The sequence below is a fragment of the Muscardinus avellanarius genome, assembly GCF_963383645.1.
Source record: "Muscardinus avellanarius genome assembly, chromosome: 16".
Classification (NCBI taxonomy): Eukaryota; Metazoa; Chordata; class Mammalia; order Rodentia; family Gliridae; genus Muscardinus; species Muscardinus avellanarius.
The window spans coordinates 19,201,935-19,273,806 of NC_137802.1; the positions used below are offsets into that span (position 1 = coordinate 19,201,935).

General features: G+C 46.0%; 1 protein-coding gene across 4 annotated transcripts; it reads right to left on the reverse strand.

The window, feature by feature from the left end:
* Nucleotides 1-407: 407 nt before the first annotated feature.
* On the reverse strand, nt 408-30,871 carry SLC13A5 (solute carrier family 13 member 5; the record flags this gene model as incomplete). Of its 4 annotated transcripts, none has more annotated exons than XM_080713273.1 (12): nt 408-539; nt 1,640-1,777; nt 5,692-5,853; nt 7,824-7,942; nt 9,653-9,753; nt 10,659-10,871; nt 17,235-17,357; nt 18,671-18,839; nt 20,554-20,690; nt 22,074-22,210; nt 22,436-22,564; nt 30,770-30,871. In XM_080713273.1, 12 exons carry the CDS (start codon nt 30,869-30,871, stop codon nt 408-410), a joined length of 1,662 nt encoding a protein of 553 aa, XP_080569399.1. The 4 variants fall into 4 exon arrangements, with proteins under 4 accessions (XP_080569399.1, XP_080569398.1, XP_080569400.1 ...); XM_080713272.1 differs by having other exon boundaries at nt 20,554-20,741; XM_080713274.1 differs by lacking the exon at nt 22,436-22,564 and having other exon boundaries at nt 20,554-20,741.
* Between the last annotated feature and the right edge of the window lie 41,001 nt (nt 30,872-71,872).

The window sequence follows — 71,872 nt, forward strand, 5'->3', positions numbered from 1 at the left end:
TCAGAGGGACAGAGATGATCTGAGGCGGCCGGAAGAAGCACAGGCACTGGCAGGTCATGTTCTCAGCTCTGATCCTGAAGGTCCAGCTCTCATGTGAACTACCTGCTGGGACCAAGCAGGTGCCTGCTGGGGGCCAGGTGGCACAGAGGCCAGCATCCAAGCTCCTCCCCTGCCTGGCCATCCCAGAGACAATCATGGGGCTGGAGAAGATCAGCCCCTAGCTGTCACTTCTGAGCTGCCTTCCATCTCTGATCTGGAGCCCAGAGGGGCAGGCGACCTGTCGTCTGGATCATGGTGGGGCATCATTGGGTCACTTTTGGTGTGAGTCTCACAGCTCAGTCCAAGGCAGGCCAGGAGCTTTGTAGTCCTCAGGGGGGTGGGCCATGTGCTTGGTCTTATGTCTCTTCCTAAGTCTTAATCTGGGTCGCATTAGCCCAGTCGGGGAAATGATCCAAGTCAAATATGGCCCGTCCCCAGGTGTTGACTGCCAAAAACACACACAAGATTCCAATTACGTTCATCATTATTCCTGCTTTCACCTGGAAGAAAATGAGAACGGTCTGAGCCAGCACCCTCAGGTCTGCTGTGCTGTCAGGACCAGGCCGAAGTGGGTTCTGGGAACTAAAGTGGTGGACGGAGGGCCCCGATGTCCCTGTGCCAGCCTCTGGGCTCCCCCACCCCCAGAACAAGCAACTTCATGTCCACTAAGTGTCCCTGCTGCTCAGAGCATCCTTGGGAAGGAGGCAGGACAGACGGGTTCTCAGTGCCCATTGAATGCCTTGGAAAGTGGCCTTAGGGAGGTGACAGGAGGCAACAGCCACTCGGAGAGGGTAGCAGAGCCTGGGCTGTGGCTCTAGGTCCTGTGCTCACCTAGTGCTCATCCTCCAAAGATGTGTGACCCTCGCCAGCTCTTTCTGATGCCTGCTTTTCTACTTTTCTAATGCTTGCTAACTATTGCCTTGGCACCTATTGTGGGCTTTTTACTGGAGGCTGGAGGCAGGTTTGGAACCCATGGTTTCTGGGTCCAGGAAGTTCCAGAGATACTGGGCGGGGGCTCCACAATAACCTACAACTGACTGGTTCCAGGTAGAGGCCTTGCTTCTGGCTCCCCCGGGGCTCACGCATTCGCCTCTTCCCAGACTCAGACCTGCCAAGCTGCCCTTCTCCCATTAAAGGCCACACAGCTCTTCCTGGGATTGCATTTGCTTCCTCTCTCCCTCGCTGCCTCTACCTCTTCAGGCAAGTCTCTGGCTGCCTTGAGCATCTCCTCTGAGTGTAAGCCCAGCTCCAGACCCTGACTTTCCTCAAGGCTCTTACAAGCCTGTGAAGGCCATCACTGGCCACGTGGTCCCTCACTCCCACCCCTTGCAAGCACTCAGCCAGGTGCCCTGGTGCCTGTGCAGGCTTCTCCACTGGAGACAGAACAGCCTGTGATGTTTTTCATCCTCTCAAAAAAGAGCAAAAGCTGCATCATAAGTGCAGATGAGAATTATGGGTCTGGATCTTCTGTGGTGGACCTTCTGTGGTATTCCCAGGTCACGTGGCATCCTTTCAAAGCTCACACGTCATTTATAAACGGGTATCCCTTATACCACTAGCATCATGATCCCACAGGAGTAAATAAAAGCAGCGGTGTTACCATGTCAGAAACCTTGAGGTGTCCATAGGCAAACACGATGGCATTGGGTGGTGTGGCCACAGGCAGCATGAAGGCAAAGGACGCGCTCAGGGTGCAGGGGATCATGACGTATAGCGGATGGAGGCCAATGGAACGAGACTGCAGAAACACAGCACAGCAGCTCACAGCACAGAACAGAACATCTCCCGAGGTCGCGGCTCCAGTGTTCCCAGAAGGCGCCAGCTAAATACCAACCTCTGTGCCTTTGGCCAGTTCCTGTCTTTTGCCACTTCTCTGGCTGACAACACCACTGGACACTGAGGCTGAATGCAGAGGCTGCCTCCCTGGGAGGCTTGTTGAGCCCCCTCATTCTTTCAGCCCCTGCTAGAGACCGTGCAAGGTCCCTAGACTGCACTGAATCTCCCAATGTGACATGCACGTGTCTGCCTGCCTGCCGCTGAGAGAACACACAGGACAGGGACCAAGTCTCCTCACCTACGTACGCATCTATGGATGCCCGCGCTTTGGTACACATTTGGGATCATTTTGCACCTGGAATTAGGTATCAACCCTTTTTATGCTGCATTTAAAAAATCCAGCTGCCCCTTACAGCACAGGAGTAGGCATTCATCAGTAATTATTAAATGAACTGAGTGATATAATTTATGGTATCTATGAAAATGAAACTTTTGTAAATACATATGGTAAAATGCTCATTGTTACAATGTAATAGCAAAACATAGGAAACAGACTCAATGGCCATCAACAGCAGGATGGTTAAAATATGGTTTATACAAATAATGGAATAATAGGCAACTATAAAGAAGATTTTAGCTGGCATGGTGTTACAAACCTGAAACCTCAGTACTTGAGAGGCTGAGACAGGAGGATTGCAGGTTTGAGGCCAACCTCAGCAATTTAGCAAGGTCTCCGCAACTTAGTGAGACCCTGTTTCAAAATAAAAATAAGAAAACTGGCTTTGGTGGCACATGCTTGTAGTCCCAGTACTTGGGAGGCTGAGACAGGAAGATCTCAGATTCAAAGACAGCCTCAGCAAGTAGTGAGACTCTTATCAACCTAGCAAGACCCTATTTCAAAATAAAAAATAAAATATAGGGCTGAGAGTGTAGTTTGGAGGTAGAAAGTTTCTGGGTTCAATCCCCAGTACCAATAAAAATAAAAAATAAAATAGGACTGGGGTGTAGCTCACAGGTAGAATATCCCTGGTTCAATCCCCAGTATCACCAAAAAGTTATATATGTGTGTGTTCATATATTTGTATGGGCACATGTGTGAGTGCATACACGTACATGCTTGCACACACATGCTTGCACATGCATACTTGCACACATATATGGAAAAATCTCTATGCCTATGGTTAGATATAAAAAATAAAATATAGCCAGGCATGGTGGCGTACACTTGTAATCCCCGCGCTTGGGAGGCGGAGACAGGAGGATCAGGCAGGTTCGAAGCCAGCCTCGCTGGTTTAAGAGACCCTGTTTCCAAATAAAAATATAAATAGGTCTGAGAGTGTAGCCCGGAGGTAGAAGGGTTTCCAGGAACCCCAATACCACTAAAAACAAACAAACACATAAATAAATAAATGATATATAATATATTCATAGATTATCCTATTTGTTTGAAAAGAATGTGTGTGAGCCAAGTGTGGTGGTGCACACCTATAACCCCAGGACTTGGAAGGTTAAGACAGGAGGATCACAGGTTCAAGGACAGCCTCAGCCACTTAATGAAGCCCTCATCCACTTAGTAAGACTCTGTTTCCAAGTAAAAACTAAAAAAACAGGTCTGGCTGGGGGTGTAGCCTACAGGTGGGATGCCCCTGGGTCCCATCCCCAGTACCACCAAGAAAAAAGTCTGTCGGGCAGTGGTGGTGCATGCCTCTAATCCCGGTACTTGGGAGGCTAAGACAGGAAGATCACAGGTTTATGGCCAGCCTCAGCAATTTAGTGAGGCCTTCCACAACTTAGCAAGACCCTGTTTCAAAACAAAAAATAAAAGCCAGGCATGGTGACACTTGTAATCCCAGTACTTGGAAGGCTGAGACAGGAGGATCCCAGGGTCAAGGACAGCCTCAGCAAATAGTGAAACTCTAATTAACCTAGCAAGACTGTTTCAAAGTAACAATAAAATGGGACTGGAGGTGTAGCTCAGAGGTAGAATGTTCCCTGGATCCAATCCCTAGCACCACACACACAATAACAACAACAACAACAACATGTACATGTGGGCAGCTCTGATTATTTTCCTGAGACATAGTCCCAGTAGTGAATTGCCAAGCAAAGGGGTATGAGCAGGGTTAAGACTGTGGCTGTCCTAGGAAGCTCTCTCTGGGAAGCTGTGCCCTGCACACCCAGAACACTGAAGTCCCGGGCAGGCCAGGCGTTCCCTCCTCCATGGCTCATTCTCCCTGGCTTTGGGTAGCACATGGCTCCTGGAGCCCTCCTTCCTCTGCCACCCAGCAGGACGACCACCACCTTTCCCTTTCCACAGGTGGCTTTCCAGTAAGGACCATAAGGAGCCTTGTAGGCAGTTCTGGAAAATCTTACTTAGGACTTCTGGTCCTAGAAGATCTTGTTTTTAAAGGATCCTGCTACCACCTCTGGTTATCTGGATGGTATCACTGATGTTCACAGCAAGGGCTGCAGGTACAAAGCCAGGGCTCAGCTCGGGAAAGGAGGCAGCCCCACTCCATGCCCAGCATCCAAAGGCCCCTTCTCCTCCTCTCTTCTCCCCATTGTCACCTTCTTCTCTCCATCCTCCTCCTCCTCTCCCTCTCCTCTTTCCTCTGTCTCCTCTTTTCCTCCGTTCTCCTCCTCCTCCTCTTCTCTTCCTCTCCTCTTTCCTCCTCCTCCTCCTCCTCCTCCTCCTCCTCCTCCTCCTTCTCCTCCTCCCTCTCCTCCCCCTCTCCCTCCTTTTCTCCCTCTATATCTGTCTGCGAAGCTTGCTCCAGAAAGAGAAGATGAACACCTCCTCCAAGGCCTCCTCCTGGGGGCCCCTGAGGCAGTGGTATTCCCAGGCGTGCTCCACAGTTCTCCTGCATGGCTGTACAACATACTCAGTCATCATGGCACTGGCCCCACCTCCTGGGCACCATTTCTGTCTCCCCAGCTTGAAAAACCATCCAGTTAGATTTATAATGTAAACTTTGGCACTGGGTATGGTGCCACATACCTATAATCCCAGCAACTCAGGAGGCTGAGACAGGGATCACAAATTTGATGCCAGACTTGGCAACTTTATTTTTAATTTTTTTTTTTTTTTTTTGCGGGTCTGGGGATGGAACCCAGGGGCATTCGACCTCCGAGCTACACCCCCTGCCCTATTTTTTATTCTTTATTTTGAAACCGAGTCTCACTGAGTTGCAGAGGGCCTCACTAATTAGCTGAGGTTGTCTGCAAACCGTGATCCTCCGATCTCAGCTTCCCAAATGCTGGGATTACAAGCGTGCGCCACCACACCCGGCTAACTTTATTTTTAATTTTGAGACCTGTCTCAAAATTAAAAATAAATAAATAGCTCAGTAGCAGGATGTAGCTCAGAATGCTTGCTTAGTATTTTTTGTTTGTTTGTTTGTTTGTTTGTTTGGTGGTACTGGGGTTCCTGGAAGCCCTTCTACCTCCGGGCTACACTCCCAGACCTATTTTATACTTTTTTTATTTTTGGAAACAGGGTCTCTTAAGCCAGCACAGCTGGCTTCGAACCTGCGCGATCCTCCTGTCTCCGCCTCCCAAGCACGGGGTTTACGAGCGTGCGCCACCACGCCCGGCTGCTTGCTTAGTATACACAAGTCTCTGGATTGCATCCCTGAGGCTGAAAATAAAAAGTTTGAGTGCCTGGTCCATGCTTGGTGCTTTGGTCAGCAGGGTGTGTGGGCCTCAACACCAACACGGTCAAGGGCACTCAGTCCACATCAGAGCCAGGACCACACCAGGTCCCATGCCTGGCCAGGCTCTGGGCCCTGATTTCACCACCTCTCTAGGGACCCAGGACGTGATACCCAGTTGGTGGATCCCTGTGCCGGGATTCCCCTTCGCACCGGGGCTACTTACCATGGAAGCAAAGATGGGCAGGAACAGGGTGGTGGTGGCCACGTTGCTTGTACACTCGGTGCACACAGCGACCAGCAGGGATAGGACCAAGGTGATGACTGCCGGGGACACTATTTGCAAGGGCTCCATCTGCTTCCCCATCCACTCGGAGAGCCCGGAGGCCTGGCAAACATGGGAGCGCAGTCACCTCTGGGGTGCCGGCTGACAGCTCCTCCTCCACTGCCAATTCAGTTTTGTACACACCCCACAAGTGACCTCACCCCCTGTGACTTTCATCTTCATCCTCACTATCCTAGCGCCCAGACCTTTACTTCCAGCCCAGGTGGTCTGCCATCTGGATTTAAACATTCACATGCTTTCTAGAAATTTCCATCCAGATGTCCTGTGAGCGCATTAGGCTCAATGTTCCCAGCCTGAATTCCTCCTCTTTGGCTTGGAATCTGCTTCTTCCCCTGGGCTCCCCAGCCTGCTGAATGGACTCACCCTTCACTGCTGTACAACCCAGAAGGTCTCTGTCCCTTCCTTACAACCAGTCAGTCACCAAATTACCCCAAACATCTCACATGAATCCTCTCAGTCATGCACAGTTCTTGAAGTTTCAGAGAATTATTTGGGCCAGAAATCGGGAGTAACACTTTAGGGCTTTGGGCTGAGAAGAGATTGTCTGGGGAGAGAATGAGGAGTAAGCAGAGAAGAGGCTCAGGGGACACTCACAGTTCAGGGAGAAGAGAGAAGTCAGCCCAAGACTGTGCAGGGTGGTGTCGAGGAGAGAGCAGTCCGCAAGACGCTGGTGTCTGGGGTCCTCCGACCCCTGCCTGCCCCACGCCTCCACCTCAGACATCCGGGTGATCTCCCTGGTCTCTACGCTTCACCACCGTGTCTGCTCCGGCTATTCTGAATTCAAGGCCCTCAGAACAAAGGCTTCCCTGGCCTCACTAGCCTCGTCTGCGCCTCAGCTCAATACCTCATGCTTGGCCCCTGGGGCATGCATCACTTCTTCCTGAAATGGCCTCAAAAGCAGGGACTATGTCCCAATCTCCTCCACATCCCTGTGCCTGGCCTAACCCTGGAAACATAATAGAAATGGATGATGAATAAAAATAGGATAGATGGAGAAATGGTAGAGAGATGTCTAGGTGGATGGATTTGCTTATCCAATGTGTGTGTGTGTGTGTGTGTGTGTGTGTGTGTGTGTGTAAGGCCAAGTGCAGTAGCACAGGTCTAGGCCTGTAATCTCAGTATTTGAGAGGCCGACACAGGAGAATCTCAGGTCCATGGCCATCCTTAGCAACTTAGTGAGACCTTTAGCAACTTAGACCCTATTTTAAAATAAAACGTTAAAAGGGCTGGTGGTGTAATTTAGCAGTAGAATGCCTCTGGGTTCAATCCCCAGTACCACACACAAAAAAAAATTGGCTGGGGATATAGCTTAATGGTAGGGCTCCTGCCTAGCATGCACACGGCTAGCATCACCAGGTGTGTGTGTGTGTGTGTGTGTGTGTGTGTGTGTGTGTGTGTTTTCTATTATATTCTGTTCCCTGAAGATGGAAGGATGGAGAGATGAAGGATAATAGCACCAAGTTAGTTTATCCCTCCCTGTGGCTTGTTTCTTCCCAAGAGGGAAGAAAAAAGGTAGAGAAAGGTACGTTTGGGAGTATTTTTCTCTCCCCTTACACTGTTACACAGTTAGCTAGAGAAAAATGTCTGAAATCTGAAAACTGTCAATGTGGAGTTCAGCAAGTAGGAAAACTAAGGAAATGGTGAAAGAATGTCTTTATTCATGAGGACTTGAAAGAAAGCTTGCCCTAGGGTAAATGTAAGCAGAGATCATTATTACCAGACCCCAAAGGGGACCAAAGAGTGTCCTCAGCCTCTCCCAGCCGAGATCACTTAGCCACCCTTGGGAGCAACCCCCTGGGCGCACATTCTCCCCTCTGGGAACTATTTGTGGTACAAGGTTCTTAGATGATAAGACAGAGTCTTGCCCTCAAGGAATGCGAAGTTCAGTGGAGAGACAGACACAGAAACCCAGGTGCGTGGGGAGGAGCAGAGAAGGGGGCAAGTCAGCCAGGGGCCACCCTCCTGGCGGGGGGGGGGGGGGGCAGAGGGCCTGGGGCCGCTGGAGAAATCACCTCACATCCTTTAGCCAGAGCGAATCCGCCCCCAAGCAGCAGCACAATGCCCCATGGCACTTTCTCCTGGGTCACCTTCCAATCCAGCAGGGCTGGTGGGTAGAATGAAACTTTCCTATCTAAGAAGAAAAAGCAAACACACGTGCATCACAGAGTAGACGTAATCAAGGGGAGTTAAGCCAAGAAGAATAATGAGGCACCAGCTCAGCTCTGTAAATTAGCTAACATTTATAATTATTGTACCTGTTGCTGGTAAAGCCACTATATGCTCTGCTGACGGCATTATAGATTGGGGCAACTTTTTTGTGAAGCAATTTGGCTAGGCATTCTAAAAGCCGTTAAGATATTTATAGTCTTTTATCCCAGCAATATCACTGTTAGGAATTTATCCTAAATAAAAAATACCCTAAAGGAAAATCTATATACAACAAAATATTAATTTATAATAATGAAAAAGTTGACGTAGCCAAAATGCTCCATAGCAGAAGAATGGTTACGGCCCCTCCATGCAATATATAACACTGTTATTAGAGAAAAAAATTATTTTGTGTGTATGGTACTAGGAACTGAACCCGGGGGCATTCTACCTCTGTGTTACATCACCAGCCTCATTTTATTTTATTTTTTTAATTTTGAACTGGGGTCTCACTAGGTTGATGAGAGTCTCTCTACTTGCAGAGGCTATCATTGAATCTGTGATCTTGTCTCACCCTCCCAAGTACTGGGATTCCAGGCCAGTATTACCATGCTGGGCTAGAGAAAGTAAATTTGAAGGTAGTGATAATAGTGGGAAATGTTTGTAGTGTAATCTCAAGTAAAAACAGAATAAAAAAAAAAAACAACTAGGGTTCAAATGCCATGCTATGATTAAACAACATAACATATGGATACATTAACATATATTAATGTTAATTATATGTATGTTAATAACATATATATTAACAAAGACAAGGAGGAAGAAAGAAAAATTACTGATGCCATTATGGAAAATTGGAACACTTTCTGTCCCTCTTTTAATGTAAATAAGATTTCAAGACAGACATGGTGGTGCACACCTATAATCCCAGTACTTGGGAGGCCAAGATAAGAGGATCACAGATTCAAGGCCAGCCTCAGAAATTTAGGGAAACCCTTAGCAACTTAGCACCCTGTTTCAAAATAAAAATTGAAAAGAGCCGGGGGTATATCTCAGAGACAGAAATGTCCCTGGTTCAGTCCCAGCACCACAAAAAATACATACATAAGATTTCAAGTGTTTAAAAAGAAAAAGAATCGGGCACAGCGCATGCCTGTAATACCCGTGCTTGGGAGGCTGAAACAAGAGGATTGCAGGTTCAAGGCCAGCCTCAGCAACTTAGTGAGATCCTGTTTCAAAATAAACATAAAGCCGGGCGTAGTGGCACACGCTTGTAATCCCCATGCTTGGGAGGCTGAGACAGGAGGATCACGCAGGTTCGAAGCCAGCCTCTGCTGACTTAAGAGACCCTGTTTCCAAATAATAAATATAAAATAGGTCTGGGAGTGTAGCCTGGAGGTAGAAGGCCCCTGGGTTCCATCCCCAGTACCACCAAAAAATATAAATAAAAATAAAATAGGGCTGGAGTATAGCTCAGAGGTAAAATGACCATGGGTTCAACCCCTAGTACCAAAAGAAAGAAAGCAAAAGAGAAGAGATTCTGCTCTAATGCCACTATTGGCTTAAAAACCGCCGTCTCCCCAGGGTTTGTAATGTGGCCAGTCTTCTTCAACAGGACACGTTTTTCCTCCCCTCCCCCAGGCCCAGGGCCCATCCTATGGGGATCCTTGGCTGCCCAGCACAGGAGCCTTACCTTCCTCAGTCTGGCTGCTGAAGTTGAACTTGGGCTTCTGCGAAGGCACAATGAACAGCAAGACGGCCACGAACATGGCCACGGTGGCGTCAGAGGCATACCTCGGGAGGGAAGAGCATGTAGGTATTTGGCCCAGCAAACCTGTCCTAACTCGGTCAATTCTCTGTCTAAAGGCTCCTACACAAAGAAACAGGCTCCACTGGGGATGAAAACTGGAGCCCCAAAGCCAAGGCTGAGGCAGCATGGGAGACTGAGTCCTGGCTGGAAACCAACCAAGATGCTCACATGCTTGGCCACCCACCTGGGGCGAGCCTTGGTGGCCCACTTCCCTCTCTCAGCCTACATCACCCTTTGAACTTTGTGACTTCGTCGCCCAGGTTCTTTAGAATTCTGGGCTCAACAGGGTGGCCACGGGGACTTTGACACTACTCAAGGTGACCAAAATGGAACTGCTAGCTTCAGGCAGCCATCTCCCTGCCCATGCCTCCTGCGTGGGGGAGCATGGGCAGTACATGCAAGTGTCTAGTACATGCAAGTGTCTCAGCCTTTCTTCCCTACTGACATGGGAGCCAGGAGAGAAAACACACAGATCCCCTTTTGCCAAGTCTCTGCTTGAGAAGCTTGTAGGCCTCCGGATGTGAAGAAAAACAAGAAAGAAAGATGTCAGAGCAGAGACTCAGAAGCCAGAGCTCTAGCAGACAGGCATCAAGCCCAGTAACCTCTCTGGACCGGGGCTCCGGCCACTCGGCCCCGCCACCCCGGCATTTTCTGTCCAACCCATTGAGGTAGGAGAGGATGTTACAGAAACAAGCTCATGTGTGGTTTCATCGTGAAGACAGATGAGAAAGAATTGAGTCCTGAGATCTACAGCGTGTTCTCTAGAACCCAGATTCAGAATGAAGGCTCAAACCCAAACCTGCCTCTTGCCACCTGTCACTGAGAACAGCAGCGTTCAGGGCTGTTCAGGAAGAAGGAGGGAGTTGCCAGGGGCTCCCGCCAAACTTACTTTGTTTTGCCTTCCACCCAGGCAAGTGACAGCCAGCCAGGCATGAAGCCGGGGTCGCGGGAGAACCACAGGACGATCAGCAGGAGGAAGCAGAGGAGGACGCTGGTCTCAGCAAAGGAGAAGGGTCCAAGCTTCTGGTACTCCTCCCGAAGCACGCTGTAGGCAGCCTTCTCCTTATTCCTCTCTAAGACACAGCTGCAGGACTTTCTTAGGCTGGAGAATGCAAAGATGAGAAAAGGCAGGGCAGAAGGCCGGGAGCAGCACTGTCCCTCTCCCCTCTGCCTTTCATCTGCCTCCAAGGATGTCACGGGAAGGTCTGCCGAGAGGTAGATCTGCGAGCTCCCAGAGCAGTCCCAAGGGGTGCTCTAGAGCTGAGGGTGGCTCCTGGAGGAGGCCTGACATGGCACAGATGAATGGTCCCAGCCAGGTCTCCGGTTCAGCAGACAGAAAAGGAGAGGAGGGCCAGGGCACGAGAAGCCACGCAGAACAGAAGGGAGCAGGCGGGAGGAACATCCCACAGAAATAAGCAGAACTGATGTTGTCACTAGTGAAGGGGACCTGGAAGGCATCTGGTCACCTGGAGACTGGCTGCCCCAAGGTCACCTGGGGGAAGATCACAAGAAGTCCTGGAGCCTGCTCCATGAGATGGGACCAGGGGTCCCTCACAGTTTCCTCAAACTCTCTTCCTCCCACTGTGGCCAGTAGATGCCTCCAATGGTTTTAGGGTGCCAGCTTCCACCAGCAAGGTGGCTCTGGAGGGCACAGAAAGCAAGGAGCCAACCCAACAGATGGGCCAGGCAGGAGCAGGGTGGGCTCTTGCCTTTCTCGGGGGTGGGAGGTGTAGGGAGGGGCTTTGTGAGAGCCTGGAGTTGGCAAGAAGGAAGTAAGCCGAGCTCTAGGATGGCCCATCGGCAGATGGACCTGGTAGGGTGTTCTGCGGGCCCTCCCCTAGGGTAGTGTTGGCATGAGGGGGCAGGAAGAAGGAGGGAGTTGCAGAGGAGGTATGGAAGGTAACTCAGCTGTGGGGAGGGGACAGCTGGGGCCGCTGGTGTGGGGGACACAGGCCCATGTCCTGCTGACTGTCATTCTGGAGGGGGTAGGCAATGCCAAGAGCACTGTCCTTAGAAAACCTTCCCTGCGAGAGTCCTCCTGGAGCCTAAGACACAACCCACTGGACAGCGAGGGTCGATGCAGTAGGTGCTGATTCCCAAAAGCCAGCGCTGGCTGCAGACCACCTTTGGGAGCATGAGGCCCATGCCAGTGATGGTCACTGCATCGAGCCATGGCGCCCCAGGGTGCTCAGGGTCAGAAAAGGAGGAGACAGTGAGGGGCTCTCAGGTCTGTACAACCAGGCAGGCTCTCAGGCCCTGTGCCGAGGGATCGTGGGTGTGAGGGTGACTCAGTGGGCATAGGCGCCCTGGGCCTGGGCAAAGCACCTCCGGTGTGTGGCCTTTGCCATGATGCACTGTGGCAGGCTTGGCTGGAACGTGCTGCAGATTCAAGGAGAGGAGGAGGGCTCCTTGAGGCCCCTCAGCCTCCACATAGCAGGGGCAGGGAGAGCCCTCAGGAGGAACACCCATCTCTCTGTCAGGAGATGAACCTAGTTGGGACAGTTGGGTGCCAGCCAGCAGTAACAACCCGTGTTGCTCCTGGCAGCCCTGGGTGGGAGTCTGTGGCCCGCTTGGCTGAATGTAACTTAGGAAGCCACCATGAACTCAAGACACGACTTTTCTGGATGAGGCTAGAGGCCGAGACCTTGACATTGTTCTCTAGAGCCAACCAAATGACGAACTCGAGGAGATAAGATGCGATGGACAGTAGAGGTGTTTCCTGCAGTGGGGACAATGTGCTCCCTGGCCTTGGGTGATGAGGTCCAGGGGGCCATGGAGGAAAACAGGAATCATCAAGAATGCAGCAGGATGTGGCCTGGGCAAAAGCCCTGTTTCTGTCCTTCCAGCTAAGCACGAAAAGCTGTCCTCTACCTTCTAGACCTGGAAGAGAAGCTAGGCTGTGAGTCAGGCTTGGCTCCCTCTGTTCCACATCCAAGCTAGAACAGTACGTGGCATTGGAGACAGAGACTACCGGAAGGGACAGGACGCAGCCCTGCTCCTCCCCCACCAGCAGGCTCCGGAAGTCCTGTCACCGCCTGGCAGATGCACTCCAAGTTCTCAGATGGTCCAGGGAGCTGATGGAGGTCACATCAGGCTGGCGGAACCGCAGCTTCAGGATCTCAGCTGAGTTTTCAGGGACCTGGTGTCCATCTCCTCTGCTAGCTGGGAGACTGTCAGTGTCCCTGTGGGCTCAGTGCCAGGCCAGCTCCTTCTCCTTACCGGGCTGGCCCTCAGGCTATAGGGAACCTGCGGCCATACACATGCTCCTGACACCTGGCAGTCCTGGCCCAGCAGCAGTAACCTTGGCCTCCCCAGCACTGGATGTAGGGCCGTAGGCTGAGGACACAGGCTCTGGAGCCAAGCCTAAGTTCCAACCTCAGGCCTCCTGCTTCTCTGCTAGAGTGGCCATTTAACCTCTCCAAGCCTGGTTACTTATAAACTGGCAATAATAGTAGTACCTATTTCATGGGTTGTTGTGAAGATTAATCAGATTAAATTCATAAATGTAGAGTACTTAAAATATGTCTGGCACATAATAGGTACTTAATACATGTTGGTTATTGTTTCATTTTGTTTTGTTTTGTTTTGGTACTAGGGATTGAAGCCAGGGTCATTCTACTTCTAAGCTACATCCCCAGCCCTTTTTATTTCTTATTTTGAATAGGGTCTTGCTAAGTTGCTGATGGTTTTGCTAGGTTGCTAAGGCTGGCCTCAAACCTGTGATTCTCCTGTCTCAGCCTCCCAAATTCTGAGATTAGAGGCATGCCATACCATGCCTGGGGCCATTATTATGTGTTACTCATTATTATTTCTATTGCCCCAAAGGACACACAGATGCCCACCTGCGCCTGCATGAGGGAACCAGATCCCAACAAGCCTGCGGAAGCGTGTGACCCAACCAGCTGGACTTTGGTCCTGGCACAAATTCCAGAAGCCGTGCAAAGAGCTGCTGTCAAAGCCGAGCTGCACAGGCAGGCAGCCATGGGGGCAGCTTCCCTTCCACCCAGGGTGGGGGCAGGTCCTGGACCAGGGACAGGGTGGGTGGCACAGGAGCTCTGTATTCCTGTTACAATCACTATTATGACTGTTTCCACCATGTGTCGATACTACTTTTCTCTTCTTTTTTGCTTTCTCTTTCTTTCTTTTTATTTTATTTTATTTATATACTGGGGGCATTCTACCACTGAATAACACTCCACCCTTTTAATATTTATTTATTTATTTATTTTTGTGGTACTGAGGCTGGAACCGAGGAGCATTCTACTAAGCTACACCCCCAGTCCAATTTGATTTTATTTTTATTTTTGAAGCAGGGTCTCGCTAGGTTGATGAGAATCTCAGTACTTGCTGAGGCTGGCTATGAACCTGCAATCTTCTTCTCTCAGCCTCCCAAGTACTGAGATTACAAGTGTGAGCAACCACTACCAGCTTATTTTTGTTTTTTGAAATACGGGCTTGCTAAATCGCTGAGGTTGGCCTCAAACCTGCAAAATCGCCTGTGTCAGCCCCCTAAGTACTGGAATCCCAGGCATTCACCACCACACCTGGCTTGTAGAGATCTTTATTTCATTCTCTCTCTCTTTTCTTTTCTTTTCTTTTTTTTTTTTTTTTTTTTGTACTGGAGAATTAAACCCAGGGCCATTCTACCTCTGTGCTACACCCTCAGTCTGTGTGTGTGTGTGTGTGTGTGTGTGTGTGTGTTCATTACTGGGAATGGAACCCAGGGGCATTCTACCTCCAAGCTACACCCCCAGCCCCATTTTTCATTCCTTATTTTGAAACAAGGTCTCACTAAGTTTCTGAGGGCCCTGCTAAATTTCTCCTTTAGCAGAAAAGAGAAAAACACCTCATTTTCCCCACTAAATCACAGGTTTCCACAGGCACTTTAGCCTGTGCACTTGAATTTTCTTCCTTCTAGTCATATATGCATCTGTGTTTTACCCACTCGGCTCCCTATGAGTTGAGGCACAACCGACCCTTTCTTAGTTCCCAGCAGAGTACTTTTCATTTTAGGGTGACACCATCACCTTTGCACCATTGACCACAGTGTGTCTTTTCTTTACTTTTTTTCCTCCTTTCCTTCTTTCTTTCTTCTTCCTTCCTTCCTTCTTTTTTATCTCTCTTTCTTTTGTGTGTGTGGTCTAGGAATTGAACATTCTACCTCCGAGCTACACTCCTAGCTCTATTTTAGCTTTATACTGAAACAGGGTCTCACCAGGTTGATGAAAGTTTCACTATTTGCTGAGGCTATCCTAGAACTTGCGATCCTCCTGTCTCAGCCTCCTAAAAACAAGAGCCGAAGGCCGGGCGTGGTGGCGCACGCTTGTAATCCCAGCGCTTGGGAGGCTGAGACAGGAGGATCACACAGGTTCGAAGCCAGCCTCAGCTACTTACTGAGGCTTTCAGCAACTTAGTGAGACCCTGTTTTCAAATAAAGTATAAAATAGGACTTGAGAGTAAAGCCCGGAGGTAGAAAAGCCCCTGGGTTCCACCCCCAGTACCACACACACACACACACACACACACACACACACAGCCGGGTGCAGTGGTTCACCCTTGTAATCCTAGTACTTGGGAGGCTGAGACGGGAGGATCGCAGGTTCATGACCAGCTTCAGCTACTTAGTGAGGCTCTCTGCAACTCAGTGAGAACTTGTTCTAAACTAAAGAATGAAAAATAGACCTAAGGATGTAGTTGAAGGTAGACTGCCCTGGGTTCAAGTTCCAGTACCGCAATAAATAAATGAATAAAATAAGTTGGGTGCAATGGCACATGCCTGTAATCCCAGTACTTTGAAAGCTGAGCTAGAAAGATCACTGGTTTGAAGCCATCCTCAGCAACTTAGCAACTTAGCTAGACCCTGTTTCAAAATACAGAAATAACTTTGATACATTTGTTTATGTACCTCCTGCGTGTTTTTTTTTTTTTTTTTTTTTTTTTTTTTGTGGTACTGGGGGTGGAACCCAGAGGCTTTCTACCTCCGGGCTATACTCCCAGACCTTTTTTTTACATTTTATTTGGAAACAGGTCTCACTAAGTTGCTGAGAGCCTCACTGAGTAGCTGAGGCTGGCTTCGAACCCGTGCGATCCTCCTGTCTCAGCCTCCCAAGTGCTGGGATTACAAGCGTGTGCTGGGATTACAAGCGTGCGCCACCACGCCCAGTTACCTCCTGAGTTTTAAAGAGGCTCCATCCTCCCCTATTCCATACCCTCTGATTGGTCACCTTAGTTGCTTCACTATAGGGCCCTTTCTATAGCTCGACCTCTTCCTGCTGCCCCTTTCCTCCTAGTTATTGCTGATTAGGGGAAGCATCTGGTTTTTATTTCCTGCGATATTTCTCTGTGCATGCCGCGTTGCAAGTACCGATCCCACCTGGATGAGGGCTAGTTGGATGATGTGTGCTTGTATATCCTCTCAAGTCTTGTACTCCAATGTGACTGATATATGACTACAATGCACCAATTAAAAATAAAATAAAATGGAAAAAATTGACATACAAAAAAAATAAAAAACAAAAAATAAAAAAACAAAATACAGAAATAAAACAAAAATAAAAGGACTAGGATGTAGCTCAGAGGTAGAATATCCCTGGGTTCAAAAGACTTGCTTAGGTATTTTTCTCCTTCACTACATGTTACGGTTTCTGTCCAAAGTCTAGACGTTTCAAGAGTGACTCTGGGTGAACTTGACAGTGTGCTGGGAAGAAGAAAGTAAGCTCTCTAGGACCTGCACTCTGCTGGGAACCCCTCGGGCACTCGGTTAAGGCGTGGGTTTGGATGGTGACCTGGCCTACTGGACTCATGCAGCCAAGTGAAAAGTTCGTCCAGCACTGTTAACTTGGCACATGGGGACAAGTTTCTCTTAATTACTTTAGCCCATGTTGATGGCACACTTGCTCTTTTTCCTTGGGTCAGAAGCCATGCTGGGTGCAGAGGTCAGAGGCCCTGGAAGAGTTCACGGTCAAGGAGAAGGGGTGACACTGGAACTCAAAGACGGTAGCCAGCGATAGCTCAGAGGAGGGCAAGTCATTCTGAGACGGGATGGGGGCGAGGGAATGTCAGGGAAGTAACATTTGAGGGCTGGATCCAGGACTATTCTACCTCTGAGCTTTACCCTTAGCCCTTTTTATTTTGAAACAGGGTCTCGCTAAGTTGCTGAGGCTTGCCTTAAACCTGCACTCCTCCTGTCTCAGCCTCCCAGGTACCGGAATTGGTGTGCGCCACCACACCTGGATAGAAATGGCATTTGGACCGGTCTTGAAGACTGAGGAGGTGAGCAGATGGGAAAGCTAAGAAATGGTCTTCTAAGCAGAGGGAACAGCCTGGGGTTGGTGGAAACAGGACAGCCGGCAAGAGACTGGAAAATAGGCAGGGGCCAAAGGACTCGCAGGCTGACCAGAGGCTGAGGGACTTCCTACAGGGGCACGCAGGCGCGGATGCTGTCCTGTGAGTCGTTGGTACTTACTTGCACTTCATGTAAATGTACTTCAGCCACAACCAGGAGAGCAGCAGCATGATCAGCATGTTGGGGAAGGCAAAGCCAAACCAAGAGGCAAAGTTCAAGAGGTCTTTGCTCCCCGGAAACATCCTGAAAGGAGAGACACTGGCCTACACCTCAGCCCAGGTGCTGAGCGGAGGGAGCAGGCAGGGCCCTAGGCTAGAGGCTGAGCAATAGCTGGACCCAGGAAGGTGGCCACAATCCAGTGTCCTGTCCTCCCAGGGTCCAGCCACCCAAACACTGCCCGTAGGCCTTATACTCTAATCACGCAGAGACCTCAGAGCACAGCCACAGCTCAAGTCCAGGCTAGTGGATGACCGACAGACCCAGCTGAGGATCTCAAGAAAGAGATGGCCCCCCTCTAGAAAAGTGCACCTTTGTACACACACACCCATAATTTGGCTGACAGTTTGGGGAGAGGGCCTACGGGTGCCTTGAAACCCTTTGGAGGGGATTTCAACAGAATTTCCCATGGTGGGACTGAAAGATGTTTCCCAGAGCCTGCCTTCTGGCCCAGGCCCTGCCCCCAGCCCAGGCCCTTTCCTAGCCCAGGCCTCTGCTAGCCCCAGGGCTGTCCACTTTAACTTAAGCGTGTCAAATCAGACACAATTTCTCTACGCTACCCAGACAGGCTGCTTTTCCCAGAGGAGTTTCAGGGAGAACCCTAAGATATCATTAGAGAAAACACTCCCAGGATCAGAACTGTCTGGTTCTGGAAGCTCCTGGTGCCGTCCTGCTGGGCGGCAGGGCTGTCCTCTCCAGTCCCAGCTCCTGCACCAGCTCTTCCCACCCCTCCCACAGCTCCTGCCTTAGCAGAATGCACACCATCTTATGTTTGTTCCTAACCACGGTAGTGTGTACGTATCCAGGTTTACAAGACCCACCTGGAGCTCCCTGGCACCTGGCACCCCTGCACACCTTGAGAACCATGGCAGGACCCAAGCTTCTCTCTCGTGCTCCCAGCCCCACTCACAGCAAGGCCCGTCACAGACATGGGATCCTCGCTGTCTGCGCCCCTTTGTGGCCAAGGCTAAAACATTCCAAATTACCTGGGGCCTCACATGGGGTGTATCATCTCCGGGACCATAAGTGGGACTAACAGCCTCAGGCCAAGCCACTTTGCCTGTGTGAGCTCAAATCCCTGAGCCCAAGGAAGGAAGGTGGGACCCGCCCAGGCCAGCAGCAACCTTGGCCGTTCGCTCCCTTGGCAGCAGGTCCCCACTCCCTGAATGCTTCCGAGTGGGTGCCAAGGTGCCAGGATACAGAGGCCGGATGGGGCACATCTTCCCACCCCTGCCAGCCTCCCAGCTCCAGGACCCAGCCAAGGAGGAGGGAGAGGCGAGCAGGCTCCGTCCCCCACCCCCAGGGCCACCTTCGTCTCTGAAAGTCTGGCCATAACTCACTCTTGCATCTGGCCCAGCAGTACCACGTTGGGTCCCGTCCCGGTCAGGGTGGCCGTGCCCCCGATGCTGGCTGCATAGCACACGCACAGATTCATGGCTTTGGACATGTTTCTCCTGCACTGGTCCTCCTGCTTTTCCAGGGCGGAGTCTTCAAAACTCACTTCATTCCCTGCAGTGGACGCAGCAGTGTTAGCTGATCAGTCACAGGAAGGGCACACACCCAGCCAACACCAGTGCCTGCCTCTGCTGCTCACGTTAGGTTGGGGACAGCTCACCTGCAGCCTGGTCCCTCCATATGCATTGCTCAGCCTCCAGCCAGGGTCTAGTCAGGCTCCACCTGCCTCCCTCACCACTTCCCCTGCTTTCCCTAAGACTCTTCCACGCTTTTGCCAAATACAGCAGCTGAAGACACAGGTCTCTCTTTGCTGGCTCCTTGCATCCAGGTACACACACACCCATCCCTAACACCTGTCCTCCTAGCAAGCTCTCTTTTGTGAGCCCCCTCAGCATCTAGCATACGCCAGCCTATTTGTGCCTTCCTGCGGAGACCCAGAAGAGCTTGAAGTCAGTGTGCTAGTCACCTCTTACCCCAGGGCCTCACCCAGGGTCTGCCAGTCAGGCAGCCGTGAGTGCCCCTGGGCAGGGTCCTGGGGTGGGCAGGCAAAGCGCAAAGCAGATGCTCTCTTGTGTTTTCTGAGCTCTGCACCTAACAGGAAGCAAACGCAGGACGTGGCCCAAGACCTGTGACCCTGCTCAATGTCAGGAAGGCCAAAGGGTGAGGAGCACCTACAAGGTGTTCAGAAGATGCCCCTAGTGAATAACTGAATAAAAACGTATTGAATTCTTTTGTGTATGTGTATGGTACTGGAGATTGAACCCAGGGGCATCCTATATCTAAGCTACAATCCTAGCCTGATTTTTTTTTATTTTTTTTGCAATACTAGATAGAGATTGAACCCAAACACATTCTACCTCTGAGCTAAACCCCCGGTCCTAGCTTTCATTGTTTATTCTTTTGTTTGTTCGTTTGTTTGTTTTTGGTACTAGAAATTGAACCCAGAGACATTCTACCTCCAAGCTATACCTCCAGCCTGATTTTATTTCTTATTTGGAAACAGGGTCTCACTAAATTGCTGAAAGCCTCACGTACTTGCCATGCCTGATTTTGAACCTGTGATCCTCCTGCTTCAGCCTCCTAAGTACTGGGATTATAAGTGTGTATCCAATGGAATTTTACTCAGCCATCAAAAAAAACTCAATTACATCATTTTCAGGGAAATGGATGGAACTGGAGGACATTATGCTAAGTGAGATTAGTCAGTCACAAAAAATAAGAAATCAGATGCTTTCTCTAATATGTGAGAGTTAGAAAGAAATGGGTCGTAGGAGGAACTCTAGATGAAAAAGGAAATCCTATAGAGGAGAAAACAAGACAACCTCAAGGAGGAGAAAGGAGGGGGGAAGAGGAAAATCTCTAAAACACACAATGTACTTAAACATATCGAAGTCAACCACTAAGCCAAGCAAGGGAAGGAGGGACGGGGAGGGAATGGGGTGGGAATTGGGTAGGGGTTAAATCAGCGATGTGTACATGTTTGTACACACAAGTTTTTTTACCCCAATATGATGTTTGAATATAATGCACCAATTTAAAAAATTAAATAGAAAAAAAAGTGTGTATCACCACACTCAGCTAGGATTCAACTTATATACAATAATCATATTCTTAAAATTTATGAAAACAGTGTTTCCTAATTTTCCCCCCTGTGCATGTGTAAAGACCAGCTGCAGGGAGCGAGGAGGGAGAAGGAGTTGACTAAAAAGTGTGGGGTGGAGGGGAAGGCGGCTACAGCGGCCCTTGCGGTGACCTGGCCCGGGTCCGCCTGGCAGCTCGCTGGCCTTGTCCTTGTCCGCCAGCTCCAGCGTCTCTGGGCTGGTCTTGCTGGCTGTTCTCGTGACCTTTATCTGCTGCAGCATGGCCTCCACGATCGGCACCATCATGGCAGTGGTGGCCGTGTTGCTGATCCACATGGACAGGAAGGCCGTGACACTCATAAAGCCCAGCATCAGCCTGCAGGGGACAGGTGGGAGAAAGACCAGTGGACCCCCCGCTCTGCACCCCCACATCCCAGGGATCCCCGGGGGCTGGGTCCACCCCTGCGCGCCAGCTCAAGACAAGGTGTTCCAAGAGGGGTCACTGCGAAGTGCCTCCCTCTTTCCCTCCTTCCCTGCTTCCTTCCCTTCCTTTCTCCCTCTCTTCCTGCTACCCCTCTCTCCTAAACATTAAGAAGGACACTCTGTTGGCTACTGGGGCCAGCAAGAAGTCCTAGGCCCAGCCGTGGTTTTAAGCACAGCTGTCCAAAGGGTGCCAACTCAATGTGGAGTTTGCCCTAGAGCAGCCCGATGTATGGCAGCCTCAGCTTCCCGCGTGTATGAAGGAGAGCCCCAGTGTCCCGGACCTGCCTCTCCTCTCCTCGATGAGTAAGGGCTATGCAGCACCAGCCTGCGGCAGTGGAGAGAGCTAGGTTGGGCCTGAGAAATGTGGCCTGCCTCGCAGCTGCCCCTACCCACACCACCTCTGCCATGTGCAGCCCCGCCTCCTCTACTCAGCAGTGTCTCAAGTCAAACAGTGTTTGGAAAACATGCTCCCTTTTTTATAACACCCCACCTTTCACTGCTGCACCTGTCCTGCCTCCTCTCCACTTGGATACCTTGCTCCTTGGGTTCCTTCAGAAGCTGCTCAGATAACATCCCTCCTCTGTGGCTGCCCAGAGTGCAAGGGAGGTATTTACTGGCCACACCAGGGGTTCAGAGGACACCTTCTCATGTCTGCTTTCTCTTTAGGCTGCAGGAGGCACAGGACCCGATTCTCCCCACGGCTGAGTGCTCCCTCTGCCCGGGCTAGGAGCAGAAGGCTCTCAGGGAGAGCTGGCTGGGGAGCTCTGCTGCTCTGGATCCCCGGGTCCCTCTACAGTCAAGCCTCCTCAGCTACTGAAGAAGGGACCCAGGGGTTGTATGACACCAAGGTTCAAGCTGACATCCGTACAGGTTGGTCTCACAGACCCACTGAAATAGCCTGGAATTCAGGCTCGTAGGAGGTGACAAGCAGTCTCAAAAGTCCCATGGCTTCCATGCGAAGTTCTAAGGCACCAAGGAGACCTCTGCATATTGGCACGGCTCGATCCACCCTCCATTCAACTTGTTCCAGGGGAACCTCTGGAACCTGCAGACTCTTGCTGGCCAGTCTTCTCTGGCTGCTCACACCTGCTACCGGCACGCAGGCGCCTGGCCTCCCAGCTAAGAGTGAGCCTGCCACACCCAGGTCAGCGCTGGCTGGCCCTCTGCCACACGCCAGCTCCCCAGCCCTGGGGCCCCGGAAAGCCAGAGAGAGACGCATAATTACCGTGTGGGCTTGGCCCCCACGCAGAGCAGCGTGCGCAGGGCAATCCTCTTGTGAAGGTTCCAGCGCTCCACAGCCACGGCCACTATGAGGCTGCCCAGGAACAGCATGTTGGTGTCCTTCATGTACTGGATACACACCTGGGGGCAGCACAGAGGGTCTGTCAGGGCTGGCCCGGGGCCATCCAAACCCCCAGAGACAGGCAAGAAGGCTACATCCTGATTTCAGAGACAGCTTTGAGTGGTGTGTCTCCACCAGGGACGATCCATCAAGGGGACTTATCAAGTCACCCCCTCCCGGGCCTAGGCAGCTCAGAGAAGGGGTTGGAAAGGACAGGGTGCCCAGGAGAACCTGGGTCTGCTCACCTGCTTGGAGTCCAGTATATTAAAGAGTGGAAAGAGCACGACGGGCAAGAGGGAGGTGATAGCCACCGGGATGACATCCGAGCACCAGTAAACGGCCATGATGATGATGATGTAGGCACACCTGACAAACTGAGGAGACAGCCCTGAGGCCCAGCGGACCCCACTTCCCATCCCGCAGTGAGGGGAGACAGCGGCAAGGTTCCCTCAGACGGTGTGGGATCTATCACAGAAGACTTCCCAGCTGCCCTGCCTCTCCCATTCTCAGTTGTGTGGTCCCAGGCAAGTCCTTTCATCTTTTCAAACCTTTGATTAGTCACCTCTTGAAAGGAAGAATAAGAACAGGAAGACAAGAAAGAGAAGGATGAAGAAGGAGGAGAAGGACACGGGATGGAAGGAGGGAGACAGAAGAGAAGGAGACAGAGACACAGGAAGGGGACAAGAAAAAGCATTTTTAATGACCTGCTCTAAGAATTACACACAACCACTTTGCAAAGAAAATGTGCAGTTCTTCCCCAATTCTGCAAATTGATGGCAATTATTGTTGGGCAAGCTGGTGCATGCCTATAATCCTAGTACTTGGGAGGCTGAGACGGGAGAATTGCAAGCCCAGCCTCAGCAACTTAGTGAGACCCTGTTTCAAAATAAATAAATAAATTAATTAATTAATTAATTAATAAATGAATGAATGGCTGGGCATGGTGGTGCACGCTTGTAATCCCCGCACTTGGGAGGCAGAGACAGGAGGATCGCACAGGTTCGAAGCCAGCCGTGCGCGCTGGCTTAGGAGACCCTGTTTCCAAATAAAAATGTAAAAATAGGTCTGGGAGTGTAGCCCGGAGGTAGAAGGGCTTCCAGGAACCCCAGTACCACCAAAAATAAACAAACAAACAAATAAATAATTAAATAAATAAATAAAGGCCAGAGTGTATCTCAGAGGTAGAATGCACCTGGGTTCTTTCAACCCTACCTTCTTTTCTCAATATCCTATCATAGCCATTGTTTCCTATGGCTACATGAGCTTCATATTGAAGCTCATAAAAGTGTTCATTCACTTCATAAAAGTGTGAGCATTCCACAAGTTTCACAAATGGCTTCTTCGCAGCTGCATAGTATAAACGTGGTTTCTTCTCTGCCCTCAAAAGCAAGCTATGGGCACACTGCTCTATCTGCTCACCTATTTTTGTTCTTTGGAGAGGCTCCCTGGAGTGCAGCCTCAAATTCCCCATCTCTGGTCCTAACTTTTCTCTCAAAGGGCTTGCTCCCAGTCACCCTGTTCCCAGAAATGCACCTGTAAATCAGCTCATCCAGAAACCGCCAGCACTGAATGTTTCCCACTGTTTCGGTTCCATCTTTGTTTTAGTACAATTGGGCCTGGGCGTGTGGCTCAGTGTTAGAGCCCTGAGTTCAATCCTCAGTATGAAAGAAGGAAGAAAGGAAGGAAGGAAAGAGGGAAAGAAGGAAGAAAGGAAGGAAGGAAGGAAGAAGATAGGTTTTGGGGGAATTGGTGGTACTGGGGGTAGAACACAGGGGCTTTCTACCTCCAGGCTACACTCCCAGACCTATTTTATACTTATTTGGAAACAGGGTCTCACTAAGTTGCTGAGAGCCTCACTAAGTAGCTGAGGCTGGCTTCGAACCTGCGCGATCCTCCTGTCTCAGCCTCCCAAGCATGGGGATTACAAGCATGCGCCACCACGCCCAGCTAGATGGTAGGCGTTTTCATCAGCATCTTTCTCATTACAAAGGTCTCCAGTTGTATTATTTATATTTAATTCTGTGCAAATTGTCTAATCACATCTCTTAGCCACGTAGCCACTATGATCTTAGCTCTGGAGTACGACAGAACTGGGTTCTGGGTTCTGATGCAAACACTTGCTGCTCTTGGTTCTCACTCGTTATAGGACTTGGAATAAGTCAGTTGATCACCCTGGCCTTTCATCTCACTGCCTATTAAAATGTGGATAACAGCCGGGCGTGGTGGTGCACTCTTGTAATCCCAGAGCTGGGGAGGCTGAGACAGGAGGATCGCACAGGTTCTAAGCCAGCCTCAGTTACTTAGTGAGGCTCTCAGAACTTAGTGAGACCCTGTTTCCAAATAAAATATAAAATAGGTCTGTGAGAAGCCGGGCGTGGTGATGCACTCTTGTAATCCCCGCGCTTGGGAGGCTGAGACAGGAGGATTGCACAGGTTCTAAGCCAGCCTCAGTTACTTAGTGAGGCTCTCAGCAACTTAGTGAGACCCTGTTTCCAAATAAAATATAAAATAGGTCTGGGATAAAAACCCAGAGGTAGCAAAGCCCTTGGATTCCACCCCCAGTACCACACACACAAAAAGATTATAGATAATAATACCTACATCCCTGGGCTGTTGTCTGTTTCATGGACATTCTTATAATAATTATTATTCATTATCCAGACTCTTCCCTCTCCTTCCTTCCAGCCCCCTCCAATTAAGTCTGTCCCCAAGATGTGTGGCTTCTCGCTCCTATTCTCAGGCCTCATCCACGCTTCTGCCATTATCCCATTATATAAAAATTATATTAGGCATTAGACAAGAATTAAACTAGAGTTACTCAGGCTAAGGTTTCGTATCATCAAACCCAAACCAAGTTGTTATCTGATCTTCTGAGGAATCAAGAGAGACAGGTAACAGCCAAATTTCCCGAATAGGCCAGTTACAGTCTGCACACAACTAATGATGTTCCTTGACTTTTTTTTTTTTTTTTTTTTTTTTTTGTGTGTGTGTGTGTGTGTGTGGCACTGGGGATTGAATCCAGGGGCATTCTACCTCTGAACTACACTTTCAGTCCCATCCTAATTTGATTTCTTATTTGGAAACAGGGTTTCACCAAGTTGCAGAGGGCCTCGCTAAGTTGCTGGGGCTGATTTTGAACCTTCTATCCTCCTATGTCAGCCTCTCAAGTATTGAGATTCCAAGCAAGCACCACCACACCCAGCTGCTTTATTTCTTACAAAACAACCTGAAGTTAACCAATTGGTTATTTATTGATTATTCTGCCTTTCTGTCCCCCCCCCTTACAAAAAAACCTGTCACTGAAATGACCAATCATGTCTTCATTTTTTGTTTTTGATTTTTTTTTCTTTAGCCCATTTTCTGTCTGAAAAACCAACCTTTCTTTTTTCTTTTTTTCTGTTCTGGGGATTGAACCCAGGGAGACTCTACCTCTGAGCTACATCCCAGCCCTTATTATTGTTTATTCTGAGAGAGGGTCTTGATAAATTTCCCAGCTTTAAATTTGTGATCCTCCTGCCTCAGCCTCCCTCCCTGGTAGCTACGATATGTGCTGCTATGCCTGGACAAAACCAACAGCCTATCAGAGCCCTCATATTATTTATAGAATGAAATGTTGCCAGATTCTAAGCTCAAAAACAAAGTCAATTTAAACTAGAACTGGGCATGGGGGCGCAAGTTTGTAATCCTAGCACTTGGGAGGCTGAGACAGGAGGATTGCAGGTTTGTGGCCAGCCTCAGTTACTTAGGGAAACCCTCTGCAACTTAGTGAGACCCTGTTTAAAAACAAAGAGTGAAAAATAGGGCTGGGGGTGTAGCTCAGAGGTAGAATGCCCTCAGTACCACAAAAAAAACTTTAAATTTATGATCATTTTATTTATTTACTTATTTATTTTGGTACTAGAAGTTGAACCCCCAGAGGTATTCTATCCCTGAGCTATTCTCCCCAGCTCTTTTTATTTTGAACAGAGTCTAATTGCTGAGTTTGGCTTCGAATCTGTGATCTTCCCGTCTCAGCCTCCCAAGTACTGGGATTATAGGCCTGTGCCACCAGGCCTTGCAGGCTGTCTTCTAATTTGATCTATTTCCACCAACCCACTTTGTCCTCCCTCATTCTATTTTGCATATATGATCACACCGTCCCCTTCTTTAAAAGCCTCTGTTGCCTCAGGACCAAACCTGAATTTCTTAGCAGGATTTGCAAGGTCCCCGCCTGCCCCTCCCCCCACTCACTCACACAGTCTCCAGGCGCCCAAGGTGCTGGCAGTAACAAGGTTTTTCCCTGGGCCTGGAGTGAGGATGGGTTCGGCTCAGCTCGATTCCTCCTGGTCGCCACTCCCTCACCCACCCCCACCCCCACCCCGCTCCCTGGGTGGGGGGCTTCTGCTCCCAGCAATCAGCAGCACGGATTGTCCTTGTTTCTTCCACTTTTTTTTTTTTTCAACAGTACTAGGGATTGAACTCAGGGGCATTCTACCTCTGAGCTAACCCCCCAGCCCTATATTTTATTCCTTATTTTGAAACAGGGTCTCACCAAGTTGTGGAGGGTCTAAGTAGCTGAGGCTGGCATTGAACCTGCGATCCCGTCTCGGCCTCCCAAGTACTGGGATTACAAGTGTGCACCACCACGACCAGCTTCTTCCACTTTCTCTTTGTAGCACCAGCACCAGGATAAGGGCACAGATGGTCTTTGCAGATTCACTCTGTCCTCAGCACCCTGCTCAGGTTCAACGCTCTCAGAATGCTCAGCAAGTGCATGGTCAAGGAATCCACCAGCACCGTCCGAGCAGATCTAGAATCGCATTGCTGAGAAAAGTCACATCCGTACACTACTGCTATTTGGAAACATGGTCTTGCTAAGTTGCTGAGGCTTGCTTGAACCTGAGATCCACCTGTGTCAGCCTCTAAAGTACTGGAATTACAGGGATGTACCACCATGCCTGGATATCATTTATAACCTGGCTTCTAACTGCACCACTATTCTGCCTTTAGTCCATGGCTCCCAAGCAGATTGGTCTTGCTGGGGTGAAAGGAAAGCCTTTCTTTTGCTCCCTGAAGGTTTGCTGGGATGAACTGACAATACGCAGATCAAGAAGGAGAAAAGATACACAAATTCACAAAGGCAATCACAAAGTGTAGTTCCCCGTTAACACAATTCTGGAGCTCATATACACAAGTGCACGCCTGAATAAAACCATACGGAGTATTTACACAGACAGAGCTGGCTACGATGTCACTCGGTGAGATCGTCTGAAGGGAGCACTGTGGCATATGTGGTACAATGTTGACCAAAACATCATTCCACGATGCAGGCTTGCATTAACAAGTCCGTGCCCTGGCCACACTGCATCATGAGAAAGACGTAAGCACAGCATCCCGGGGGCGGGGGGTGGAGGTAGAATGAGACAAGGATTAATTGATTGGTTTCTGGAAAGATGTTTGTCAAAATACTAATAAGAGCTGGGCATGGTGACTCACTCCTGAGACAGGAAGATAGGAGGTTTGAGGCTAGCCTCAGCAACTCAGAGAGTCTTGTTTCAAAATAAAAAGGCTAGAGAAGCTGTTTCAAAACTAAATAAATAAATAGATAGATAGATAGATAGATAGATAGATAGATAGATAGATAAAAAGGCTGGAGTAGCTCAGAGACAGAATGCCCCCACACTCAGTCCCTAGCATCATATCTATATCTATATACACACATACATATACACATACACACATACACATATTTGTGTTTGTATATCTAATGTGTGTTATGGGATTTGAGGGTATTTCCACTTTTATTTATATTTCACAGACTTGTAAAGATTTTTTTTACAATTTTAATAAAATAAATGATACAATAAAATGATCACTTATTTAAATGATGCTTTTTTAGTACTAGGGATTGAACCAAGGGCACTCTACCTCTGAGCTATATCCTCAATCCCTTTTTTTAAAATTACTTATTCTGAAGCAGGGTCTCACTAAGTTACTGAGAGCCCCCCTAAGTTGCTGAGCCTGGCCTCAAATCTGTGATCCTTCTGTCTCTACCTCCCAAGTACTGGGATTACAGGCATGGGTCACCATGCCCAGATTAAAATTTAAAAAAATTTTTAATGATTCAGAGACACTGTAGAAAAAGTGGAGCAGAGATGAGGTTAGGAAGCGAGCCAGGGGAGAAGGGGAAGGTCAGGAGAAAGGCTGGGAGCGGCGGGCCATGGCTGCCCCTGGGTGAGGACAGAGCTGCCAGGCTGCCAGGGGCCGGCTACTCCCCAGCTCTGCCCACGCTGTGTACCTCTGGAGCTCTTCAATGGTGACCAACACAGAGGCACAGAGGAGAAAAAAAGAAGCCAGGCACCAGTGGGAGGGAAGGTAGCCTGTGAAGGGCTCTCACACTGTCCCTCATCCCCCTTCTGGTCCTCACCCTCAGTGCAGCTTAACTACACACACACACACACACACACACACACACACACACACACACACACCATCTAAGTCGAGGTCCTAGCTTAGGACCCACTGTGTGTGTGTGTGTGTGTGTGTGTGTGCGCGCGCGCGCGCGCACGCGTGCGCGTGCACGTGCATGGGCCAGCACGCGCGCCAGAATAGGGGTGGGTCTCACACTGCCCTGGAACTGAAAGGTCAACCAAGTAATTATAATTACTGCAGGAAACTTCACTCCTGCCAGCAGAACTGAAATCACAGCTCTCCTGCCTGGCTCCCTCCCACAGACAGTAATAGCGGAGCCTTCTTCTTCTTCTTCTTCTTTGGCTTCGTCTTCTGTCTTCTTCGTTGCCTCTTCCTCCTCCTCTTCCTCCTCCTCCTCTTCCTTCTCTTCCTCCTCCTCTTCCTCCTCTTCTTCTTCCTCCTCCTCCTCCTCTTTCTGTACTGGGAATTGAACCCAGAGGCATTCTACCTCTAGCTGTACTCCCAGCCCTTTTTATTTTTATGTTTTTTATTTTAAAACGGGGTCTCCTTAAATTGCTGAGTCTCGCTAAATTGCCGAGGCTGGCCTAGAACCTGTGATCTTCCTGTCTCAGCCTCCCAAGTAGTGAAATTACAGATGTGCGCCACTGTGCCGAGCTGACCCAAGGTCTTCTACAAGGAGCTGTGCCTGCTTGCTGATGGTGTGGCAACTGAGGAGCTGCCACGGCTGACCCGCCACCCTTCGCCCATCTGCTCAGCTCACCCAAGGGCTGCTGCCAGTTCCTCCCCCTTCTAGGGACCAACATAATCACCCCCTTTTTGGGTACTGGGGATTGAACCCAAGGGCATTCTTCCTCCAAGCTATAGCCCCAGCCCTTTCTATGTTTTATTTTGAAACAGGGTCTCTCTAGGTTGATGAGATTCTCACTACATTGCTTAGGCTGTCCTCCTGCAATCTTCCCGTCTCAGCTTGCCAACTACTAGGATTACAGGCATGTGCCACCATGCCCGGTTTCCAACATAATCTCTTCTGACACCAAAGCCTTAAAATATCAGAAGAGAACCACCCATTACACAGATGAGAGCAACAAGGCCCAGAGAACACAGGAGAAAGTCAGGAGGTTGAGTGGGAGAAATGTGCTTCCCTTGCAGGTTGGCTTCCTGACACCCCAGAGTAGCCTTCTGCTCCAGAGCATCCTTGAAGAGTCCCTCTGTTCCCTAAACCTGTGGGGAGGCCAGGGAGCTGGAGATTTCCTGTTTGGGCCAAGAGTGAAAGAGGGAATGGGGAAGGAACAGCCAGCAGCCACAAAGGGCTTCAAAGGGGCTGGGCCCCTGCCAAACTGGCTGGCACAGTGCAGCTCAGCCCGCCAGGGTGCCCGCCCCGCCCCCACCCTGTGACCAAGGCCATTCATTCTCTCCCTCCCTCTCAGAAGCAGGAGGAGGCCAGGGCATGGGACACAGCTTCCCTGCAACCCAGGGCATGCCACCCAAGGCGTGAGCCCTGAGAATGTGCCTGCTTCTGCCCCAGCCACAGCGGGCAAAGGGGACCCACTCTGACCTGCCTTGGAGCGGGCAGAGGGACTTCAATGTAGCAGCGGCCTCACCGGTTTCAGATGGAAAAAAAATGTGGCTCATGGATGGGAAAACTGAGGCCCAGAGGAGGACCAGAAAGTGGCAAAGATAGAGCTCGGGGGCCACTGGGTCGTGGCTATCTCCTTGTAGGGCCCTGGCTGATGTCAGAGGCCACCTACAGTTTGGCAGTGCCCCCTTGCTAAGAGAAGAGAAAGGAGGCATAGAGGAGGGAAGTCGAAGGCTCGGAGTCCCTGCCGACCTGAATGGCATCTTGAGGGACGGGGCAGCAAATACGAACTCTGGGGAGCCTCTGCTGGGGTCTGTGTGGCTAAGACCTGTGCTCGTGCCTAGGTCTCCAGGTGTCTTGGTCTCTGTGCTCGCTCGATGGTTCTGTGCCCTAGAAGGTGCGCGCCCCGGGTGGGTGCACCCTCGGGACCTTTGCAGGCACCTCCCCGCAGGCGCCTCGAGCTCCCGAGCGCGCGCCTGCGGAGCTGTCCCCGGGTGGCGTCCTGCGTTCCGCTCGGTGCTCCCGAGCTCTGTGCCCGTTACTGGGCAGTGGGCACCGGGTTCCTTCCGGGCTGCCCAGAGACGCAACTGACCTTGGCGGGCATCAGGATGATGAGCGGCAGCAGCAGGAGCGGGGTGGCGAACAAGATCAGGAAGGACTTGAACTTGAAGACACAGCTCAGCACCGAGGCCATGGCGCGGGAGCCCGGGGAGCCGGAGCAGCTGCGGCCCGAGGCTCCGGGCTTAAGAAGGGGCCGCAGCCCACGGGACGGGGGGCGGCGTCGACTCCGCCCCGCGGCGGGCGTCCCCGCGGGGTCTGCGGGCGCTCGGGCCGCCGCTCCGCCACCCCGCGGCGGCGGCGGACTCCGGGACCTCGGGCGGGCGCTGGGGCGGCCTGGACACGCGCCCCCGCCGGCGCCCCCGCGCGCCCCCTGCCCGAGCCGCACCTGCGCCCCCTGGGCGGGAGGGCCGCAGCTCCACCGTCTCTGGGTTCTATCCCCCAGTCTCCCCCGTGCTCCTCCCCACCACCCCGACCCCAGGGAGGCCTCCCTAGTCCTCGGCACCGCCGACCCCCACCCTGCTCCCCGCCGCGCCCGGTTCGCGCCGCTCCAGACTCCAGATCCCCCCCCCCCGACCCCCGGCGCACTCGGGAGACCTGGGGGGGAGGCCGGTCTCCACCCTGCGCAATCTGGAGGCCTTTCGCCCTCCAGCGGACAAGGCCGGCGGACGCCCGGCGGGGCAGAGCGGGACAGCTGCGGGCCCCCGCACGCCAGGGGGCCAGGCCGTTTTATGGAGGAAAATAGGAAAGGACATAACTAAGACTGCACAGTCATGCACACATTCATTCGGCTGCCACCATCCCTGCAGCCCGCCAGCCAGCAAGACTCCTGGCACCGCGCTCTGCTAAGCCCTACTGTGGGTGCCGGGCATGGGCGTGGGCATGCTAAGGCTTTGCTGCCTCTTCTTCCTGCCCTCCGCTCTGCCCCTCTGTCCTCGCTCTGCCACTTCCTTTGGGGGAGCCTTAGCCATGCTCACGAGGTAACTGCAGCCTGCTGCTTAATGATTGCACGTCACATGCCGGATCTCAGATTTCCAAACAGCTGGCCCTCAGGGCCCATCAAGTCTAAGCTTAGGATGGCTGTGTCTGTACTGGACATGTGCAGACCTTTTCATTACCCCCTAAACAATATAGTATAACTATTTACGTAGCACTGGCATTGTAGTAGGTGTTATACGTAATGTAGAAATATAAGGATGTGCACAGGTTATATGCAAAATACTATGCCTTAGCCAGGCGTGGTGGCGCACGCTTGTAATCCCAGCGCTTGGGAGGCTGCGACAGGAGGATCGCACAGGTTGGAAGCTAGCCTCAGCTACTTAGTGAGGCTCTCAGCAACTTAGTGAGACCCTGTTTCCAAATAAAGTATAAAATAGGTCTGGGAGTATAGCCCTGAGGTAGAAAGCCCCTGGGTTCCACCCCCAGTACCACCACCAAAAACAAACAAACAAAAACTATGCTATATATAAGGGACTTGAACATCCACAGATTTTTTCTTGGGGTCCTGGAACAATCTTCCCAGCCCTTCCTAGAACCACAGGAACAACTGTATTTCCAACCTTTCACAGCCTGTATGAGACACAGGCCGTAAAACTCAACGCATCTTGAATCAAGTTTATAACTCTTTCCCTGTGACCTGCACCCACGGACACACATTCCCCCCCCAAACTGTCCTGCAACTGCCTTTCTTACACTTCCCCTTTTATAAATCACATTTACATTACCCTGGGCTTCCCTCCTCCTTTCCCCAGGCACTCAGCACAATTTGCACCTATGAGTTCACTGGTATAATTTTTATTTAATAGTTTTATTTGTCCAATATCCAGGAGGCACCTTTTCCACGCCTCATCCAGTGTGAGCACTCAGAACTTTGAGATGTATAAATGAGCACAAGTAAACTATTTCAGCAAACAATGCAACTCTTTGAAAGGGTGTAAGACAGAGCATATGCTCTGCAGCTGGACTCCGGGACCCCTATCCTGGGCCTGTTCACCCTGGCTGTGCACCTGAGGCACTCCATCTTCTCTGATTTCATTTTCTCATAAATGGAAAGAATAGCACCAAATTTGATTCCAAGTGCTTTGAAGATGATCTAAGTTAATGCTAGTAGTGCTTTACACAGTGCTTTGGCATAGAGTCAGCAATCAAGTATGTGGTCTTGCAATTATATGCAACATACACTGGGTAGCAGAAGCCTTGGAAGAAAGGTCCTCCAAGCCTGCCCAAAGCAATGGGGCAGCCTCACACAGGAGGCCAAAGTTGAGCTGAGGCTTCAGGGCTAAGTAATAGTTTACCAAGCAGCAGTGGAGGCAAGTCAATATCACCAGTGAGACCAGGTGTGGTGGTACACACCTGTAATCCCAGTACTTAGGAGGCTGAGAGAGCAGGATCACAGGTTCGAGGCTAGACTCAGCAATTTAGCAAGGCCCTCAGCAACCAAACTAGCAAGACCCTGTTTCAAAAAATAAAGGAGGCTGGGGACATAGCTCAGGGGTAGAATGTGTCTGGGTTCAATCCTCAATCACACACACACACACCACCACCACCACCACCACCACCACCAGTGAAAATATTAAGATTGCTGAGTAAAAAACCAATACAGTTCAGAAAACAAATGCCACAATAATAAAAAGAAGCTAAATAAATGAGATTATACCTAGTTCATGGGTAGGAAAACCAAACATTATAAAAAATATTCAACCTATTCTAATTAAAATTCCATCAGGATTATTTGAGAAGCCAAACATCCAAGCAGGATAATCAAGATACTTCTGGGAAAAGGTCGCAACAGAATTGCTATCAGGCAAAAAAATGACAAAGCCATAGTAACTGATGTAACCTTTACCACTGGTACTAGGATAGGAAAGAGTAAAACCAAGCCTAGAAATAGATGCATGATTATATGTAAATGATAACAAGAGCACACAGACTATCTGATGTCTACTGCCAGCTGCTGGATCAATTGTATTTTATCAATATAGGCATTTTATTTCACTAAATATATTAAATATATGTAGGAAAAGTGTGATCATGATTTCTGATTTAATAGTTATCTTTTATTCATGAATTTTAATTATTCCCCAAAGTTGGTTAAATTTATGCATGCATCCTTATTACTTGGTGGAAGGAGTACCAGGAATTGAACCCAGGAGCGTTCTACCTCCAAGCTATGCCCCAGTACTTTTTATTTTTTATACTTTTATTAGTGCATTATAGCCTTATGGTCTCACATCACAATGTATTTCCTGGTGATAGTGGCACACATGTGATAAGTCGGGTCCCTCCGTTCCCCCACATGATCTCGCAGTGGGAATAGGAGGTGGAACCCCAGAAGCCAGAAGCAGAGATATCATGAGACTACAGGTGCCGCGAGACGTACTTGAGATCGCGAGACTACAGAAGCTGCAAGAGAATCGGCACGCCTATAAAATATCAGTGCCTCCAATCCACCACGTGACTCGGCTGGCCGATCAGGACTATGTGCAACTCTTCAGACATGTGGCCTGTCAGTCCCTTCCCCCACAGCCAGCTGACTCCCCAGAGGGTGCCGGGTTGGGTTCAAATAAAGCAGAGGTCTCTGACAACCCGGTTGGTGTTTTTACCTCCCTCCCAAACTCCCTAGCTATTTTCAACCTTTCAACATGCACACAGCACTTGGTGAGTCTTCCCCATTTCCCTCCCCCTTCTCCACTTCCTCAGACATGAGAATGAGATTGGCATTGGTATTTGCACAGAGGCACATAATGTCGATGGAAGTGTTTTCTTCATTCTCCCTCTCCTTCCCCAAAACAACTCCCTGGCTCCCTGGCTCCTCCTCCATCGCCTGAAGTCCCTCTTGTATCCTGACTACTCTCTAGCGTCTGCATATGAGAGAAAATATTACCCTTCACTTTCTGTGACTGGCTAATTTCACTTAACATAATGTTCTCCAGGTCCATCCATTATCCTGCAAATGGAAAAATTTTGTTCTTCTTTATTGCTAAGTAGAAGAATTCCATTGTGTGTATATGCTATAATTTGTAATCCATTCATCTGTTGATGGATACCTGGGTTGGTTCCATAATTTGGCTATTGTATTGCTATAAACATGGATATGTGCATGTATTACCATAATATTGTAATTTCAGTCACTTTGGGAAGATACCGAGAAGTGATATAGCTGATCATATGTGTAAGGTCTGCAAGTAACCCTCTGCACCCACAGACATGCGAGACTGTAGATGCAGGCGCCATAAGTCTTTATTAGTTCAGCCCACTATTCCCGAGCAGCTCCCTCCCCCACCCCCGTGTCGCGGGTGCGGGGGTAGGGGGGTGGTGTGTGGAAGAGAGCCTTCCACGAGTGTAGGAGTCTCTGTTCTGAAGTTTCTGTGTCTTCAGGTCGCCGTGTCCCCCTTTTTATCAAAGGGGAGTGGTTTTCCATGGGAACTCCGGAGCTCGCAGGGTAAGGAGGCGGGTCTTCCTGCCTCCTGGCTTCCAGCCCCGCCCCTGCCCCGTGGGGACTTAGAACCTAACATCCCGGCCTTTTTGGTCATAGGGATGATGACTCTACTCGAGCTACTTCCTGCTGTCAGAGGGGGCGTAGTCAGGGGCCCCAGGCCAGGAGTCGGGATCCAGTCCCCTGGAAGGGGGAGGCAGGTGGGCGTGGCTGCAGTGAGAGCTGGAGGTTACCTTGGTTAACAGGCAAGGTGCTATTAAAGAAAGAAAGAAAAATTGTGAGAGCAGATCCCTGGAGCCCTTTAAATATGAGGTAGATTGTCACTAGATCTATTAATTTAAACAGCAGCATTTCCCTGAGGAGAACGTCTACTGCCCCTTCAGCAGTTTTTATTAGACCAGAGTCATTAATAGCAGCAACTCCCTGAGTGGGTATAGGTCTGTCTGGTCAAACGAACACCTGTTACTGCATCAGGAGCATCAGTAACCGATTTCGGAGGTTTAATACTTATGGCAGTTTGGCATCCGAAGAGGGAGAGCACCATAACATGTAAACAAGTGGACCTGCTAAAATATAAACATCAAAGAGAGTTACGTCGAGAAAAACGAAGCTTAGTAGGTCCTAATACTGTGCAAGAAAATTCGTCCCGGGACTGTTGCAGTGGGGCCCTTTTTAGCTGAGTAAGATGGTGCCAGTTGGGGTCCCCCAGCAGTTTGGCTGCGGTGGGTGTGGTGAGGATCACTGTGAAGGGCCCAGTCCACCGTGGTTGGAGTTGTTTTGACTGGAGCGACTTGAGGAGGACCTGATCCCCTGGCTTAAGGGCCTTGACTGCACGGTGTGGAGCTGTTTCGTCAGTACTGGGTTGGGGAAGGTATCGGTCAGCATGTTCCCTAAGAATGTGCCTGAGAAGAGACAAGTAAGGGAGATAGGAAGACAAAGGAGGGAGGTCTGAAGGAAGAGTGTGATTAAGCAAGAAAGGGCAACCATATAGCAATTCAAATGGGCTCATAAAGGTGGGGTTTCGGGGGGTAGCCCTCACCCAAGCCAGAGCTAGTGGCAGGAGCTCTGGCCATGAAACCTGTAGTTCCAGAGAGAGTTTTGTTAAATGACTTTTAAGAATCCCATTCATCTTTTCTACCTTTCCTGATGACTGTAGTCGATATGGAACATGGAGCTTCCATGTAATGCCAAGAGCTTGTGCCACCTGTTGAGTAACTTTAGAAACAAAGGCTGGGCCGTTATCAGACTGCAAGGAGTAGGGAGTCCAAAATGAGGAATGATATCTGAGCATAGAACACTGGCCACCGAGCTGGCTGTCTCATCCTTTGAAGGAAAAGCCTCTACCCAACCTATTAGGGTATCAACCATGGTAAGAAGATATTTAAGTTTCTTATGGGGAGGCATATGTGTGAAGTCGATTTGCCAGTCCTGTCCTGGCAGGTGTCCCCTCATTTGGTGGGTGGGGAAGGAGGGGCGAAGGCCTCCCTGAGATACAGCAGCGCAAGTGGAGCAGGAGGCACTGACTTTACCAATCAGCTGTAGTAGGAGAGGAGAACAGAACAAGGGGCTCAGGAAATGCTTCAGTGCCATAGGTCCCACGTGAAGGGAGTTATGTATTAGGCTGATGACCTTTTCAGCCTGGGCCTTAGGCAGAGCAATTTTATCCTGTACCATGAGCCAGCCATCCTCCGCGCTGGATGCCCCAAGTTTTGTCAGGTGTTCTCGTCCAGCCAGGCTGTAATTAGGCACCATTGTAGGGAGTGTTAGAAACAGTACAGGTGCTGGTGGGCTTGGCTGAGCCTGTTGTGTCAGCTGTCATGCTGTATAATCAGCTTTATTATTTCCTTTTGCCACTAAGGAAGATTCTGTCTGATGGCCCCTACAGTGAATGATGGCCAGCTCGGATGGTAAAGAAAGGGAGTCTAGAAGCTTTTTAATTAGGGTAGCATTGATAATGGGTGATCCCTTGGTGGAGAGAAACCCTCTCTCCAGATTGAGGCATGGCAATGTGCTATTAAAAAGGAATATTTAGAATCGGTGTAAATGTTTGCCCGCTTGTTTTTTGCCAGCTGTAAGGCTCGAGTTAGGGCAATCAGTTCAGCCTTTTGGGAGGTAGTACCGTCCGGTAACCTGACAGCCTCAACTATTTGAGTTAGAGTGACCACTGCATAAGCTGCTCTTCTCTTACCTCTGGTGTCAGGAACAGATCTGCCATCAACAAAGTAAGTGACATCTGGATTAAGAAGGGGAGTGTCCTGGAGGTCCGCCCGAGGTTTGGCTAGAGCTTCAATTACATCAACGCTCAAGTCAACGTCGCTAAGTGAACACAATTCAGGGCCCTGACCCTGGCTCACTGGTAACAGAGTGGCCGGGTTAAGGGCTGGGGAATGAGACAGTTTAACACTTGGGTTTTCCATAAACAGCAAATAAAGTTCCTGAATACGGGATGGTGACAAAAGAGGGAGTGCTCAAGGAGAGAACAAATCCTGGAGCCTATGTGGGGAAAAGACCTGCAGGGGCATCTGAAGACAAATTTTAAGAGCCTCTTTTGTGAGTACAGCTGCTGCCGCCAGAGCCCTGAGGCAGGGTGGCCAGCCCCGAGTAGTGGGGTCCAGTTGTTTGGACAGATAGGCCTCTGGTGCCTGAGTTGGTCCCAGGGGTTGCGTGAGCACTCCTGTGGCTATCCCTTGCCTTTCATCAGTAAATAACAAGAAGGTCTTAGTGGGGTTGGGGAGTGCCAGTGGAGGAGATTTAAGGAGGGCTTCCCGAGGAGCCAGGAAGGCTTGTTGAATGATCAGAGGTGAAGTGAGAGGGCCAACCAGGGTTTCCTTAATTGCCTCATGTAGTGGCTTAGCTAGAATGGCAAAGTTGGGGATCCAATGTCAGAAAAATCCCACGAAACCCAAGAAAGATTGGATCTGGCCAGCTGTGATGGGCGGCTGTAAGTCTTGTAAGGCCTTGACCCTGTCCACAGTAAGTCCCCGAGTGTTTGGGGTGAGATGCAGGCCTAGATACCGCACCTCAGGCATCCATAACTGGGCTTTATGTGGGGCCACCCTATAGCCCTTGCTCCCAAGGAAATTAAGGAGGAGAGCAGTGTGCTGCTTAGACATTTCTAAGGAGGGGCTACAAAGCAAAAGGTCATCTACATATTGTAGCAGAGAACTAGGCTCTAAGGGGCACTGGAGGAGATCCCGCGCTAGAGCCTGTCCAAAGAGATGTGGGCTGTCTCGAAAACCCTGGGGGAGGACAGTCCAGGTAAGTTGTTGGACAACCTGGGTGTCGGGGTCCTCCCAAGTGAAGGCAAAAAGGGGGTATGATTGCGGATGTAGGAAAATTGTATAAAATACGTCCTTTAAATCAAGGACTGAAAAGTGGGTAGTATTGGGGGGAATCTGAGACAGGAGGGTATAAGGATTAGGGACCACTGGGTGGATTGGTACCACTGCCTCATTGATTAAGTGGAGATCTTGGACTAGGCGATATGTCCCATTAGGCTTTTTAACTGGGAGGATAGGAGTATTATAAGGGGAATTAATAGGGATGAGCAGTCCCTGAGCCAGGAGACGAGAAATGATGGGCTTAAGCCCACGCCGATGAAGGAAGGATATGGGAAATTGGGCACGAGCAGGAAAAATATTGGGGTCACATAGGGTAACCCGAACCGGGGTGTGGTGAGTTGCCACGACTGGGGTACTGGTGTCCCATACTATGGGGTCAACCACATCTATTGGAAGGGGAGGTTTTGCATTTTGGTCCTCTACTGTAGCTGTATCTATTAAAAATATGTTAGAGGAAACGGAAACCGGGGGAAGGTTAAATGAAAGTTCAGCCCCAAGTTTGGTTAAAAAGTCTCTACCCAAAAAGGGGGTAGAACATGATGGGATAATCAGGAATGGATGATTGACCATAAAGTTCTCTAAATGGCATAACAGGGGGCCTGTGGTACGTGGGCAAGAGGGCAGGCCGTCAATCCCTTGGACCGAGATTTGGGAAGGGAAAATAGGCCCAGAGAAGAAAAGGAGGACGGAGTAGGTAGCTTCCATATCAATCAGGAAGGAGATTGGTTTACCTGCTACCTGTAGCGTGACCCTGGGCTCAGCTTGAGTAATACGGGTGGCCGAGGCCGGGGAGTGTCAGTCTTCAGCCAGACCCAATAGGGCCATTGGCAGGGCCTGATCTGGAGGGGTGGTTCCCTGGTGTTGAGGCACCTGAGATTCACCTTCTCTCCAAGGGCATTCACTTCTCCAGTGTCCCTCTTTGCCACACGCTGGGCACGGCCTGGTTGGTGGACGCAGTTGGGGGCAACTGCGTGCCCAGTGACCAGCACCACCACACTTGAAACAGGCTCCTGAGGGTGACTGTCATTGCTGCCGTCCTCCCCTCGGTGGTGCTCGCCGTCCTGAAGGCTGCTTATCCTCAGCTGGCCGCAGGGCTGCCGCCAAGGCTTGGGCCTGTATATTCGCCATCTGGCGAAGTTGGAGTGTATGCTCTACTTCTGCCTGTTCCTCTCTGGAATTAAAAACTTTAAATGCCATATTCACCAAATCTTGGATGGGAGTTTGAGGACCATCCTCAGCCTTTTTCAATTTTCTCTGAATGTCAGGAGCTGATTGCCCAATAAAATGAGTGGCCAATATGACTGAGCCTGCCTCTGTAGATGGATCTAAACGGGCATAACGGGTAAAAGCCTCTCGTAACCGATTAAGAAAAAAAGCTGGGTTTTCATCCGGACCCTGGGTAATTTCCTTAAGCTTATCATAATTAACCACCTTATGGGAGGCATCTCGCATACCATCAAGAAGACATTGTATCATATAATTTCTTATTTCTATTCCCTCCTTTATATTATAATCCCAGTTGGGTTCCTCAGAGGGAACTGCAGCGTTACTGGTAGGAAGTAGTGGGTTGGTTACGTGGGCCTGGTCGGCGCTTTCCCTGTCCACTTTCAGGACGCGGTCACGTTCATCTGTAGTTAAAGAAGAGGTTAGAATGACATGAAGATCCCGCCAAGTTAAATCATATGCTTGTATAATATGTTGGAATTCCTTGATGAAAACACTGGGATTGGCTGAGAAAGAGCCCAGTCTCCTTTCAAGTTGACCAAGGTCAGGAAGGGAAAAGGGAACATGTACACGGACCACGCCCTCTGCACCGGCCACCTCACGAAGCGGGGCCAGGAGAGAAGGAGGAGGATTTCTGAAATGAGTCCGGTGACCTACGGGGGTAGGTGAGGGGGAGGTAAGGATTGGGCCCTTGAGAGAGGAAGGCAGGGGAGAAAGAAGTGGGTTAGAACAAGAAGCCGCCCCGGAATGAGCTGGCGGTTGCGGCGATAAGGAGAGGTCTTGTGGGTGGGTCAGGCTCATCAGTAAATGAGGCCTGTGCCTCGGCCAGGTCAGACTCAGGTATCCATGTTTCCTTGTACAATGGCAGCTGTGAGTCAGCAGGATTATAAGCCTGTGTCTTGGAGGGACCACCAGGTGGCGCTTGTGAGTTGCCAGGGGGTGTCCAAGATGGCGGCTGTGACTTGCGGGAATCCCCAGCCAGCATGACTCGGGCAGCAGGGTTGGGAGGGGAGGAAAACAGAAAATGCAGGTGCCAGAATGGCTGTAAATACAACAGGTCAGACCATTTCGCAGATCATGTGCAAAATTCACTGAGAGCCATTAATATCCTAGGATTTAACGTACCCATTACAGGCCATCGAAGATTATTAGTTAAATCATATGTCGGCCAAACCTTAGTACAGAGAGATATGAGCCTCTCAGGGGACAGTTCCCCCGAGAAACCCAAAGCCTGGAGATTAGCCAGAACATGGCCCAGTGCAGACTGGGAATCAATCTTAATCTTTGATGGCTAATTTCCCGCCATGACTGAAAAGCAGGCAAGAACAAAGGTAGGACTCCAGCGTCCCAGAGCCCCAACCGACGTTCGGGAACAGAGAGACAGGGTGTGACAGAGAGAAGACGTCTCTTTTCTCTTTACACACCCCCAGCTTGGCCTGGCCGACTGGAGGGGACTCAGATACCAAATATTTGGATTCCTTAACAGCCAGAAACCTGAGTCCAAAAGGGGCTAAAAGCCGGAACCCGCTTATTCAGTTAAGGGGGAGCTTACCGCAGTGTGAGCACAGAGAGGCTGCAGAGCCAGGCCCACGCTGTGGAGATGTGTGTTTGAAATAATGGCTGTGAATGGTATTTAAGATGGCCACCTACTCTCATGATTGGCCAGGGAAAAAATGGGAGGGTTTTAGAATTTCAATGACTCCTAGGATTGGTTAAGAGTGAAATAGGGTGGAGTCTAAGATGACTGCCGACCTGTAGGTTGAACAAAATGGCCGCCACCAGCATACCCACGTGCCAAGATGGCTGTAGTCGCCCCCACTAAACAAGGAGGCAAGATGGCCTCCACCAGCATAACCATGTGCCAAGATGGCTGCAGTTGCCCCCACTAAACAAGGAGGCAAGATGGCCTCCACCAGCATAACCATGTGCCAAGATGGCTGCAGTCGCCCCCACTAAACAAGGAGGCAAGATGGCCTCCCAGCATAACCACATGCCAAGATGGCTACAGTCGCCCCACTAAACAAGGAGGCAAGATGGCCTCCACCAGCATAACCATGTGCCAAGATGGCTGCAGTCGCCCCCACTAAACAAGGAAGCAAGATGACTGCAGCCCATATAGAACTCAACAATCCAGAAGCCAGTGGGATCAGCAGGGAAAATTGGAGATCAGGTTGGGGCCTTCCAGTCCGCCGCGACGATGTAAGGCCAGTTCCAGGGATCCAACATTTGGGCAGTGTCGGGGCGCGGGGAATGGATGATAAGGCGGGCCAATTCTGTAACAATCGGAGGCACAGCCCAGCCCCTAGCACGTAAATGTTCCCAGCAGCCGCACACAGAGCTCCGCGGTGGAGGCAGAGTTTAGATCCTAGCGTGTAAACGTTTCCAGCAGCGGTGCACAGGGCTGTGTGGCGGCAAACAGTTATGTCCCCCATGTGGTGCGCCCGGCACTGAGAAGAGATTCTCGCTAAATCCAAAGGCCATCATAGTCCATACAGGCGTTTCGGCACCAAGGTGTAATGTCTGCAAGTAATCCCTCTGCACCCACAAACACGCGCATGGTGGCGCATGCTTGTAATCCTTGTGCTTGGGAGGCGGAGACAGAAGAATCACATAGGTTCAAAGCTTAAGAGACCCTGTTTCCAAATTTAAATACATATATATATACTTACACATACACATACACATATACGTATACGTATACATATACATATACATATACATATACATATACATATACATATACATATACATATATATTAGGTCTGGGAGTGTAGCTCAGAGGTACCACCAAAAAAAAAATTCCACTGTGTACATATCCCGCAGTTTTGTAATCCATTCATCTGTTGATGGACATCTTGGCTAATTCCATAGTTTGGCTATATGAATTGTGCAGCTATGAACGTAGATACACATGCATTACTTAGGTAGTTTGGTTTCCTTTCTTTTGGGTAGATACCCAGAAGTGGGCCAGGTGTGGTGGCGCACGCTTGTAATTCCTGCACTTGGGAGGAGGAGACAGGAGGATCGCACAGGTTTGAAGCCAGCCTCCCTGGCTTAAGAGACCCTGTTTCCAAATAAAAGTATAATGTAGGTCTGGGAGTGTAACCTGGAGGTAGAAGGGTTTCCAGGAACCCCAGTACCACCAAAAAAAAAAAAAAAAAAAAATACCCAGAAGTGTGGGGAGTCATCAAGGTCTTCCCCTTATCTTTACTAAAAACATACTTCTGACTGTCCTTCCACCCAGAGTCAACAAGGTTTGGGGCCATGGAAGCTTCAAAGTAATTAATGCTAATGATGCTATTGTTCTGTCTGAGCTAAGGCTAAGTTTGTGTTGTTTGTGTTGCAACAGGGTATTGTTTGGCCTGCCGGGACTTTGAACTTTTTTCCTTCAGGGTAACCTAAAGCTAAAAACTATAAATACCACTAGAGAAGAAGCCCCAATATTGGCCAGTAGAGATATCGACCCAGGAGTTGACTGGCAATCCTCCCATGCTTAGGAATAAATAATATTTGGAATTTAATTCTTAAGAGTTATATTATTTCATCCTCACTCCTCTCTTTGGAACCCATACTTTTGCCAGCTGGCTCCGGCACAGAATTGGTATTGCTGGATCAAATGGTAGATTTGTTCCCATTCTTCTGAGGATTCTCCATACTGTTTTCCAAAGTGCTTGCACTAATTTCCAATCCCACCAACAATGTTTTAGAGTTCCCACTTCTCCACATCCTTGCCAGCATCTGTTGTTGTTGTGTTTTGAATGATTGCCATTCTAGTTGGAGTTATGTGAAATCTCGGGGTAGTTTTGATTTGCATCTCTCTGATTGCCAGTGATGTTGAGCATTTTTTCATGCATTTATTGGCCATTTGAATTTCTTCTTTCGTGAAGTGTCTATTTAGTTTGCTTGCCCATTTTTTTATTGGATTTTTTTTTTAGTGTTGAGTTTCTTGAGTTCTCTGTATATTCTAGATATTAGTCCTCTATCAGAGGTGTAGGTGGCAAAACTCTTCTCCCATTCTGTTGGCTCTCGGTTGAGGTTCTTGACAGTTTCCTTTGCTGAACAGAAGCTCTTCAGTTTCACGCAATCCCACACATTGATTCGCCTTTTAATTTGTTGTGCCTTTGGGGTCTTGTTGAGAAAGTGTTTATCTGTGCCTATGTGTTGCAGTGTTGGACCTATGCCCTCTTCAAGGAGCTTCAAGATCTCTGGTTTAATTTCCAAGTCTTTGATCCATCTTGAATTGAGTCTTGTGCGCTAGAGTCTCTAGTACTATATTGAGGAGAAGTGGTGATAATGAACATCCTTGTCTTGTTCCTGTTTTTAGGGGAAGTTCTTGAAGTTTTTCCCCATTTAATATGATGGTGGTGAGACTTCCGGGAAGATGGCGACCGAGAAAAGCGGGGCTTAAGAGCCCCGCTAACAACTAATCTCCATTACCACAAAATCAGCGCCTTTCATAGCCAGAAAACACCATCACCAGAGAAACAAAAAAATCACCAGGCTCCAGAGAGAAAGCAGACTGAGAACAGAGCTCAGAGCCACAGAGGAGATACACCGGCCCCCGCCCGAGGACGCGGCAGCAGCGCCATACTGCCGGCGGCAGCGGCGACTTCACCGGACAGCTACAGCAAGCTGAGGTGAGCCGCTGCGGAACAGCCAGGCGGGATTTCTCGCCGCAGGTAAAATCTAAAGCTCCCAGTGGCTGAGCTCAGCATACGCTGCAGGGATTCAGAGTGGAAATCAAAACCAAGAAGAAATACGCCAGCCTCACAGCCGAGGGTGTAGCAGCAGCGCCATATTGCCACTGGCGGCAGCAGCAGAGAATTCACCTAATCCAGTACAGCTACATCTGCGTACTCAACAACAGTGAGTCAAAATGCGGGCCACAGAGGAGAAATCCCAGTACTGTACTCCCTGGGACTTGACCCAGTGGGGAAGGGGCGGTGGCAGAGATATCACACCATAGGAGAATGTGCAACCTGGCACCCCCCCACAGTCTAAAGCAGCCTCTATCGTCTCTCTGGGTCGGAGACTCTGTGATACAACCCAGTAAAGGAGTAGTGGGGTCTGAGATTCTACTGACTCGAGATCCAGAGCACCTTAAGTGAAGTCATAGTGACCCAAGGGAAGAACCCAGAGAAGGCACAAACTTCTGAAATCATGGGAAAGAGGAATAATACTGGAGCAATGAATGCCCACAACCCCAAAACATCAGAATCTGATAAATCAGAAAATCAGAGATTTCTAGAAGATCAAATCAGGAAAATGACTGTAGAAATAATAGAGGTGCTTCAAAAAGAACTCAGAGAGAGCCAAAAAGAGATAAAGGATGCAATTAATGAAGTAAAGGCCTCAATTCAAAGCACAAACAACCGATTAGACCACATGGAGAACAGAATCTCGCTCTTAGAAGATGATCAATCCAATAATGAACGCATAGTTTCTAATCTAGGAAAAAATATCCAACAGCAGGAATCTGACATTGAAGAAATATGGGCCCATTTTAAGAGAGCTAACCTAAGAATAATTGGAATAGAGGAGGGAAAAGAAAGTGAAACCAAAGGGATCAATAATCTCTTCAAGGAAGTAATAGCAGAAAATTTTCCAGACATAGAGCAAAAGGTTGATACACAGGTCCAAGAAACTTATAGAACTCCCTTTAGACAGGATCAGAGAAGAGGATCCCCACGCCACATAATTGTCAAAATGACCACTGTGGAAGCCAGGCAAAGAATCTTAAAGGCAACAAAAACAAAGGGCCAAGTGACATTCAGAGGCAAACCAATTAGAATCACTCCAGACTTCCCAAACCAAGTAATGAGAACCAGAAGGGCTTGGAGTAACATATTCCAAACTCTGAAAGAAAACAACTTCCAGCCAAAAATTTCCTACCCAGCAAAACTTTCTATCAAATTAGATGGAAAAATAAGAAGCTTCCATGACAAACAGAAACTGAAGGAATTTATGTCTTCAAAACCAGTGCTAGAGAAAATACTCAAAGAGATTAACTACAAAGAAGAAATAGGTAACACACACCAGAACCAGAGAAACAAGATTCTCCATCCAACAGACAACTAAGATTGGTTATCTGTGGAGATTCATTACTTATGTTAGTCTTTTACCTATCTCTAAATGGTATTGTTTGCCTTTATTGTTGTTAATTTCTAGGATTTCTATTTGGAATATTAATATACCTTCAGATATAGCATTTGGAAATATTTTATCCCATTCTATTAGTAACTGTTAACTCTGTTTACATTGTCTTTGGATATACAATATTTTTTTATTTTTTAGGGAGTTTGTATACTCTTCTGTTGCCTGTGCCATTGAAATCATATCCAAGAAATCACTGCCAATTTCAATGTTGTGAGGTTTTATGACCCAGATTTTCTTCTAAAAGTTTATAGTCTTAAGATTTATATTTAGGTCTTTTATCTATTTTGAGTTAATACTTGTATATGGGAATAGGTAAGGGTCCAATTTTATTCTTTTCCATGTAATTATTATGTTTCAACAATATTTAGTTAAAAGATTATTATTTCCTCCACCAAATGTTCGTGGAAACCCTGTCAAAAATAACTTGACAATATAGGGAAGAATTTAGCTCTAGGCTTTTATTTAACTCCAATGGTTTATATATCTGCCTTTAGAATAGTACTACACTGTTTCAATTATTGTAGCTTTATATGGTTTGAAATCAGAAAATATATATCTTCTAGCTTTGTTCTTTTTCAAGATAGTTTTGGGTATCTAGAGTCCATTTTCCACATTAGGATAGATTTTTTTTTCCTGAAAAATAAATATATAAATATATGATAGTTTCACCTAAAAAAATAGAAAAAAAATATTCTCTGGTATGAAAGAAAGTAAAAAGAAATATTGAAATGTTATCTTTAAGTCATCAAAAGCTTGGTATCAGACAAATGAAACTGTTATGTGAGATTATCATTTTTAATTTTGGATAAATTGCTATAATACTAGATGTCAACCACTAAGCCAAGCATGGGAGGGAGGGATGGGGGAGAATGGGGTGGGGATCGGGTGGGGGCTGACTGGGTGATGTGTGCATGTATGTCTACAAAAGTTTGTATCCCACTATGATGTATGAATACAGTGCACCAATAAAAAAAAATCAAACAAAAAACAAACAAAAAAAGAAAAAAAAAGAAATTATGTTTGTAAGCTTATCTAAAAATTACATAGTGCTAGAGGTGTACTATGGAGGTAGAATTCTCCTGTATTCAATCCCCAGTACCAAAATTTAAAAAAAGGAAAAAAAATCTTTTGCAATACTAAGTGGTCTGACTAGGCATTTCTCCAGATGATCTACAAGGCCAATAAGCACATGGAGAGATGCTCAATATCGTTAGCCCTCAGGAGATGCAGGTCCAAGCACAATGAGATACCGCTTCATACACACTAGGATGGATGTAACCAAAGGGACAGTCAACAATGTGTTGGGTTTGAAGGATATTGGAACTTCATTCACTGCTGGGGAAAATGTATAATGATACAGCCACATAAGGAAATAGCAGCAGCACCCCAAAACATTAAATATAAATTTGCCAAACAGCCCAACAATCAGCAGAAAGTGAAAAAAGGGAGAAATAATTCAAAAATAAATTTGTAAGTATATTTCACCAGTCTCACAATATAAACAGCTATCCAAACATATTCTATGAAAATGAATATATTTGTTTTCCCAAATGATACCATCAAGATGGCCAAATTTTTCTAAAAATGTTTTTTGTTGTTTGATATTTTCCTTTTAAATAGGATGACTTTGTAGTAATTGCCAGGACATTGACTGCAAGTGACTGTTTCATTTTTTGTAAGTAAAATAATAAAATGCAAACTGATCCTCAAAAAAAAAATATGATGGTGGTGGGCTTAATGTAGATTGCCTTTATGATGTTGAGACATGTTCCTTCTATTCCAATTCTCTGCAGTGTTTTCATCATAAATGGATGTTGGATTTTATTAAATGCTTTTTCAGCATCTATTGAAATGATCATGTGATTTTTTGTCTTTGATTCTGTTTATATGGTGAATTACATGGATTGTATGTTGAACCAGCCTTGCATCTCTGGGATGAACCCTACCTGGTCATGGTGTATGATTTTCTTGATGTGATTTTGAATGTGTGTTGCTAGTATTTTGTTTAATAGTTTTACATCCAAGTTCATCAAAGATATAGGCCTGTAGTTTTCCTTCCCTGAACTGTCTTTATTCAGTTTTGGTATTAGTGTGATGTTGGCTTCATAGAATGTATTTGGGAAAGTCCCATTTTTTTCTATTTCATGAAATAGTTTGAGGAGTATTGGGGTTAGCTCTTCTATAAAGGTTTTATAGAAATCACTTGGAAAAGCATCTGGTCCTTGATAAGTTGTGTCCTACACTCGTGTGACTTTGTGTCACATGACTTCTGCAGGGCAAGGGAGGGGCTGAAATCCCCACGAGAATTGGGCGTTCCCGCGAGTAAAACCCCCATCTCACGAGATGCATACCTTGAAAAGGAGAGCCCGCGTCCTCTAGCTTCAGACAGGCGTGTGGGCCCCAGGGTGCCTTGCCCTGATCCCCGGGAGAGCCGTGCAATTAAAACTTTACATGCCACATGTACCGGACCTCTCTCGTGTTTTTCACACTCCTGCCATACTCACATTATTTTTTATTTTACTCGCATAATTTTTTATTTTACTTAACAGATGGGCTTTTCTTTGATGGTAAGCTTTTTACTAATGTTTCAATCTCTTTGATTGCTATTGGTTGGTTTAAATTATCTGTATCTTCTTGACTCCATTTAAGAAGGTTGTATTTATCTAAAAAGTTGTCAATTTCCTCCAGATTTTCCATTTTGTTGTAGTATAGTTTTTCAAAGTAGTTTCTGATAATCCTCTGGATTTCTACAGTCAGTAGTAATGTCTCCTTTTTCATCTCTTATCTTCATAATTTGGGTTGATTCTCTCTTTTTTTAAGTTAGGTTGGCTAGTGATTTATCTATCTTGTTAATTTTTTCAAGAAACCAGCTTTTGGTTTTGTTGATTTTATGTATTTTTTTATTCTCTATTTCATTAATTTCTGCTCTAATTTTAATAATTTCCTGCCTCAGCTACTTAGTGAGGCTCTCAGCAACTTAGTGAGACCCTGTTTCCAAATAAAATATAAAATAGGTCTGGGAATGTAGCCTAGAGGTAGAAAGCTCCTGGGTTCCACCCCAGTACCAAAAAAATTTTTTTTTACTTTAATTATTTATTTCCCTTCTTGCTGAATGGTATGTGATTCTCTTCTTTTGCCCTTTTTTCTTCTCCAAATATGTCCATCAGTAGGAAAGGTGATATTTGCATGTGTGGGGAAGAGCTTCCATCACAAAATGTGTGTATTTTTATGGCACACTGCCCTTCATTGTAAAGATGCCATATAAAGTTCTCACCTCTAAATTAAGTTAGATTATTTATTTTACAAAAAAGTTATCAAAACCCAGAACAAGACATCTATATTAAAGATGGAATGATGGGATTGGTTTAAGATATTTAAGAGAAAGATTCTCTAGAGAAAAGCCCTCATATTGCAAGCCTGTGCCACTCTGCCCAGCTAAAGTCACAAAATTTTAATAAACTTTTGGCATTATTTGGGATTATCTAAGTACATAATCATATCATCTGCAGATTATAATTGTATTTCCTTTCTATTGTAGCTCAGTACTATGGTCTGAATGTCTATGTCTCTCCCAAGTTCCTACGTTGGCATCTAATATCCAGTGTGATGGCTTTAAGAGGTTGGGATTTTGGAAAGTGGTCAAGTCATGAAGGCTCTACTCCCATGAATGAGATTAGTGCCCTTGCAGGGGCTCCAGACATCTAGATCCTTAGCCCCTTTACAATGGAAAGATGCGGTGAGGAGGTGCCACCTTGAAGCAGAGAATGAGCCCTCCCTAGACAAAGGATCAGTTGCTACCCAAAACAGGTGAGTGATAAATATAGCGTTGAAATTAAGTTGGAAGTCATGAAGGAGGCAAACACCAACCAAGTTATTAAAGGCCTCTTTAATCAACTGGCATCTTTAGGTGAGGTCTGCCGACTGTGGGGGAAGGGACCAATGACCAAGCAGCAGAACCACGTGGTCAGCAGAGTAATGGTCGGCTGTCATAGTCACGTGGTCAGAGGGAAACTGAGGGTATTTATGTAGCCAGGTCTTGGCGTGGGGCTAGCGGCCAGTCTTCTCATGACACCTAGAGTCTCGCGACACCTGGAGTCTCGCAACATCTCTGCTCTCGCTTCCAGGGTTCTGCCTCCTGTCCCAGCTGCGGGTCCCGTGGGGGAAGGGAGGGACCCGACCTATCAGTACCTTTCTGTTGCTCATAAGTTATCCAATGTGATGGATGGAACTGGACAACATCATGCTAAATCAGCCAGACTGAAAAAATCAAGAGTTGCATGTTCTTTCTCATATGTGGAAGCTAGAGAGAAAGAAAAAGAAAGAAAAAGGAGCTCGTGCAAATAGGAGAGAAACCAGTAGAGTAGAGGGGCGAGATGGCAGGAGAGAGAAGGGGAAGGAAAAAGGGAACACAGGAAGGAGACAGAGCAAGTTATGCGACGAGTGTATATGAATACACCACTGTGAATCTCACTCACTCTTCTGTATAATGTTTATGCACCAGCTGGACATGGTGGTGCATGCTTGTTATCCCATTACTTGAGAGGCTGAGACAGGAAGATCTCAGGTTCAATATCAGCCTCAGCAACTTATCAGGACTCTGAGTAACCTAATAAATCTCTGTTTCAAAAAAAAAAAAAAGAAAAGAAAAAGGGCTAAGGGCTAGAGGTGTAACTTGGAATTAGAATTCCCCTGGGTTCAATTTCCATTAACACAGAGGGAGAGAGAGAGAGCGAGGGAGAGAGGGAGGGAGGGAGGGAGGGAAGGAGAAAGAGATAGAAGAGAAGAGAAAAAGAGGAAAAAGAAAAACGAGAAAAGGAAGAAAGAAAGAGAAAGGGGAGAGAGAAAGAAAGAGGGAATTAAATGCACCAATAAAATTTTAAAAAGTTAATGAAAACAAATTACCTTGTGTAAGGAATTTTGTTATAGCTGCACAAATGGACTAAGACACTCAGGTGGCTTAGAAAATAGAGCCTGTGGAAAGGGTAAACATCTTTAATAAAAATAGTATCCCAGAGAAGCAGCAGTGAGGAAAAAAAGAGAATAAACAGAGGGGAGTAAGAACATTTCCAAGCTGGCTGCAACTTTGTCACAAACACAGTAGAGAGTTCAGGCCACACGGCATCTTCAGAAAGACCTTTGAAACTTCTCTTATCTCCAAATATCTCTTGAAGAAGGGAAGAGTGTATCCTCCCATGCAGATCCCCTGTTGGTCAAAGTCTCCCTGCAGCAGCAGACCTTCCGGCTTCCTCCAGAGCAAGCCTTGCCTGTGCAGGAAGCAGATACCTGTGCCTGCAGTTTTCAAGCAGGTGGACCAGTGCGTGTGGTAGGTATTTAAAGGGCCCCACAGCATCTCTCACCCAGTGGCAACAGAGAAGCCTCGGAACAGGAAGCAAGAGGCTTTTTTTTTTTAACCATTTTAGTAATTATTTTATTTTTTTAACAATTTTTTAATTGAACATAAGTAGTATACATTTACACTATATTTGGTGCCCTCTCCCCCCCTGCCCCCGTTTTCTCTCCCCCCCCCACCAATGGTTGTCCAGGTTAACCATGTCTTATTCATAATTTTACACATGTTCAGGTGTAGACCCTCATTAATCAAGATCGGCCTTTCTCCTCTCCTATCTTTCCATTAAAACTTAGCTAGTATTTCCCCTCTAATATCTGGGGTCCTACTGGTATCCTTTGTGTTTTCTAGTTTGGGCATATTAGAGGAAACATGTGTATCTTCTTCTGTGCTTGGCTGATCTCACTTAACATGATGCTCTCCAGGGCTTTCCATCTTCTTGCAAATGATATAATTTTGTTCTTCTTTATGGCTGAATAGCTTTTGAATCTGCAAGTTACATAAAAGATTAGACGCTGCTGCTATCATGGGCTGAGTTCATTTATTTATATATTTATTTTGGTAGTACTGGGGTTCCTGGAAGCCCTTCTACCTCCGGGCTACACTCCCAGACCTATTTTTACCTATTTATTTAGAAACAGGGTCTCCTAAACCAGCGCGCACAGCTGGCTTCAAACCTGCGCGATCCTCCTGTCTCTGCCTCCTAAGCGCGGGGATTATAAGCGTGCGCCACCACGCCCGGCATGGGCTGAGTTTAAACCATGTAGGATTAATGAGTCACAAACAAAAGATACAATAATACTGGCTTTTTAAAAATGTGTTTGTGACACTGGGCATTGAATTCAGGAGAATTCTATCTCCAAGCTACACCCCCAGTCCTGTTTTATTTTTATTTTAAAACAGGATCTCACTAGGTTAATGAGAATTTCACTACTTGCTGAGGCTGTCCTTGAACCTGTGATCCTCCTGTCTCAGCCTCCCAAGTACTAGGATTACGGATGTGCACCACCACACCCAGCTTAATACTGGCTTTTTTTTTTTTTTACTGAACTACATAGTTGGATTTAACTATCAGTGCTCCTTATTTTTTCTGTATCTTCAAGTTAACTGTCTAGTGTCCTTTTATTTCAGCCTGAAGGACTGCTTTTAGCACTTATTGTAGGTAGTCTACTAGATAAGCTCTCTCTCCCCCCCCCCTTGGTTTTTCTTTCCTTTTTCTTTTCTTTTCTTTTCTTTTTTTTTTTTTTTTTTTTTTTTTGCAGGTCTGGGAATGGAACCCAGGGGTATTCAACCTCCGAGCTACACCTCCTGCCCTATTTTTTATTCTTTATTTTGAAACAGGGTCTCACTAAGTTGCGAAGGGCCTCACTAAGTAGCTGAGGCTGTCGGTGAACCACAATCCTCCTGTCTCAGCCTCCTGATTGCTGGGATTACAAGTGTGTGCCACTACACTGGCTTCTCCTTTGTTTTTCTATAATTTGACAAAGAGAATCTTGAAAACAGGGGAAAAATCATTACAAGAGACCCTTAGTAAGATTGATAGTTGATTTCTTATCAGTAATCAGAGGCAGGGGGATTATATATTTAAAGTGCTGAAATAAAAAACATTTTTGGTTTGCTTTTTGTTTGTTGTGGTGCTGGGAATTAAACTTAGGGGCATTGCATCTCCGAGTTACACCCCCAGCCCATTTTACTTTTTATTTGGAAACAGGGTCTAAGTTGCTGAGAGCTTCACTAAATTACCTAGTCTGGCTTTGAACCTGAGATCCTCCTGTCTCAGCCTCACAGGTCCTGGGATTATAGGTTGTGCCTCCACAACCAGCTAAGAAAAAGAACTTTAAACCTTAAATTCTATATTTGGCAAAAATGAAGAAAAAATTGAGATATTGTATATAAATTATGGATCTCTTTGGATTTATTATATTTAGAATTCTTAGATGTGTATATTCATGTCTTTTATCAAATTTGGGAAGGTGTAGGCCATTACATCTTCAAGTAAGCTTTCTGACCCTTCCTCTCTTTCCTCTTCTGAGACTCCCATTTTGCTGTGTTGGTTCACTTAATGGTGTCCCATGAGACTCTGTTCATTTTTCTTCATTTGTTTTTATTTTCCTCTGGGTGGATATTTTCAGTTGATCTATTCTCAAATTCACTCATTCTTTCTCTTGTCTGCTGTAACCAGATGAAACCTTTCAGTTCTAAAGTTTCTTTCTTTCTTTTCTTTTTTTTTGGGGGGGGGGTGGTACTGGGGTTCTTGGAAGCCCATCTACCTCCGGGATACACCCCTACAGGCTACACTCCCAGACCTATTTTTTTACTTTTTATGTGGAAACAGGGTCTCTTAAACCAGCAAGGCTGGCTCCGAACCAGCGCGATCCTCCTGTCTCCGCCTCCCAAGTGCGGGGATTATAAGCGTGCGCCACCATGCCCAGCCAGTTCCAAAGTTTCTGTTTGGCTCTTCTTCATAATTTCTTTCTTTCTTTTTCTCATTATCTCGTTCATTTTATAGTGAAATATGTTGTGCTGTGTGTGAGGGGAGAAATAATTTCCCCAACAAAACCACACAAAGATAAAAAGCGCAGGTTCTTGGCCTGAGCTAAGGGTAAAAATACGTTAGCTTGGACTCTTGCTGGAGATTTAAAGAAGTTTATTAAAAAGATAGAAATACAGAAGACAGTTAAAGCCCCATGCCACTCAGAAATGGCATGGGGGGGTTGACTCGAGCAAATACACCAAAAGTCCCTGCATGCTGAGTGTTCTTATCCTGACCAAGTCTGCTGGCAGGTCCTTTGATATGTAGATATGCTGTCCTAGCCCAGGTATCCCCTCTGAGGCAGGCAGGGCAGCTCTGTCTCCCAGCACAGACCTCCACACCTTTTGTTACACTCCCAAGATGTGCTAAGTTGCTTCTCTGGAGTCTGGGATTTCCTCCCATTTCTCTTTAGAAATGTAAAAAGGCCCTAGGCTTCTTCTACTCTTTTGTTAATTATCCATGAAGAAATCTGCCGGCCTTCTCCCAACAGCCCCTCGCCTTCTTCACTACAAACGATATATTTTTAAAATTGGGACTTCCAGGAAGATGATGACGGAGAAAGCCAAGCATGGGAAGGAGGGATGGGGAGGGTATGGGATGGTGATTGGGTAGGGGCTAACTGGGTGATGTGTGCCTGTATGTCTACAAAAGTTTTGTTTGTTTGTTTGTTTGTTTTTATCCCACTATGATGTATGAATACAGTGCATAAAAAAAAACTTAAAAAAATAAAATAAAATATACCTGTACAACCAGGCATGGTGGTACACGCTTGTTATCCCAGTAATTGGGAGGCAGAGATAGGAGGATCCCAGGTTCAAAGATAGCCTCTCAGCTACTTAGTGAGGCCCTCAGTGTCTTAGTGAGACCCTGTCTCAAAAAGAATGGCGGGGGGACTGGGTTCAGAAGTACAAAGCTGGGTTCAATCCCCAATGCCACAAAAAAGGAAGAAAGAAAGGAAGGATGGAAGGAAATACATTTAGGTATGTTTTACAAAAAAAAAACTGGCACCATAGACTAAGTTGATACAAATTAACCCTCACATTTCCTGAAGAAGCACAGACATTGGCATTACTAGCCAGACCTGAAAATCAACTGTCTTAAATATTCTCAAAAAGCTAAAAGAAACCTGGACAAAGAACTAAAGGATCCAGGAGAATGTTTCAATAGACAGAGACTCTCAAAAAAATTATAGAAATTATGAAGAAGAGCCAGGCGTGGTAGTGAAACGAGGGGTTTCTTCTGAGCCGCCAAGATGAAGCGGGGGGTTTCTTGAGAAGAAACCCGGAGTTTCATCAAAGATGAAACAGAGTTTCTTGAGAAGAAACTGGCGTTTCCTTACCGGGTTCTTGTCTACGGTGAGCGAAGAATGACAACCGCAGACCATAGGAAGGGGAGTAAATGGTTTATTGGAAGCAGCAGGGAATAAGGAAAGATGGCTGAACACCCCAAAGGGGCTGTTGGAACTTTGGGATCCAGCAGCTGCCTTCAGAACATTACTTGGGAGTAGCCCAAGCCGAATGCCTTCAATTACAGGTGGCTTTCTTCCAGAGTCCCCGCGATCTGCCAGAAAGGAATAGGGAAAGTGGCAGAACACCACTTGGGCTGTCGGGTCTCTAATGTCCAGCTGCTGCCTTCAGGAAATTACTTGGGAGTAGCCCAAGCCACGTGCCGTCCGTTACACCCTACCTTCTCTCAAGGCTAACATGACCTGCGAGAGAGAGAAAAGCTCCCCATCGGGGAGGGGGTCCCCGAGAGGGAAAAACCCAATTTGGTTGCTGTGCTAGGGCTTTGTCTAGATGTCTGCATGTCCTCTTTTTGGTTGTGGTGAGTTTGGGATCCTGAGAATTCTAGGAAGCGGCTCTCAGAATTTGCATAGAGTATTTGCAAGTCCTTTGAAGAATCTCCTTTCAGTAAAGTGTCAGACTTGCTCTAGTTTAGCCCCTGGGTTTGTTTATTAGTAAACAGATGGCTTTGTGAAGCTTTGGTCCTTCTTATCTCTGAACCTTGGAATAGCTGATCTCAAAGCCTTGGAAGTTAGTATTTCTCACCCTCAGGAAATTGACTTTTTTTCTACCGAGGCCTCTTCCCTATCTGCCTATTTCCTTCTACCTCCCCGGTAGTGCACACTTGTAATCCCAGCATTCAGGAGGCTGAGACAGAAGGATTGCGGTTCATGTATAGCTTCGGCCACTTAGTGAGACCCTGTTTCAAAAATGAAGAATAAAAAATAGGGCTTGGCATGTAGCTCAGAGGTAGAATGCTCCTGGGGTCTATCCCCAATACCAGAAAGAAAGAAAGAAAGAAAGAAAGAAAGAAAGAAAGAAAGAAAGAAAGAAAGAAAGAAAGAAAGAAAGACTGTACCAGTATTGGGAACAGGTTTCAAAATGTATTAATGTACCAGTATTTGTAAAGATTTCCAATTTTATTTTATTTTTTAAATTATTTTTTATTGGTGCACTGTATTCATACATCATAATGGGATAAAAAAAAACTTTTGTAGACATACATGCACACATCGCCCAATTAGCCCCTACCCAATCCCCACCCCGTTCCCTCCCCATCCCTCCTTCCCATGCTTGGCTTAGTGATTGACGTCTAGTATTATAGCAATTTATCCAAAATTAACAATGATAATCTCACAGAACAGTTTCATTTGTCTGATACCAAGCTTTTGATGACTTAAAGATAACATTTCAATATTTCTTTTTGCTTTCTTTCTTACCAGAGAATATTTTCTCTCTCTCTCTTTTTTTTTTTTTTTTTTGGTGAAACTATCATACATTTATTTATTTATTTTTCAGAAAAAAATCTATCCTAACGTGGAATATGGACTCTAGATACCCAAAACTATCTCGAAAAAGAACAAAGCTAGAAGATGTATATTTTCTGATTTCAAACCATATAAAGCTACAATAATTGAAACACTGTAGTACTGTTCTAAAGGCAGATATATAAACCATTGGAGTTAAATAAAAGCCTAGAGATAAATTCTTCCATATATTGTCAAGTTATTTTTTACAAGGTTTTCATAGACATTTGGTGGAGGAAATAATAATCTTTTAACTAAATATTGTTGAAAAATAATAATTACATGAAGAAGAATAAATTGGACCCTTACCTAACACCATATACAAATATTAACTCAAAATAGATAAAAGACCTAAATATAAATCTTAAGACTATAAACTTTCAGGAGAAAATCTGGGTCATAAAACCTCACGACATTGAAATTGACAGTGATTTCTTGGATATGATTTCAATGGCACAGGCAACAGAAGAGTATACAAACTCCCTAAAAAATAAAAAAAATATTGTATATCCAAAGACAATGTAAACAGAGTTAACAGTTACTAATAGAATGGGATAAAATATTTCCAAATGCTATATCTGAAGGTATATTAATATTCCAACTAGAAATCCTAAAAATTAACAACAATAAAGGCAAACAATACCATTTAGAGATAGGTAAAAGACTAACATAAATAATGAATCTCCACCGATAGCCAATCTTAGTTGTCTGTTGGATGGAAAATCTTGTTTCTCTGGTTCTGGTGTGTGTTACCTAATTCTTCTTTGTAGTTAATCTCTTTGATTATTTTCTCTAGCGCTGGTTTTGAAGACATAAATTCCTTCAGTTTCTGTTTGTCATGGAAGCTTCTTATTTTTCCATCTAATTTGATAGAAAGTTTTGCTGGGTAGGAAATTTTTGGCTGGAAGTTGTTTTCTTTCAGAGTTTGGAATATGTTACTCCAAGCCCTTCTGGTTCTCATTACTTGGTTTGGGAAGTCTGGAGTGATTCTAATTGGTTTGCCTCTGAATGTCACTTGGCCCTTTGTTTTTGTTGCCTTTAAGATTCTCTGCTTGGCTTCCACATTGGTCATTTTGACAATTATGTGGCGTGGGGATCCTCTTCTCCAATCCTGTCTAAAGGGAGTTCTATAAGTTTCCTGGACCTGTGTATCGACCTCTTGTTCTACGTTTGGAAAATTTTCTGCTATTACTTCCTTGAAGAGATTGTTAATCCCTTTGGTTTCATCTTCTTTTCTCTCCTCCATTCCAATTATTCTTAGGTTAGCTCTCTTAAAATGGGCCCATATTTCTTCAATGTCAGATTCCTGCTGTCGAATATTTTTTTCTAAATTAGAAACTATGCGTTCATTTTTGGAGTGCTCATCTTCTAAGAGTGAGATTCTATTCTCCTTGTGGTCTAATCGGTTGTTTGTACTTTGAATTGAGGCTTTTACTTCATTGATTGCATCCTTTATCTCTTTTTGGCTCTCTCTGAATTCTTTTCGAAACACCTCTATTATTTCTACAGTTATTTTCCTGATTTGATCTTCTAGAAATCTCTGAATTTCTGTTTTATTGGGTTCTGATGTTGTGGGGTTGTGGACATTCATTGCTCCATTGTTATTTCTCTTTCCCATGATTTTGGAAGTTTGTGCCTTCTCTGGGTTCTTTTCTTGGGTCACTAAGACTTCACTTAAGGTGCTCTGGATCTCAAGTCTGTGGTATCTCAGTCCCCACTACTCCTTTACTAGGTTGTATGGCAGAGTCTCAGACCTAGGGAGTCAATCGAGGCTGCTTTAGACCATGGGGGGTGCCAGGTTGGGCGTTCTCCTATGGTGTGATATCTCTGCCACTGCCACTCCCCCACTGGGTCAAGTCCCTGGGAGTGCTGTACTGGGATTTCTCCTCTAGGGGCCGCAATTTGACTCACTGTTGTTGAGTACTAGATGGAGCTGTAGTGGACTCCGTGAATTCGCTGCTGCTGCCGCTGGTGGCAATATGGCGCCGCTGCCACGCCCTCAGCCGTGAGGCTGGCGTATTTCTTTTCTGGTTTTGAGCTCCGCTCTGAGTCCCTGCAGGGTGTGCTGAGCCCGGCCCCTGGGAGCTTTAGATGCTCCCTGCACCAAGAAATCTGCCGAATCCCACCCCGCTGTTCCACAGTGGCTCACCTTGGCTTGCTGTCCACCGCTCCTCTCTGGAGCCTGGTGGGCTGTTGAGTGTGTTGGTCTGGTGCCATCCGGTGAACTCCAGGTATATTTTAGATGTAATAAACATATATTTTATTTTATTTTATTTTATTTTATTTTGCGAATCTGGGGATGGAACCCAGGGACATTCAACCTCCAAGCTACACCCTATTTTTTATTCTTTATTCTGAAACTAGAATCACAGGAACCAATTTTTTAAACTAGTTCTCTCTATTTGTGTTTGTGTATGTGTTGTTTCCTATTTTTCCTTTTCATTTGTATTTTTACTTTATTTTTTAAAATTTTTTCTCAGCTTTATTTGTTGAATTATTTTTTTATCTCAGTTATTATGCTTAATTTCTAAGAGTGACTTTTGCTATTTATTTAATTACTTTTATGTGGTACTGGGGATTGAACCCAGGAGCATTCTGCCTCTGAACTACACCCTCAGCCCAATTTTATTTTTTATTTTTTATTTATTTTATTTTATTTATTTATTTATTGAGGGTTTGAGGATGGAACTCAGGGCCATTTGACCTCTGAGCCACACCCTCTGCCCTATTTTTTTATTCTTTATTTTTGAAACAGGGTCTCACTAAGTTGTGGAGGGCCCCACTAAATAGCTGAGGCTGTCTGCGAACTGTGACCCTCTGGTCTCAGCCTCCCAAATGCTGGGATTACAAGTGTGTGCCGCCATGCCAGCTCTTATTTTTTTTTTTTTTTTTTGATGAGAGTCTCTCACAACTTACTTAGACTGATCCTCCCATCTCAGCCTCCCAAGTACTGAGAGTACAGGTGTATGCCACCACACCAGGACCTTTTGCTCTTTAAATAGTCTTTTTATAGTATAATCTTATTTCAGAAAATATCATTTTCTAAATCTTGATAAGTATACTAATGTCAGTTCAAAATTCTTTTGAAGAATTTTATTATGGGATGTGTGTGTGTGTGTGTGTGTGTGTGTGTGTGTTACTGGGAATGGAACCCAGGGGCATTGTACCTCCAAGCTACACCCCCAGCCCTAGTTTTTAGTCTTTTTATTTTTTGAAACAGGGTCTCACTGAGTTGCTAAGGGCCTTGCTAAGTAGCTAAGGCTGTCTGTGAACCAAGATCCTCCAGGTCTCCACCACCCCAAAGCTGGTATTACAAGTGTGGGCCACCATGTCAGGCCCTGTTATAGGATTATTTTTAGTAACAAAAGAAATGGAAAAACCTAAATTGCAATTCACAGGACAATGGGTTAACAACTTGGTGCACAGTTATACTATTGAATAACACAGCAATTAAGAGTTGTATGTCTGAATATGAATAAATCTAAAAACATAAAGCTGAGAGGGAAAAGGGCAAACTGCCCAGAAATGTATATATTTTAACTTCATTTAAAAAGGGTTGAACAACATGCAAAACAGTAATGTTGCTTATGGGTCCACACATATATAATAAATATTTTTAAACCATGCCAGGGAATAACAAAGTCAAAATTCAGGACAGTAGTTATCCATGAGTAAGCAGGGAAATAGAAAAAAACAAAAAAAAAAAACATAAGAATCTTTTTACTAGTGTATTATTTCTAAAGCTGAGGAATGGGTAAACAGACACCCACTGAATTTCTTTGCTTTTAACATTTTGATTTTTATAATAATAGTTTTACTTATATGAAATAAGTGAGGGGACTTGCTCAAAAATAAAGCTAAAGCCGGGCATGGTGGCACACGCTTGTAATCCCTGCGCTTGGGAGGTGGAGACAGGAGGATCACACAGGTTCGAAGCCAAGCTTGCTGACTTAAGAGAACCTGTTTCCAAATAAAATATATAATAGGTCTTGTAATGTAGCCCAGAGGTAGAAGGTTTCCATCCCCAGTACCACGAAATAAATAAATAAATAAATAAATAAATAAATAAATAAAGCTAAAATTTGTCAGGCGTGGTGGCATACATGCTTGTAATCCTAAGCATTTGGAAGGCTGAGACAGGAGGATCACGGTTCATGGACAGCCTCAGCTACTTAGTGAAGCACTTTGCAACTCAGTAAGACCCTGTTTCAAAATAAAGAATATAAATAGGGTGTAAATCCGGGCATGGGGCACACGCTTGTAATCCTAGCATTTGGGAGGCTGAAACAGGAGGATCGCAGATTTGTGGCTAGCCTCCACTACTTAGTAAAACCCTCCACAACTTAGTGAGATCCTGATTCAAAAATAAAAGAATGAGCCAGGCATGATGGCGCACACTTGTAATCCCCACGCTTGGGAGGCGGAGACAGGAGGATCGAGCAGGTACAAACCCAGCCTTGCTGGCTTAAGAGACCCTGTTTCCAAATAAAAATATAAAATAGGTCTGGGAGTGTAGCCTGGAGGTAGAAGGGTTTCCAGGAACCCAAGTACCACCAAAAAATAAAAATAAAAATAAAATAAAATAATGAAAAATAGGGCTGAGGTGTAGCTCAGAGATAGAATGTCCCTGGGTTCCATTTCCAGGACTAAAAAAAACAAAAACAAAAACAAAAACAAACCAGTGAATAAATAACAAAGCTAACATTTATAGGAAGAGCACATTTTATTTAAAATAGAAGCTGGGCACAGTGGCACACGCTTGTAATCCCAGTACCTGGGAGGCTGAAACAGGAGGATCATGGTTCATGGCCAGCCTCAGCTACTTAGTGAGGCCCTTTGCAACTCAGTGAGATCCTGTTTCAAAATAAATAATAAAAAATAGGGCTGGGGGTGTAGCTCGGAGGTAGAATTCCCCCAGGTTCCACCCCCAGTACCACAAAATAAATAAATTAACTAATTAATTTAAATAAAATAAAATAGCAACAGAACAGAAATGTGTGAAAAGTCTATCCTAAGCTGGGCTTGGTGACACACGCTTGTAATCCCCGCGCTTGGGAGGTGGAGACAGGAGGATCGAGCCAGTCGTGCTGGTTTAAGAGATCGTTTCCAAAATAAAAAGTATAAAAAATAGGTCTGGGAGTATAGCCTGAAGATAGAAGGGTTTCCAGGAACCCCAGTACCACCAAAAGAAAGAAAGAAAGAAAGAAAGAAAGAAAGAAAGAAAGAAAGAAAGAAAGAAAGAAAGAAAGAAAGATCTATCCTTAGACAAGTTACAATAAAAATATGAAGAAAATTGATGCAATGTCACCAAAAACTCAGCTGTCATTTACCAGATGTAAGTAGTCTATTTTTGATAATTTTAATAAAAAAGTGACAGTGACCACTATGCAATTGTACAAAAAAAGCGATCAAGAAGAAATTGCAACAGAAAGAAAATTATGCAAACCAAAGGTAAGATTCCATAGTATGCCAAAATGACTCCCTATATTATCATTCCAAAAGAGAAGCTATTAGGACTAATTTGTAAATTGATAGATGCAGTATTTTTCATCTGCCCTAGGAACGGAACAGCTGTCCCTGGAAGGAGAGGTGGAGACAAGAAGGGAGATAGAGAGGTAGGGCTTTGGATTGTATATAATTTGAGTGTTCTCAACCATGTGCTCTAAAATTTCTTGGTTGCTCTAAACACCTGGTATTTCTTCCTGCCAACGAGGCCCCTGCTGAGAAAAACAGGCTGCTGTGGTGTGGCCTGGTCTGCACGGTCCCCCCTGGCCTTTTGCATGCAAGTGTCCCTGCAGTGAAGGATGGCAGAGCTCATTCTCCTGGTGACATTTCCCTTCTGGCTGGTGATAGTGGTCTGTGACAGCCTGCTATCCCTTGGCTCTCCCTGCCCCCTGTACCATTTGAATAGGCTGAGATGAACCCAAGGAGGTGGAATGAGGTGTTCAAAAGTGCTAAGCACATTGTTTCAACAAATGAATCATCCTCCCCACTCCACCTCTTCCAGCTCATTCCCCAGAGCAAATACTTAAGCAAAAGCACTGCCAGCGTAGCATATCTTCTAGTATTTACCTCCACGTTTCTAAATAAAGCAAATGACTTTATCATGACTTCAAAATAAAGAACAAAAAATAGGGCTGGGGGTGTAGCTCAGAGGTAGAATGCCCCCAGGTTCCATCTCCAGTACCACAAATAAATAAATTAACTAATTAATTTAAATAAAATAAAATAGCAACAGAAAAGGAATGTGTGAAAAGTCTATCCTAAGCCGGGCGTGGTGACGCACGCTTGTAATCCCCGTGCTATTTGTCAACTTCATATCATAAAAAACGAGTATTTGGTCCATGCATTTCTCCTTTCTTTTCCTATATCTTCTCATATTGTAATCAACATTTTGGTCAAATTGATTATCTAAATTATTAGGATAATGAGATGTTGAGCCAAGTACTATAATTAGGTTTCATTTCTTTTATATATTTTTTACTTTTTAGAGCTAGTGCTTATTTTCCATTTGCTTAAAATTTTAAAGTAGCTAATCTTATTTTGACTCTTTTTGCATTCTCAAATAGTCTCTCATTATAATTTTCCTTTCTGCTTAGGACTGTTTAGGACTGAACCTAGGGATACTCTACCACTGAACTATATCCCACCCGCTTTTTCAATTTTATTTTGAGGCAGGATCTCACTAAGTGGCTAAGACTACCCTTGAACTTGAGTACTTCTGCCTCAGCCTTCTCAGTCGTGAGGGTCCATTTCCCTTTTGAACTAAAATTAAATGACTCTCTCCTTTAACCCTCCATTCTGCTATAATCTGAATCATTCACTCACTAGACCCACTTGCACAGCTGTCACCTGTGACTTCTCTTTATAGTCATCCTGAAAATTTCCTTTGTCTCTGTTATTGGATTCCCTAATTTCCTGGGCCCTGTATACTCTTTCTTGGTTTATGCCCTTATCTTAATAGCTTTCAGAAGGAGAGTTTATAAATGTGAATGGCCTGATTGATAGTTTGGGTAGGTATAAAATTCCAAGTGGAGTATCACGTTCTATTAGTCAGCTTTTTGTTACTGTGACAAACTACCCAAGATAATCAACTTACAAGGAGGAAAGATGAACTTTGGCTCATAGTTTCTGAGAGTTCAGTCCATGGGCAGTTGGTTCTATTGTTTTGGGGCCTGGAATAAGACAGAACATTATGGTGTGGAGTGCATGGTAAAGCAAAGCTACTCATCTCATGGAAAAAAAGAAACAAAGACAGGCCATGGTCTTGATTCCCCCATAGCTCCTTCAAGGATACGCAGCCAATGACTTTCTCTCTTCCCACTGGACCACACACCCTACAGGTTCTATCAGCTCTCAGTAGTGCCATCAGCTGGGGACTAAGCCTTCAGTACATGGGCCCTGGGAGACATTTGAGACCCTAACTGTAACATTCATAATACATAATCACTTGATTTTTATTATTTGTTATTTACCTATTTATTCAGTGCCTGGGATGGAACCCAGGGCCTCGTGCATGACTTCAATTCCCAACGAATTCTTCTAATGCCCCTATGACTATTGATAAATGTTGACCTGATGTGTCTCTCTCTCTCTCTCTCTCTCTCTCTCTCTCTCTCTCTCTTTCTCTCTCTCTGGAAGTTTTGTGAATCCTCTTAAAAACATTGAATTTTTGCCTTGATGTTAGTCTTTTAATTTATGTACTGAGTACTACATTAGTTCTTTCAATCTGTAGCTCTTTTAGTTTTGAGAAATTTTTGTGAATAATTTTATTTTTTACAACCCAGGTTTTTTTGTGTGTGTGGGGGGGGGAGGAGGATAGAACCCAGGGGCATTTGACCTCCAAGGCACACCCCCTACCCTATTTTTATTCTTTATTTTGAAACAGGGTCTCACTAAGTTGCAGAGAGCCTCACTAAGTAGCTGAGGCTGTCCGCAAACAGCGATCCTCCGGTATCAGCCTCCCCAATGCTGGGATTTCAAGCGTGCGCCACCACGCCTGGCTGCAATCCAGTTTTTTCTAAAACTTCTGTGGATTAAATATTGATTAAATATTGGACCTCCCAGACCAATACAATTTTTCTTTCTCTTTATTAACATCCCTTTGACTTTTTCTTCTGGGAGATTTCCTCTACTTTGTTTTTAATCAATTCCACTGAATTTTTTATCTCAGTGATTGTGTGTGGTGTGTGTGTGTGTGTGAGAGAGAGAGAGAGAGAGAGAGAGACAGACAGACAGACAGACAGACAGGAGATTGAACCCAGAGGCATTCTACTTCCAAGCTACACTCCTAGCTCTTTTTAGAAAATTTGTTTTGAAAGAGTGTCTCACTAGGTTGTAGAGAGCCTTGCTACATTGCTGAGGCTGTCCTTGAACCTGTGATACTCCTGTCTCAGCCTCCAAGTACTGGAATTACAAGCATATACCACCTCTACAGGATTTCTTCTCCTCTCATTTGTATTTATGGGTCCACAATATCTTTTATCTTATTTCTTTATCTTTTATCTTATTTCTTTCATTCTAATATGATTTGAAGAAGATACAATATTAAATGTCTATGTCAACTCATGATACAAGTTGGAAATTCAAACTACCCATCTCATTTCTGTGTTTTACAGACTCCTAAAATGTCTGAAGCTGAGAGTTCTCCATCTGACCCCATCTGCTTGCCAACTTTCAGGGATTTTACCAATTGCTCCCCCATTTAGTTTTTAAGAATAGTTATGGTTGTTTTAATCATAAAGGAATGTCAGAGCAGGAAGAGGAGGTGGTTGCATGTGCACAGCACACCATCTTGAAATAAAGGAGAGTACAGAAAGGGAGAGCCTTAAATTCTATATATGAATTTTGCTCAAATTTCTGTTGACTCACGAATCATAGGATAGCCCCCGAGAAATCTATCTAGAAATAAAAATCTGGACTGAGAGTTGAGATTTGAAATTTCCATTTGTATGCAGTTATTTGCCCGCTAAAATAAAAGATGCAATACTTTTCCAATGGAATATAATAAATGCCTGCAGCATAATATTCAGTGTCCAGAATTCAATTGCAAATTACTTGACAAGCCAATCAACAGAAAATGTGATACATTCTTAAAAGAAATACAATTAATAGAGCTCAACCCCACAGTGACCCATATGTTATAATTAGTAGACAAGGAAGTGTGTATGTGTGGTGTGTGTGTGTGTGTGTGTGTGTGTTACCGGGGATTGAATCCAGGGTGTTCTACCCTCTGAGCTATACCTCCAGCCATGTTTTTCTTTTCTTTTCTTTTTCTTTCTTTCTTTTTTTTTTTTTAACAGGTTCTCAGAATGTTGCTGAGGTCCTCATGAAGTTGCTGAGGCTGGTCTCAAACCTGCAATCTTCCTATCTCAATCTCCTAAGTACTGAGATTACAGTCATAAGACACCATGCCCTGCTAGTAGACAAGGAATTTAAAATAGCTGTTATAACCATGTTTAGTGAAATTAAGAATAATATATTTATAATTAATAATCAAATAGAAAATCTCATCAGATAAAGAAAACTATAAAATAAATCAAATAGAAATCAAAAATAAAAATAATACTTGAAATTAAAAATTAACAAAAGATGGCAGAGGAAAGAATCAGTGAATTTAAAATTACATCAGGAGAAATTGCCTAATCTAAAAAAGGGGAAAAAAGAACCTCAAAGACTTGCAAAATAATGTTTTAAATTTCCCCATTTTGGAAAAGACATAAATTTACAGATATAAGAAGTTCTAGATGACGGGCATGGTGGTGCATGCTTGTAATCCCAGTACTTGGAAAGCTGAGACAGGAGGATCACAGGTTCAAGACCAGCCTGAGCTACTTAGTGAAGCCCTCTGCAACTTCGTGAAACACTGTTTCAAAATAAAGAATAAAAAATAGGGCTGGGGGTGTAGATAGAAGGTAGAATCCAGGTGTTGAATCCCCAATACCATAAAAAAGTTCCAGAAACTTCAAGTAGGTTAAATATGTAGAAAATTATGCATTCTGGGCAAATCATTATCAAATTGAAGACAGCCAAACACCAAACCTGATAGTAGGAAACCAGATAGAAGATGAAATGATGGCTCAGATGACCATGAACTTCCCACCAGACACTACAGAGACAGGCAGTGTGTTTGATGTACTGAAAAAAATCAACTTCAAATTGCAAATCCAATGCAAATATCTTTCAAGAATTGAGGCAAAACAAAAACATTTTCAGATAAAAGAAAACTAAAAGAATTTGTCACCAAAAGACCTACACTACAAAACAAAAAATTTCATACTAAGAGGAAAATAAAGTATATGGAAACTCAAATCTTCAATAAAAAATTGTGTACACCAGCCAGGCATGGTGACACACACCTGTAATCTGTAAACTTGGGAGGTTGAGACAGGAGGATCACAGTTTTAAGGACAGCCTCAGCAACACAGACTCTCAGCAACCTAGCAAGATCCTGTTATAACACAAAAATAAAATAAGGACTGAAGATGTAACTCAAAGGAAGAATGCCCCTGGGTTCAATCTCTAGTACCACCAAAATATAAATAAACAATTCTGGACACAAAGCTTCAGGAGAGCTCCCTAATTAACCATCACATATTATTTAACATGCTATACCTCCAGCCATTTTTTTTTTGAAACAGTTTCTCAGAATGTTGTTGAGGATAACTTAAAATGGAATTCTCTAAAATATCCAAATAATTCAAAAGAAGGTGAGAAAGGGGAGGGGGGACAAAGGTATAAGAACCAGGGAATGCACAGGAAAAATGAAAATAATATGACAAACCTAAATACAACCATATCAATAATTACATTTAAAATAAGGTACTAAGCACCTTGATTAAAATATGAAATTGGAATTAGCTTCCCTGACTTCTTGATTTCTGGGGAAAGGAATACATCAGCCTTTCCAATTGCTTGCTAGACCCACAAGAAACAATCGGCGTGTGTCCACCAAATGCAATGTGCTATATTCTCACCCACCTTCAAGCTGGAATGTCCCTCCTATCTCACCTACCTTCCCCCCCAACATGCAATACCCACAAATCCACTCCCCCAAGTCTTAGGATTCCATGAAGGTGACCTGATCGGACCACCACCACCCCATAACACTCCAAAGATTAGACGTCGGTATGCTTTATACACTAATATCTTGTCGACTTAGCATGCCACCATTTTTTCCCCTAACCAATAATGATGTATTTGTTCAAACAAAGCAACACTCCTTCCTTGACTCACTTTTTCTTGAAAAAAATTGTTTTTTCTTCCTTCCTTCCTTCCTTCCTTCCTTCCTTCCTTCCTTCCTTCTTTCCTTCCTTCTTTCCTCCTCCTCCTCCTCCTCCTCCTCCTCCTCCTCCTCCTCCTCCTCCTCTTCTTCTTCTTCTTCTTCTTCTTCTTCTTCTTCTTCTTCTTCTTCTCCTTCTCCTTCTCCTTCTTCTTCTTTGTCTTCTTCCTCTTCTTTCTTTCTTTCTTTTTTGAAACTACTCAGCCCTTTTATTATTTTGAGTTGTTGAGTGTCTTGCTAAGTTGGTAAGGCAGGCCTTCAATTTGCAATCCTCCTGTCTCAGTCTCCCAAGTACTGGGATTGCCACTATACCTGGCTCTTTGGTTCACTTTTATGGAGAAAATAAGTTCATGTGTCAGTACAAATACTGGCCCTTTCCAATGGATTTTTTTTTTACATTTTCATGGTAAATAAATATTTCTTTAGCACTCTTTCCCTCTCTCCCTCTCTCTCTCTCCTTCTCTCTCCCTCTCCCTCTCTCTTCTCCCCCTCCCCCTCTCTTTTTCTTTTCCCAGTGATCTATGCCTGGCCTCTGCACAGAACCCATGTCACTGAGATAGAGAAACGTTGCAGTGCTGTTAAACATTTAACAGCCAGCTTTCTGGAGTGCCCAATTTCCATGGTATAAATACTCCCACCACAGCCAATTTTAAGCTATCAACATGACCTCCTGAATGGAAAATGGGAAGAGACTGGCCAATAATATCTCAGAGTCAGCAGGAGCCATTAGAGGAAAAACCTACATAAGGTCAAGGTCAGTCAGGGTAGAAAGAAACACTCATAGAAACTTCCACTAATCAGAGTGGAAGAACATATTATAATTCAATGCACAAATGTATATAAGCTTCATTGTGGGGGGGCAGTACTAGAAATTTGATACAGGAGTGTTCTATTTCTGAGCTACACTCTCAGACCTATTTTTTTTTTTATTTTGAAACAGGGCCCCACTAAATGTTGGAGGGCCTTGCTAAGCTGCTGAGTTTGGCCTTGAACCTGCAATCCTCCTGTCTCAGCCTCCCAAATACTGAGATTACAGGGGTGTGCCGCCATGTCTGCTCAATTTTAAAAAATTGAACGACACGCTGGATGTGATGACACATGCCTGTAATTCCGGTACTTTGGAGGCTGAGGCAGGAGGATCCGAGGTTCCAGGACAGTCTCAGCAAACAGACTCTCATCAAACTAGCAAGACCCTGTTTCAAAATGAAAATAAAATAGGGCTTGGGGCGTACCTCAGAAGTGGAATGCCCTTGAGTTTAATCCCTAGTACCACAAAAAGAAAAAGACTCTAATTATTCTCTAAAATGAGAGTCCAAGAGGCTACTTAACCACCATGACTTAATGATTCACAGTAAGTTCACCACAATTTCTGAGAGTGAAAAGACCCCTAGTTTTCTCTTTCATTTTTCCTCTTCCCCAAAAGAACAACAAAAATATGATGTAGGTGGTCATTTGTCTCATGTCCCATCACATTTGGCAGCAACCATGCACATTTGGCCATACCATGCGTGAGGTTAAAGAAAAAAGCCCATCAAAACATCACAGACCCGTCAATGACCCTTGCTATTTGCGTTGGGATTGCTGATTGGATGGGATTAGGCAGTGGATGGTGGGTGGGTGAGGAGATGCTTTGACCAGGGAATAAATGAATGTGTGAAAACAGACTTCCCAGAGAAGGAATGGAGGGGGGGGTGTCCTGGTGACCACCGACACAGACGGAATGCTATGGACTTAATGACAAGGTTACCCATGAGTTTAATGACAAGGTTCCTCCCCTTCGCTTGCCAACTAAGCAGGAGCCGTCAGGACATCCCCTGATTTGGCTGCCCAGCCAGGCCTGGAGTCTGCCTCAAACACAATCTCAGATATTCCCGGGCTTGAATTCCAACCAGAGACTACTCATTTGATGCAATCGCATGTGGTCTGAAAAACAAACTCCCACTCAAACACGTTGTACTTAGGGAGGCTGCAATCCATATGATCAGGTCTCCCGGAACACAGGCCATGCTGACCACAGGGTCCTTCACTATCTCAGAAGTGTGTACAACCCCACCGTGTAATTTTTGTCTCAAGAGTGAAATATCTCTGACGTTACATCATTTTCCTTAGCACAGCGATCCCTTGAAAGCAGAGCGCCTAAGTAAGATCCTTCACAAAGCTGACTATCGAAAGAATCTTGGAATAGTCTGTACTGTGTTTCACAGTCTTGTACTACTTTCACACTAGAGTCCTTTTGTGATCCTCAGAATAGTGCATCAAGGTGTGTTCTGATGATTCTTGCTTCCTGGTTCCACCCGGAGGTCCCGGTTCCCAGTGAAATGTTCAACAAGGAACTTGGTCGGATCAAGTCAGAGAGACTGGTTCGTCTGATGATCTTCTCTCCCCCCCCCCCAACCCACAGCCCTGGCACAGAAACTGCCGGAAACTCCTGACAACTGCCAAGTGGGTAGCCACAGTGTCCTAGAAAGGAATTCTAAGCCCACAACAGAGTTTCTCATCTACTTCTTTTTTTTTTTTTTTTTTTTATGGACTGAGGGTTGGCGACTGGTCAAAGACGGGTGACAGCGTGATGAAATCCTGCAAGCCCACAGCGCTGATTTGTGTTGTAATGGGAATGGGGACAGGCTTTTGTGCAAGCGTGTTCCAGAATGTGCCTGCATACACGCCCTGGTTAAAAATAGTAATGGTGCAGGAGCAGGCATGGCAAACAAAAAATTTTGTTTCATCTATAATACTCTGTTTTCTTAAAAAAGAATGCATATTCATGCATAGTTATATAATTAAAGTTTTTTTAATCAAAGAGAAAACAGTCATTGCTTCTGCCCTCAGATTCTGGGGTGCTCTGTGGGTGGATGGAGATTCCTAACATACTGCTTAATTACCTCCCACTCATGCCCCCCCCTGTCCACTCAGGTCAGCTACCATTTGACTGCCCGAAACTCCAAACCACAGTGCTTCACCAGCTCCCAGGCTCAAAGCACATCCCCTTCAGGGATGCAGGAAAGGACTACATCCCTGCGCAGAGGGATAACAAAGTTTCTGTGTTAGTCAGTTTTCTATCACGGTGACAAAATACCAGAGATAAGCTACTCATAAAGAAGAAAGGTTTATTTTGGCTCCTGACTTCAGAGGTTTCAGTCTTTGGTCATTTGGCCCCATTGCTCTGGGCCTGTGGCAGCACAGGGCGGAGAAGGCCCATTCAATTCATGACAGCCAGGGAGCAGAGAGAGCAAGAGAGGAAGGGATCAGGCATCCAATATCCCCTTTAAGGGCATGGCCCCCCATGGCCTAACTTCCTCCCACTAGGCCCCACCTCCTAGGGATTCTGCTACTTCTATTTGCACCATAGTCTGGGGACCAAACCTTCAACATGTGGACCTTTAGGGGACATTCAAGATCCAAACTACGATAAATTTGTTGTTAAACTGTCTATACCTGTAGTTGGGTGGAGATGAACTGAGATGACACAGACAAGCAACTACCCATAAACAGAGACAAAGGAGGTAGGTGCAGTATCAGGGATGGCAGAAGACTGGGTCTTGAATACTGTTCAAATGTCTTTTCTTGGTAATGGAGATTGAATCCAGGGATGCTCTACCTCCAAGCTACACCACGAGCCCTTTTTATGTTTTATTTTGAAATAAGGTCTTGCTAAGTAGTTGGCCTCAAACTTGTGATTCCCCTCTCTTAGCCTCCCAAGTACTGGGATTACATATCACTACCTTGAGATGCAGGCTGTATTTGGCCCATAGACCATAGTTCTCTGATTGCTGTCCTGATCGCTAGCATTAGTTTTATTTTAAAGAATCTATACCCTAAAAATATATCTTTAAATATACAATTAGATAATTGATTTAACCACATAAATTTTAAGTTGAAATTTCACTGTTTGAAGACAGAATATTTAAGAGAACCTAAGATTCATCATGTTTACTGGTTTATTAAATTGATGAATCCTATTTAAAGAACTCCAGAAGGCTTTGCTTGTTAAGGTAACTCAACAGGTGGCAC